The sequence below is a fragment of the Uloborus diversus genome, chromosome 8 (genome assembly GCF_026930045.1).
Source record: "Uloborus diversus isolate 005 chromosome 8, Udiv.v.3.1, whole genome shotgun sequence".
NCBI lineage: Eukaryota > Metazoa > Arthropoda > Arachnida > Araneae > Uloboridae > Uloborus > Uloborus diversus.
This window is the reverse complement of record NC_072738.1, coordinates 115,988,022-116,056,041: the sequence shown is the minus strand read 5'-3', so window position 1 is coordinate 116,056,041 and position 68,020 is coordinate 115,988,022. Positions and strand designations below refer to the sequence as shown.

General features: G+C 32.4%; 1 protein-coding gene across 1 annotated transcript; it reads right to left on the bottom strand.

The window, feature by feature from the left end:
• Positions 1-17,400: 17,400 nt before the first annotated feature.
• On the bottom strand, positions 17,401-63,590 carry LOC129228030 (CDK5 and ABL1 enzyme substrate 1-like). Its single transcript, XM_054862656.1, has 12 exons — positions 63,286-63,590; positions 37,415-37,518; positions 34,083-34,182; positions 29,049-29,129; positions 25,638-25,767; positions 24,768-24,948; positions 22,944-23,071; positions 21,657-21,763; positions 20,715-20,751; positions 20,543-20,605; positions 20,354-20,458; positions 17,401-17,597 (listed from the first exon to the last, which is right to left on the bottom strand). The coding sequence occupies exons 1-12, from the start codon at positions 63,585-63,587 to the stop codon at positions 17,457-17,459; spliced, it is 1,479 nt and encodes a 492-aa protein (XP_054718631.1). The 5' UTR covers positions 63,588-63,590; the 3' UTR covers positions 17,401-17,456.
• Between the last annotated feature and the right edge of the window lie 4,430 nt (positions 63,591-68,020).

The window sequence follows — 68,020 nt, the reverse complement described above, 5'->3', positions numbered from 1 at the left end:
TGCGTAAAAACCGAAAAACCTAAAAAGAAAATTGTATAAGCCCAGTAGTTTAGAATGTTATTAAGTACTACTGAATAACTACGCCGTTGAAATAGTTTTATAATCGTACACAGATAAGAAAAAATCATAAATTCAAAAGCAGAATAGAAGGATCAACAGTCAGGGCTTATTCAAATTTTACGGGGTTCCTTGAATCAGAAAGGAATGGGCCCAGACTGTTGATCCTTCTACTCTGCTTTTGAATTTATGATTTCTTATCTGTGTACGGTTATAAAACTATTTAAATGGTGTAGTTATTCAGTAGTACTTAATAACATTCTAAACTACTGGCCTTATACATTTTTCCTTCTAGTTTTTTTCGGTTTTTACGCAGTCGGGTTTTTTGTTTTTATTTATTTGTTTTTTTTTTTGACACTTTTTAGTTAATTTTCATTGACTTAAGTTATTATGATTATGATACGGTACATTTCGCAATCTTGTCATTTCATTGAGAGAGTTTGCTTGTATCGTGAGGTCTATTAAATAAATTGCGGTGGTTAAACTACTGATAATTAGCTTAAAGCTACATGTGCTTGACTTTCGGCAAAAATACAAAAACTTTAGTCAACCACAGCACAGCTATATAAACAGCCTGTATAACTCATGATGACCCGAAATCGGAAATGTCAATCAAATCTTTCTCGCAAAACTAAAAAAGCCTGTTGATAAAGTACACATCCTGAAACTCAGTCCTCTGAATCACGACAAATGCACCATGTTAGAGATGAAAATCCAATTAGTAGACTTTCCTTTTTTTGGTGCTTATTGCACGGGTTTATTTTGATGAGGACTACAATCTGAGTGTCTTGCCTTCATTACGCATAATATACTTTTTATTACAGTACATAATACAAATAAAGAACACATGAAAGAATTTTGCATCAGAAAGAGGGGAAAAGTACGTCCGGAGCGAGGGTGTCTTGGCCCACCGGCTCAAGTGGGGGAAGCAATCGCTTAGACCACTCGGTCACTGAGATCCCAAGTAGTAGACTTCATAAACAAAAAAATTCAGGCAGTGAAAACTACCTGCATTTGTCGCACGCAGGTAGCCAGGTAGCGTGCGACAGTATGCAGGTAGTTCCCGAAATGACAAAATATGGCAACTGGTTGCTGATATGGTGAATTTTGATTTCTGTCATGTGTTTAGTGACACTCCCAATGTTAAGACAAATCGTTTGATGTAAGAATAACCAAAATTGACCAAGGCATTTAGCCCCTAGAACGTCACATAGGAACAGACGTACATGCATAGAGTGATAAACACATTGCCCTCCTTTGCGTCGCCCTCGAACAGTCAGGAAATTAAGAGTCAAGTTTTAAAAAAATGGGGAAAAAAAATTATTTGAATTCAAATCAAGTTTTTCGCAATCACGAGCTACGACAGGACCCTAGTGATTGGAGTTATTGTGTCTAGAAATGGCTCCTGTCCTAGGCCTAAGCCTGAGACGGTTACGTGTGTTTAGTTGTGCATGTGCATGCTTGTGTGTGCGTAGACCTGCGTGAATGCACGTTGGCGTGTATGTGTGTAAAGGCGCATGTGTGTATGTGTATGAGCGTGCGTATGTATAGGACATGGACACCACCGACCAGGAGAAGCGGCTACCGGGAAGGGGGGGGACAGTGCTCAGGACTGGAGTAGCCGCGCCTGCAGAGGACGGTGGGGTTGAAAAAGGAACCGGACATCAAGGATGGTCAAATGAAAACAATTAACAATCGTGATTGCTCAAAAATTTTTTCCAAAAGCCAAACAGTATGTGGTGAGTAAGCTGAGTTGATGTTTATTTCCGATTCTATATACATTGATAATTTCTTTCTCCGAAGTTGAGTTTGGCATTTTGCCGAGATAGTGACAAACACTGGAAAAAACCTGGTAAAAAATGGCAACTAGGAAAATTGGCAGGATTTCAAAAAGCATACTAAAACTAATATGATTTTGTACATACTACAATTGAGACTAAAATCAAAATATTGGAAATTTCATTAATAATAAATCATTCTTTCTGATAATTTTAATTTAAAAAATGATTATTGAAATAAAATTAAATAGATTGGGAATTATGTTTCAAAACAAATACAGAAAAATGAAATATACTACAAACATTATAAAAAACACTTTGAAGTGAAAATTAAATTACTTCCTTGTAAATGAAACCAGCTATTTTTACCACTACGGCAAAGAAGTATTTTTACTGAGAGGGGTTTTCTCCATCTTGGGCAAAACTCTGTCAATCCAACTCGATATTGATAACTGAGAGTCATGGTAACATACACAAAATGTTGTAAGTAAAGAATCCTGCATTACCTTACATGAAAGCTTCAGAAATTAAAATAGTATGTTTAAAAACTAATCATGTCCCCTTCCGAAATTTGTTTTAAGCTATACCGCTACGGCCGACTAAGATAAATCACTTTTTTCAAGATTTGTGAAATGATCACATTTTTTTTATCTCTCATATCTTTAATTTTAAATAACTGTATGTATTATAATACGTTTTGAAGTTGTTTGTCTTTGTGTATTTGTAACATTGTAAGGGTTTATTTTTCGTTTTCTTTTTAAATGAGTGAGTAAAATAAGGTTAGTGTCAGGGTTGGAAAAAAGTTTTTAGCTTAAACTACGTTTTTTTGGTTCAAAATGGGTTTATTTGGTTTAAACACTATTTGTTAGAAGAACAGCTTTATTTTCTGAGATTCACAAAGACTTTGTTTATTAATTGTCAATTAATGTTAAATATTCATAGTTGTACCTAATTTCATGATTATTAATTAAATAATTAAAAACAAAAATTTGTAATTGAATTTTTCCATAAGTAGAGCTTTCTATAGCAAAAATATTTTTTGAAAATCTTTTAACTTTTGAAAAACTATACTTAAATAGGCTTTGGCATAAATAATTAATCAGAGCAATAATTTATTATGATATTTAAAACATAATAATATATAATCAAGAATAAATCTTGCAAATTAATTTCCTGATAATAGTTTTTTTGTGAAAAACAAGGTAAAATTTAAATCATTCATTCTCAAGTACAGAGAGCAATTTGAAGTATAGATAAATGGAGCACAAGTCTAATGAACATCACATAGCTTAAAAATTCCAAAGATCAACATATTAAGTAATATCACAAATCAAGCAAGTTTGGTATTGAATTAAGTTTTGTTTGACATATACTTTTTGGGGTATTGAATTGTAAGAAGTACTTGGCCCATGTAATTCAAAGGAACTTAGTTGGTCAGCCTTGTACACTTATGTACTCAGTAGAATAAGCTGCATTGATTTTGAAAAAGAGAAAGAAAAAACTAATTAACAAACCTGAATTGCATTAAATATAGTGATGAATTAGAAAATTTATTGATCTAACTAATCTCTAAAGCTTTGCAGATTAGTTTGCATTAATTAAGTTTTACATTTTTAAACAATTTTTAAAATTTTTGTAAACATTTTGGCCAAACAACCCTGGTTAGGAAAGCCGAGATTTTGAACACTGAAATTTAAGACTGCAATAATAAAGAAAAAAATATAGCACATTTATTTTGTAAAATGCATACAAATATTAATACATATTCATAATATATAACTCACCTTGTGGGATTTGCAGTCTTGCTAAAAGTAATGTATATTCTGTGTTATGTTTTGAAATTTTTTCAAGAAAGTTTTTTCTTTTTTTTTTCTTTTTTCAAAATTTATCGATGATCATAAACAAATTTCTGGACCTCCTGACACGAACATAAACTCTTCATCAATTTCTTTTAGTTTTGGAATAGTTTCCTCATTGAAACATTGCGCATCCACAGTCACATTTTATTAGCAACTACACGCGCTTTCGGAAAGAAAAACTATTAAACGCGTATTCTGCTCTCGCACTGCGCATGCTTCAGTACGTCAATAACTTTTTTCGCCAAGCTCGTTTCTGTTTACAATGTAGCCAGTTGGCGACCGCGTGCTCCTCAGATGCCCGCATTTTGGAAAGACGCCTTTCTCCTATCGTTATCAAAAATACTTAAAGTTACGTTTTACGAACGTCATTTTCCAAAAATCTCCGGAGGAGAGCCGTCGTATCATTTCAATTTTGATGATGTTATGGGGGGTGGATTGGTTAAAATCACTGTAAGTAGCCCTCAATTGCCCTTTCCGAAAGATAGCCTAAAATTGACTTCACGAAATGAAATTGAATTTTAAAAACTTTCCAAAGAACAACCGAATACCTACACATCCTTCAGTAATTTCATTAAAGAATAGCCTACAACAGTATTCAATAACAAAATGCAATTCAAAATCGATTAAGTCCCGGAGCCCTTGAATTTTTCCCATTCCCTTAAACGTCAACAAAGATAGTCAAGTTATGTTTTTATAACTTTTTTGGTTGCATAAAATTTCCGAGAGGAGCACTGACACCTTAAGATTACCAAAGATAGCTTATAAGAGTTGGCTTCAATTTTGAAAAAGGAAAAAAATCAGGAGGGGGAGCTTCATTACTTTCTCCTAATATTTCCAAAAAAAATTTTAAAACTGCGATTATTGACGTTCATTTTGAAAGTTTCTTCTGGGAAATGTCCCTGAATTTCCATCCTTTCTCTTCGATTGATTGAAACCACATTTTTATCACTTCAACTTCGCAAAAACTTCGAAGGAGCTATTCCCCCTCCTCCGTCTTTACTAATATTCTGGTAGTCACGGAAAACAGAGTGAAATGTTCTGTTTTCTTTAAATTTTTATTTATTTATTTTTTAAGATAAGTAGAAGTTGAAACAAAAATTTAAAGGCAGTTGGATAAGCCTTGGTGCCGGGGGAGTTGGAACGATTATCCAGCTCTGGTATTGCTCCCGCCTTAACAAACTCCTGGATCCGTGACTGGGGGGGGGGGGGGGGGGGGTAGTAGGGAGTCAGTCTCTAGAGATTGGCGATGAAAAGGGTTGGGAACCCACTGCTCCAAAGCAATCTTCTTGACATTAATTGAATGCTTTGGTAAAAGACTTGCAGCCCATGGTTGAAAATTTCCATAAACGTATATCAAACAATTTCCATTAACAAGTTCCTTTTAGTGGCTTAGCTAGAAAAAAAAAATTCTTGGAGGGGTTATGAAAAGCGAAAGTTATTGCTTTCTTTTTCATTCACTCTTGATGTGAAAATATTATTCAATTATTTCACAAAACATTTTCTATTACTCTGAAGTTATTAATTTAAACCACTTGCTTAAAAATTAATGAACCATTTGTTAATTTATATTGATTTCACGTTGACTTTAAAACGTAGAAAATGGTGTGGGTAGAGGGATAAGGAGAAAACATGGGGAAAAACCACAATACATTTATAACTTCAGTTATTTTAATCTTGTGTGTTTTATTAAGACTATTCTAGCCTCACCACAAAATATCATTTGCATATAAAAGTACAGTAAAATCCCTCTAATGCGGACACTAGCGGGACAAATTTTGTTGTTCGCAGGACAATAATGTTATTTGCATTGGAACTGGGGAATTAAAAATTGTCCGCATAAGAGAGCTGTCCATTTTAGGAGGGGTTTTACTGTATTTTTAAAAATTAATTTGGGATTGCTTTCCACACATGCTCATTAAGCAGCAAGCAAGCTTATTCAAACCTATTCCACTTAAAAAAATTTAAATTCTGTTTGATTGTTTTTCCTTATTTGTGGGAAATAAAATGTGTTAAGAGTTCTGGGAAGGTGTTTTTTAACCCCAAAACCTCCCCCGCGACAGCGCCACTGGCGCCTCTGCATCGCAACAAACGGTGGTTAAATTTCTGAAACCAATCAAGTTTATTTATTAGTAAAGGAAGGGGTTTTCAACCTTTTAGGCTCTGTGCCACCCTTTTGAACACTGACAGGAGCTCACGCCCCCCCCCCCCCCCCCCGCCAATATGAGGGCACTGTCCAAAGTTGAAACTGAAGCTAGTAGGGATAGCTGAAACAGGTTAGGAAATAAAAAATATTCATAATTTCGTAAACAAATTTAATATTACTACTCATAATTTTGTTTTGAGCATAGTCTTATTAGTACACAGGAAATTAAAGAAGTGAATGCAAATAAATTGGAAGCAATCTAGGACCTTGATGAGGTTGATTATCAACCTCTAACTGCACTAAAATTTACAAAGCTGAAGAAGAACATGTAAAAGTTGTTTTTGTAACCATTGAAAATCATTTAGCCATGCTGGCAAAGCAACTTAAAAAGTATTTTCTTACTGTTGACAAACTAATAGCAAGTTACGAGTAGGTTAGAGATCCATTTCATAAAATTCCCGAAAGACTCTCCATTGATGAGGATGAAAAATTCAGACTTTACGACAAGTGGCGAAACCAAGACAATTTAATAACAAACCATTTTTTGAATTTTCGTCAAGAGTAGGAGATTCTTTTTCCGCACTAAAAGCGAGGGCATTTCGCACTCTATTACAATTTTCAACATCCTATCTTTTTTAAAGTGGATTTTCTGCAGTGGCTTCTTTGAAGACAAAATATAGATCTCGGCTAAATATAAAAACAGAACTGAGAGAAGTTGCGGCTCGCCACTATGGGCCGGGTGGGCTTGGCCCACCCAGACAAATTGTGCACAGCTAAATAAATTATTCCAAAATAACGTTTTATGTTTCAGTTAAACAAAATAGAAAGAATTGTTGGCGTGAAACAGATTTTAAATCTCTAGCACTTTGCATATCGCTAATAAAATATTACAAGTTTTCCATGTATTAGCGTTCGCGATTGCAAGCTTTTAGAATGATTCTTGGGCCATTTCGACTGTTGCCCCCTGCCACACCTCCGCTCCTAACCAATTACAACGATTCAACCAGACACCAAAACGGCAAGTCCGTGTCACCCCGACTCCTGCTGTATGGGCAGCAGCTTCCCTGCCCCTTGGAAAAGTATCTTCACCCAATACCAGTTAGAAGGGCAAAGAAGGAGAGAAATATTTTACGTGCGCATCACTTGTACGAAAAAACAGCTCGGAGGGCAGGAAAAAGCGAGCCCATGTGAATAAAAAAAAAGGTTTCTCACGTGCTCCGACCCTCTTTTGTCTTTAATCTTAAAGGGCTGTTAATATCTGGAGAAGGGATTTACAATTTTATGGATTTATCGCAACTCATGCATATTTTTTTTTTAATTTTCTGCTTGGAACTAATATGAGCGGAATTTTCGGAATTTCTGAATAGAGTTTTCTTTTTCGAGTAGCACACAGCACAGATTAATTGGTTTTGAGTGTGGTGCTAATAAAAGTTCTGAATTTATCAGAAACTTTTACAAAACAACTTCAATTGGGTGAGATCTATTCAATTTTCTTCTTTGTTCTGATAAGTGGCTAAAGTACTAATAAGTATTAATCGTAAAATAGGTTTTCTTTATTTATCTTCTATGTTGAAGTATTCTGTCGAGCAAAAACTTGAACTATTTCAGTTTGACCCGTTACATCGCTTTCAGTCCTTAAAGGCATAGCGGCTACATTAAATTTAAAATGTCCAAACTATTGATTTTTATTTATTTAAAAACTTCAGATTGTTTCAAAAATTATGGGAGTTTCAACACTTTAGCTTAGTTATTAAAAAAAATATTGGCTTTCGGTCACTAACGCAGGTGTGCGTTTTCTCGATGAACTTCTTTTTGAGCAATCATGAATTGCTTATAGTTTTCATTTGACCGTTGAATGACATCCGTCCTTTGATTTTATTTTTAACCGACTTCAAAAAGGAGGCGGTTATCAGTTCATACCGTATGTATGATTTTTTTTTTGTTTGTCCACTCATAGCGTCTCACCTAGTGAACCGATTTTGATGATTCTTTTTTTAATGGATAGAGGATGGCTCAACTTAGGTCCCATTACTTTGTTTGACCATATTTGTTCTTTAGAAAAAAAGTTATGGGCAAAAAACAGTCAATTTTATGCAATTTCACTATTAAATGATTAAAATGATATTGTAGCGAAGTTCGCACTGTTCATCCGTGGATAACGGTGGCTCAGTGGTAGAATTCTCGCCTCCCACACGAGCGACCCGGGTTCAAATCCCGACTAAGACAAAGTGAATTTTACTAAAATTTCGTTTCTACTGTTTCCCGTATTTTCTCGAATGTTCTGTCTGGAAAGTTCCAGCACTTTCTCAAGTTGCATATAAGGAGATATAACGTTCATTCGTGGTTCTGAATAAAGATCTCGAGTTGAGACTAACGAGTATTCGCTTCATTTGGCTTTTACATTGTCTTCGCTGTCTTCATCTACGCGACAATATGAAACTCTTTGTTATAAAAGTTTGGTGCCATATAACAGTAACATTAATAGTAATTGTAATGATAATTTTGAATAAAGGCTTTTCTGAAGCAATACAGTGATATAGAGCCGAACTTCTTACTTTTACTGAAATATCTACATTTACACTAAAAAGAATGAAATAAAAAAATTTTGAAAAAAATATAGAACCGACTTCAAAATTGCTCTAAAAAGTGAAAAATAATTTTATTCTTTAAACACCATCGATAATACTTTTAAACATAATTTTTGAAGTTGGCGCAAAAACAAAAAGTAAAATCCATTGTAACCATGCTTCGTTCATATTGTTATCAAAAAATCATCCAAACTTAGGAACGAATCATTTATATCGTTACTCAAATATGCTGTCATCAATGTGTAATGCATGTGGTAGTGAATAAACTGGACCTGGTTAAATTTATACTTGTAGTTGAGTTATGGCTGTGAATGATTTTATCGATCCTTTTCGCGCCAACTTCAAAAATTATGTTTAAAAGTATTATCGATGGTGTTTAAATAATAAAATTATTTTTCACTTTTTAGAGCAATTTTGAAGTTGGTTCTATATTTTTTTCAAAATTTTTTCTATGCTTATAATGCAGGCGTCCATGTGCTTCGGAATCGAAATATTTATTAACGACCCTTCTCGACTTCACACAATCCTTTTTACATGAAAATAGAATCCAGCTCAAAACATCGAGCGCATAACATCCAACCCCTGACATTCATTTGAATTTTGACATCTTGAATTCAAATTATGGTTGCGATAAAAGTCATTAGTAGAAACAAGAAACCCAACGAGTAGGGTCCTATCGCAATTTGCGATTGAGAAAAGCACAGTTTGAATTCAAGATCTCAAAATTCAAACTTGTTTTTGTTGTTGTTGTGTGTGTGTGGTTCCATGTTATTGTATTAGCTAAGGATTTTTTTTTATATCAAAGATACAGCTTGAAAGTAATACGTTTTGCAGTCAGTACAATATATTTAACGAAATTGTGCATTGGCCATTGGGTAAGAACTTTATATGTTACTAAAATGTTGAAAGTTTTGTATATCTTTATAAACAAAATTTACTATGGAAGTTTCATGATTTTTTACATAATTAACGACAGAATATTTTTAACTAATAGGATAAGCAAACGAATGCACAGCTTTTTAGAAATAATTATCATTCAGCAAAAAGATTTCTGAAATATGCGCAAAAACAAAAAAAAGGCCTTATATTTTTTTATCAAGTGGAAATATTCTTAAGAGTCTTGATTTTTTTTAATGGCAGTAAAAAAATTATTGATTTATCAGTAAGCGCATACAAAGATTTCAAAAAATTACATATTTTATTAAAATGCAGAAAAAAAAATTGAACTCTGAATGAGATGTGACCAGTAGGTATTGTGATGTGGTTCCACACAATAAAACTTAATTCTAATTTTGAAAAAGAAGAATATATAGGCAATTAAAGAAACTGTTTGTTTCTAGAAAAATATTGTTACGTTCGTAATTTGCTCTAAGGAAGAGTGGCTAAATCGAAATTAATGCTACCGCAACTGATCGTGTTGATATTAAGAGTGTAGTAGTAGTTTGATTAATGCTGTGTGTTGTTTATTACTAATTGCATGGGTTGGATGTCTTTAAATTTAGATCGTTTATCTTGAAATTTAAAAAAATAAGTAGATTATTTTCTAAAACCACCAATTTCAACTTTGACGCTTGAAGAGAAGCACGAAATAAAGAAACTACAAAAGAACGTATTTTATTGCTCAGCATTACTAACTATAGTTCTCTTCATTTTATCTGTATAAATATTATTGTGAAAACTTTATACAGCGGGCCCACCCGCTAAATTAAGGCACGAGCCGCCACTGACTGAGAGTGGCTATTTCTAATATCAAGCTTTCCTTCAAAAAACTTCAAGACAGGCTCAAGGAAGTCACTAATAATTACCAAATTTCTTTTTTATTTGGTATGCTTTTATTAAGTTTTGATTCAAAAGTTGTTTACTTTAATAAGATAATTACTAAATATGTTGAAATGCATTTTCTTTTCTATTTGTGTGTCTGCTTATTCCTTTCGGTCAGTTAATCAATTTTTTAAAATAATATTTTCTCTTGGATATTTTTGCGCCCCTCTAGGGGTGGAGCACGCCCCACAGGTTGAGAAAGGTCTACTCTTGTCAATATTTGTTATGTTTTAGTTATTTATTTATTTTCAAAATGTGTAACATTAAAAATTGCTTGTCGGAGTTTTTTTAGCCGCATCCTGTGTATTATTAAAAGAAAAGGCATACAAAAGAGTTGTGGTGCCTACATCAAATGCTTATTAGAATGCTAATAACACAATACAAATATAAAGAGTTTTTAAAATATTTATTTTGCTGATAAAATTATAATTATTTTTCTTCAGTATGAAAATAACAAAAGTCGATTCATATCTACATTCATTTGCTTAGGTACATAGTCACATAAAAAAAAGTTTCTTTAAAACAACATCAAACTTGACAATTAGTTGAAAAATATGCATGAATATGTATTCAGAACAGTTCCATAAGTTAAATAAGTTTTCCACAAAAATATAACACATACATTGTGAAAATTTTTAGCACGTTTTTAAGGCAGCATTTGAAAAAAAAGGGAAGAAAAATAGAAAAGTAATGTAAAACGAATTACTTAAAATACCTTCAAAGAGAATTTTTTACAGATAATTTGCTCAGTATGGACCGAAAACTTTAAACAGTAATTTTTATATTCTCAAAACTAACAAGGTTGTATTTTTATGCTTTCTTTGCTTTTAAGTTCGGACATTCATTAATATAGTTTGTAGTCAGTGCAGTGTGTGGGGAATGCCATTTCCTGAATTACTTGGCTTACTATTGTTTAAGGAAAAAAATAATAAATAATGCAAATTTAATGTAAATTGAATTTAAAGCACTTTTTTACTTAAAAAGAAAAAAAATTCGATACTTAAATTACTTCTGGTTATGTAATACGAACTGTCCTCTTTTGGCCTAAGAAAAATATGTCAACCATGCCATATACTATCTACTCTAAACAGACGTGCATTATCCCAAATATTTTTCCCTAACTGCATACTACCTGTACCTACAACAGAAAGACTAAATATGTGTGCAAAGCTAGTTGTGTACATGTAATTCAAAGTATTTATGTCTGCTGAACAAAAAAAAAAAAAAAAAAACTTTTTCACTATTGAGGAATGTTAAGCAATTTTAGACTAAGATATTTTTGCCGCGTACCAAGCACATTTGACTGAACCATTTAACTTCACACACATTACAGGATCACAGATTTTCCAAGCTGCTTATGAGCCATTTTCTAAACTACAGGAATTTAAGAAATTATTTTCAACAGAATGCAAACACAGTAACTGGTCCCAAGCAACAAGTATATTTACATCTTTTTTTTCCCCCCTTCTCACATGTTCATACATAATCATTGTAAAATTATTTCAAATCATATGTACTTTTCTTTAAGCTTAGGGATGTGATACAAACCGAGACCCACGTGATAACAGGCCAGACAACTCCCCTCCCCCCCGCTTCGTTACGCCACCAGTAGTCGATCTTTGAACTTGGCGCGAAACTTTGAGAGCAGTGCAGTCTACCAGTTAAACAATAGTGCTTCTTGGTCTGGTTGAAATAGATGAAATAGGAAATATTAACTTCGGCTGCACATTTTTGAATACAATACTGTTGGATTTATCTCATCCTTTCCACGTACCGGAATGTAGAGGCAATTAAAAAATATATATATAACATAAGTGTCTGCTGAGTGAATTCGAGTCAGCGAATTCCGCTTCCGAACAAACTGCATGTGAAGAAAAAAGCCGAGCGTCTCATGGAATAAATTTTAAAGTTCGGAGGTAAGTACTTTTCTCAGATAAACAAATTTACATTTTATGCAATTAAGATTACTTACGTTTTCCTCCATTACACGAACAATTGACAGTTTCCTTTCTGATATCTTTGTCTGTAATTTGTAATTTTAGTATACTGCTTTAATATTTGAAACGGTTAACTTGCAACTTTTAATTTCTTTATTTTTTCAACTTTGTACACGCGAAATGTACATTCGAAATGGATTTTCCAAGCTGACAATATACATATGTCAAAATTTTCTGCAAATATACTTGTTGCTATCAGAAGCAACGTAACTTGGTGTTGATATTCAGTTAATATGTAAACAAGTTTATTGAAACAGGCTTTTAACTGAACTAATCTTATATTTTCCGTTTCGATTAAATTGTTTCATACGCTAGCATGTGTTATTTTGATCAAAAAACATTCCTTGATGGGCTTCCGTAGTTCTGAGATAGAAGATTAGATTTGAACGCCGGAGGTCGTGGGCCCGATACTCAAACATTTCCCCCCAACTACGCCCCTGCAATGTTATTCAAACAAGCTGGTTCTGTGCGTAAATTAAAAAAATATATACGGTTTTTTTTCACTGTTGTCTTTAAGTTTTATGACATTTATGCACACATTGTGGTTAAGTTAACGGTATTCATAATTTCTGGGCTTGCGAAAGATTAGTTTTGAGCAGTGGATACACAACGTGTTTTTGCCAAATGCTCTGTGCTTGTTTGTTTATGCTTAAAAAGGGCAAAATATCTTGAACTACATATTTTTTGAACTCCTTGGGTTTTCTGTTAATAAGCTTTCAGGAACTCTGAAACTGTAACAAATTGAATTAAGGGGCTGTCTATAAAGTATTATGCAAACTTTTGAACAAATTCCCCCCCCCCCTCCTCCTTGATACATGTAACGCTGTTCAACATGAGCATATTGTTATAAACAACGCGTGATGTCACACTTCTTGTTATCCCCTCCCTTCCCCCTGTCACAAAACTGTCACATTGATTTCCTAAAAGAGCATACTCAGCAAAATGTTGATCTAAATTTAACATATATGAGGTTTTAAGTATTAAAGAAAGTTGCTAAAATGGTCATTCTATGAAAAGTTTTTTGAAAAAGGTTACTTTTTCATCAATTAATGCTTTTTAAAATAATTTTTCAAAAGCCTAAAATGATGAACTATTAAAGCCTCCCCCCCCCCCCACACACACAAGAATCATTAGCAGCAGAAAAAGCTGAAAATGGAAAAGTAGCCGAATTCCAAAAAAAAAAAAAAAAAAACAGGCTGTTTAGATATTGAATACATTTTTTGGATGTACAACATACAGTATTCATGATGTTGTATTATACATTCTTTAATTAACGTTTTTCAAGTTGAATTCCTGTGTAATTTTTCGAGAGTGCCCACCGAAGGGGGGGGGGGGGGGGGGGTCGGAATCATAGTCTCATAGTAATGATAGCTTTTCAACGGCTATAGTTATAAATAACTGTGCCCTTGAAATTTTAAGGGAGATGGAGATGTTTTGGGGTTTTTTTTTTTTTTTTTTTGAAGTTTTCATAATTGAAGGGGGTAGGGCACCGTCTACTTTGGGGGATGGCACCCAAGCATTCGCGTCTTTTGAAACGCATAAATTTGCTCAGCTACGTTAACATTAATAATATGGTATTATGTACTTTAATTTGATGTTATGTCTTTGAAACATATTGCAGTCATGTTTCCCGTTTTCTTAAGTAAAAATGTTTATTTATTTTTTAAAATTTCATTTAATTCTTATTCAAATACAATAGTAATATTATTTTTTGTTTTGATGTAATTGTAAAATGAAAGTTCATTTATTTATTTGAATACTTCTTAAGACTTAATGTTTCAATACAATATACGAGTAGTTAAAATGCGATTAGTTAAAAAACAATTTCCAATGAAAAATAAAACTGTGTTTATTTATCACTTTGTTTTAACATGATTGTAAAATAAAATCGTGTTTAGTTATTTGAATACTTTGTAATACTTATAAATGTTTTTATGTCAAATGAAAAAGTAGAACTTGTAATGCTACTAAAATAACAGAAGTCAATAATAAATAAACCAAATAGTTTTATTTAACCAAAATATTAATCGAAGTGCTCACTTCCCAATATCATTGTGGATCGACAAACGATGACGTCATTTGCTAGTTGGATGGCCTTCCTATCTCGAAGGCCTCGTACAAACAGAGCCTGATTAAGATATCAGGGGACCCAAAGTCACATAATATTTTGAAGCCTTCAAACTTTACAATTTTAGCCCTTGGATAAAATAATTATAGCCTTTGATGAAAACAATTTTTGCCATTTGCGGGCCCCTAAATAGTGAGGGCCCTAGGCCACCACCTAGCTGGCCTATTCAGTAATCAAGCCCTGGATACAAACACCTAATAAGTAAGAAAACCGAATCCCTTATGCAAAAAGAATATACTCATAAAACTTAAAGGAAACTAAATGTGTTCTTGATTTGTTGTGCATAAAATTCATGCATTTTTATTACATAAATAATTCAAATCTTCATATTTTAGTAACAGACTTAAAGGAAACCATTACAAAGAATTGATAGAAGTATCATCAAGAATTTGACTAAAAAGGATCAATGCATCTTTGATTTGAAAATGAAAAATATCATTCAAAACAGAGGCATAGTGAGAGAAAAATTTATGAGTGGGATAGGTTTAGTTGTTGTTTTCTATAGTTATGGAAGGAAAATTTATAAGTTTCAAACAGGAGTAGATCCTGCACCCCCCCCCCCCCCCCCGGTAAGTCCCCGCTCAAAACATACTCTGTTTTATATACTTTACACCAAAAACAAAATCAAACGTGAAAAACATTTAAAATCCATTGGGCTTTGACTAGATATTCAATTGGATATAATATTACTTGAGACATATTGCATGCATTTTAATTGCATATATTTAATTGGAAATCAATTCTATCTGAGAAATTTACTACATTTCAATAGTACTAACTTTTCAAAATCAAATACTTCACTCAGTTTTGCATGTATTTTCAAAAGTATAAAGTTTCATAAATAGTAAATCACTTCTTAAATACTAACAACAAAATAAAGCTACAATTAAATAATGTATAGTTATGGTTCGGATAGACATGATTTTATCATTCCTGTGTCGATTTAAACAATGCAAGCTCTGCTGGCAAACAATATGAATGTAATTTAATCATACATTGATGTTAAACTTTTATGCAAAAATAAAGGAAAACAAATATTATACTATTTATTTTAGTTCACATCAAAGAACATAAAAACAATGGGGGCAAACATAACCTGACAGAAAGGCAGATCCTGATTATAACATTACAGTGCTGCCAGGTTAGGTTTGTTCCAAATACAGTTGCAAACTTGTATTATAGAATATTGTGAAAAGAAAAACGCTGTAGTAAAATGCTGGTAACCATTGTTAATGCCTTACACATCATCATGTAAGTTTTACAATTCATACCTTGATGCACAACCATATATTGTATCTGTTTTCCAATACTATCTACACTTTTCAATTTTAAATAAACATCGTAGAATAAACTTTCAAGTAAGTACTCGGAAATAAAAGCTTAATTTGCAGAAAGTATATTTTAGTTTCAATAACTATGTTTTGCCTTTACAAACTTAGGTCCGAATTCAAAATTTCGTAGGCTGTATCAACTAACCTTATAGGTATTTTCTCAAATTCTAATACATTATTGAAGAAGTACTAGTATGAAGTTCTAGAATTACAATGTAAAATTCTACCAAAACTGAATGGTAGCTAAAGAACTCAAGGTTCTCACTTATCATCATCTATATAAATCTAAAAAAGATATATTTTACACATTTTACTTATGTATTAAAATAATTGTGTTTAAATATATGATGACTTTTATAAAGCTAAAATATTTGTTCATCTACACAGTATTTGCATAAAGTCTATGACTAAGATAAACTTTTATCTAATTTCAATTCAGTTAACTAGATGAATGCTGCTGATGAAACAATACATAATAATAATGCATATTAATATAAATATGCATTTATGATGCATAATAAATATAGCATAAATAATGAATTGGCACATGATTTAAGCACACACCGGGATGATTAAATAAACAAGCACAAAACGTACTTAAATAGTAAAAACTATTAATTTAAATTTTTATATCCATGAGTCATATGCTTAAGATTAAACAAGCAGCAGGAACAGCTTGTTCAGTTTCCAAAGGAAAGGTAGGTTGAAACATAAGAAAGAAAAGAGATATTGCCCTTGATCCAGATGAAGCAAAGATAGCATTCTAAGTTTCCCGAAATAAAGGATGTATGCCAAATGGTTTAAAGCTTGAAAATTAAAGGATTTGTGAAAGCATTCTTTAAACTTTCATGAGAAAAACATTTTTAAAAGTAATTTTTGAAACTAGTGGTAATTAATTCGACTCAGTTCTCCATTAAAATATTTCTGCTAATATTTTTTTGCTTGAATAAAGTATAATTAATGATGAACAGTGCAAAAATTTGCATATTTAAAAATCACTCTCATATATCAAAAAAGGCTTAGAAAAAAAGAAAAGAAAACTTTGATATTTCTTTTAAAATAGTTTGAAAAATGTGTAATTTATTTCCCATAATACTTTATTGTAATATGAAAGATGCTGAAGTAATGTTTCAATTTTATAATAAAATACCAAATGATCTAGTAACTTGAAACTGTATTGCCGCTTCATATGCTTGAGGTAACATCATCAGTGAAATATTCTTAAGAATCTTTTAGTGATGTTACAACTGTAATTGCAATTTGGCAATGCAATTTGATAATGCAATTTGATCAGGGTCGACCAAGATATATGAGAAGATAGAGCCTAGTGGCAAAACTCACAAGGGGCCCACATTGGCTCTTGGCAGCCCTGAATTTGATCATGAAAGAGCAAATTGGATAAAGTCAATCTGAACTTTACTAAATATCAACAATAAATTTAAAACACATTTAATAATATTTGGAACAAATTCAGAAGGCATGCAATTGAGGTTTGCATACATGTTTTTACCATCATTTGTTTTCTATAATTTAAAAAGAAAAATTATTCAAAACTATAACAGAAAACTAATCTCAAAAATATTTAACACATAAAAAAAAAGAACCAGAGTAAAAATTTGTAAATAATTAAAAATAATATACATGTATGTACAACTTATTCACTAGTTTCTCCAACACATTCGAAGCTGAAAACTCAAAATCACAGAAAATATTTACAATGCACAAAGAAAATGAGTTGATCAAAATGAGTTTCTTCATGACTCGTAGAGTAGACGCTGATAATGTGGAAATATTTCCCATGTTGGAAGATGCAAGGAGAATTCTAGTGCAACTAAAACTCCAAATTCACAGGCTATGAGGTCTCGATGGTTGAGTCTAAATCCACTTTCCATTTTCTTAAAAAAAGCAAAATTATTCTTAACAATAGGCATACTTATTATTCAGCTTTTGTAATTCCTTTTGAAGTCGAACAATGTGGGGAAAAGTGAAATATTTACTCTGCTTTTAGTGCCACCTATCTGGTAATATTTCAACTATGTAGTAACACATATAGTTTATTCCAGTCAGAAAAAATACTTCTGAAGATCAAAGACTATAATAATACAAGCAAATTAAAAAAATTGATCCTTATATATAATATTCTGCTGAAAGTCAAAAACTTATTTTTGTGGACGTGGCAAAGTGGATGGTGCAAAGTGAAATAGTTAATTTCGTTTACTTATTCGATCGTTTACAAAATCACTTGTGCATTCATTTATTAACTGATTCATTTATTATTTGTTCATTTAATACTTCAATTATTTATTCATTCATTCCTTTTCTTATTCCTTTACTATTTTATTCACTCATTTATTTTTTCTCATATATTGATTAATTTATTTATTTATTAGTTTATTCTTTCATTATCTTTACCTTTATTTATTCATCCCTTTATTTACTCATTCATTGGAAAAAACTTTCATTTTTCCCTTTGCTCAGTGAGAAAAAAAATGAAATTTTTCCACTATATTTTTTAGGTACAAATTTACTGCCATTCATCACACTTTTTATCATAAAATATATAGTTCTTTCTTCATGTACTGTAATTTTAAAAATAAATTTCCAATTTGTTTATTTTGAAAAAAAAGTAAGTAATCTGAACTATTTTACTTTACCCCACATACCCCTAGTACACCTTTTAATAATACTATCACCAACAAAGAAAAGAGAAATAGGCCAATAGCCTGTATTAATAACAAACAGTGAAATTGAATTGTTCAACAGCACACAAAACTTTTCTCTTCCATCATTAACATTATGCAAATACATTGCAATCGTTACATTTCATTTAAAAGTATGAAATATGCATGATTTGATTATGATATTCATTTTTTATTGAAATGCTTCAGAAATAATACTTACATACAGTCGAATCTTGATAACTCAAAGCTTATAAATCGAATATTACTTTATTTTGAAGTTTTCATTGGGTCCCAAACTCTAGAGACTGTTGTGGAAACTTCCCATCTCGAACTACCAATAACTCAAACCTTTTAGTTGGTCCTTTGGGACTTCAAGTTATCGAGAGTTGACTGTTCAATAAATTTGCTTCAATAGCATTTCACAGTTATTCAATATTTGAAAACCATCTAAAATTTAAAGGCTAAAACCACAATATACAGGGGTACCTCCTAATTAGCATGGAAGCACCCCCCCCCCCCTGCAAAAAATATTGCAAAACAATCCCCCCCCCCAAAAAAAAGTGAAAAATACTCCCACAAAACACCCCACCTAAAAACTTCAATGCCACAGTCTGCTCCACGACCCCCACCTCTTACATGGGCACCCCTGCATTGTACAATACAAGTAGGTTTTGTACCAAATATTTTAGTCATTTAATTTCATTATTAAAGTAAGTTGAGATTTCAAAACTCAAAATTACACAAAATTTAGCGGTGTTGATCATCATCTGCCAGCAACATGGGATCACAAATCAGTAATACAAAAGGGAAAAATGAATAAATAAATACACGTTAGTAAACAAAAGTAAAAGTATAAACAGCAAAATGAAGTTTCTGTATCGGACTAGATCAATAAATTTAAAAACTGAACAAGAAAGCTTTTTGATGAGCTAAGTTTTACATTAGCTTCAGTCACAAAAAAAGGTTTATTATAATTTTATTTCAAGTATTTCCCTAATATTTTAATATCTAGAGAAATTTATCTTTAATAATTTTGTTCAGAGTTTTTTTTTTTTTAAAATAAAAGTAACAGAGTTCAAAGGCATGATCATCAATAAGTGTTATACATTATTACGGTACAAATTCTAACTATAATTTTTCAAAATTTAATCACCTCATTTCAAAAGTATTTGATGAAATTCATTGCTAATTCATCTCCTCTGTTTTCAATACTAAGTTAGTGCTAGCTATTTCAGTACGTAATATTTTTGATATTTTAACCTTGAGGGAAATTTATAGGTTTGATCATTTTGCTCTGTCATACATTTTTACAGAAGTAAGAGAATTCAAAGAAATGAACATCAGTAAGAGCAATATATAATAACTGTACACTATATAAATTCTAACTTTTAATTTTTCAAGATTTAAAGAACTTTATTCTATAAGATTTTGAAGAAATTTTATGCAAATTTGTCTTTATTGTTTTAAATACTTAATTTGTGAAATGGTTTTTAAAAAAGTGCAAGAATTGGAAGCTGGAACCAGTGGCAGGTTTACAGGTTAGGGATCCATCACACTGCATTTTGGCAGGCCATTTAGAAATAAAGTAAGGAACATAAAATGTTTTTGTATCAACTTTGGGGCCCTTTGCAAATGGGACACTTGAAATTACAATTGTCAGAGCCTTAAAGCAACAATTGTGAAAGCCTTAAAACAAACTCTTTAGCAGAATTTAAAAAAAAAAAAAAAATGATGAATTAAAATTTTATGCAGCCAATAGTAAGTTAAAAATTAGAGCACATGAAAGCTATAAGAGGAGCAATGAAGTATTCAATATGTATTACTTCCAATTTATTAAAGGATATAATTAAAAATGTCCTTTCCTTAATTTTTGATGCAATAATTTTAATAAACTAATATCTTTAAAACTATTTTATACTAGATTTCGTATCTTAATCTTCAGAAATGATTTGTTCAATAAAATATCATACCTCAATTAAGCACTTCAGATCATTTCCTTTCACATCATTCAATTTTGCAGATAAAAGCAAACAAGCAGCAGCACAGGGTTTTCGATTCTGTTTATTAATTAGCATCTAAAATAAGAATGAAAAATTATGATTCAACTCAGAAAACAATACACATTTTCAATGTCATACAAATAGGCTAGTTACAAGTACCTTCAAAATGAGTTTTTCGAAAAAAACATAGGCTTGAGCAACAGTCAAGAGATCAATTCCACACTGAAAAGTAATTTCCAATATATTATTAAGGTATACGACTTAAAAAGTATTTTGGTAACTTAAAATTAAATAATTTAGCTCTGATTTTTTAAAAACAAAAAGGATTTACTTCATAATGTGTAATCTTCAGCATTTCCTTTTTCAAGCTAAACAAAAAATAAAAAATGAAATCCGGATTTAACCATTTGAATACATAGTTGTTTAGCTTGTTCACAGCATCTCAAAAACAATAACATACAATAAATAAATAAATAACTGAATGAATAAATAAATAAATAAAGGAATAAGTCAAAATGCTTATTTTATTTTCTCAATGTAGTATTTTAAAATATATTTCTAACCAGACTTAATTTTAACATCACACCTCATTACAAATTGTGAATTTTATAAGAATATAAAATGCTCTAAGAGGAAACATGTAACAGGATCGTGCATTTTAATAATAAGAACAAAATATTTTGAATTAACATAGATTTTCACAAGGCCAAAATACATTTAATAAATTATATTTATACCACACGGTGAATACATATTCACAGTGTAAAGTGCAACCCAACACATGCTATGCTTACCCACAAAAGCATGAAACAAATCAAAATAAGTACAAACTAGATAACTACAAAAGTAAGACTACAAAAATCAACAAAAACGGCTTTTATAGAGAATATTTTTACTTAACAGCACAGCTACTAAATATGGTAGAAACTTTTAATACATTAATACCCAATTATTGAGCAACTGAATGAATGTTTCAAAATAATGAGTTAGATACAAAATATTCATTTCATACAAAATATACAAACTCAAAGCATTTTACAAAAAATGTTAATGTTAAAAAAATTAATTATTGAAAAATATAAAAAGTAAATGATCCAATTTTAATACAAGTATACAATTTAGTGTCTTTAATGATTAATGAAAAAACACACTTTGAATAAGGGTGTGTATACTCAATGACTACAAAAAACATTATTGTTATAAATGGGAGACATTTTAATAACTTAATGAACTATAAAGTATATGTTTTGAAAATACTATGTAGCATGCTTACCTTCTTAACTTGCTTAGAGTTAAATGTATTTGTGGAAATCTTTCTTTAAACTTTTCATTCAATTCTTTCTTGAGATCAGATGGCTTTACATAATCAATAATGGATGACTGAAGGATAAACAAAAAATTAGAATTGCAAAGAAGAGGAGCCAACAGCTAAATAAACATGTTGCATAAATGACTGAAATCAAACATTTTACGTTGGAAATAAAACATTCTATTGCAATGCATTAATAAACCATACTATTTCAAGCTTATTTTATCCAGGCGGAAAATTAATATTTTTTCAACTAATTTTAAAGAGATTTGTAAACATATTGATATTGACTGAAACAATAAAATTTGATTTTTATAAAATATATAGAAGAGAAAATTTAAATAAAGATTGTAAATAACAAAGACTACTTATATAAATTGCCATGATACTCTTTTCCTATTCTTCTTGTTTAATTCAAATTTTCATATCCATTTAGAGCTAGGTTTTTTATAAAATATTAAAGTAAGTTATAAGATTTTTGAAACAAAACATTTTTACAATTTGTAAATCTTGTGGATTTGTTATTTAATTAAAGCCAAACAAAGATCTAATGTTAGTCCTATAGATACTTATTTTGGTTTAACAGCAAGTATTGATACTTCGAAATAAAATGTTTATTTGCTTATTTAAAAATGTCACCACCTTAGTGAAGGTCAGTCATTTAAAATTTTTCCAGTGAGGGTCCAGCCCTCAACGTATATTACATTTAAAACAAAGCAAAAACATGTCCACATACATGTAAATACATCAATTTTTCATTCCTTTAAATGACAAGCCTGTCATTGAACACAGTACTAATGAAGCTTAAAATGCAATAAATGACATATTACATTCCATAGTAGCTTATTTTGGCAGTGTAAATTTTGCGATAAAATGCTTGCTTTTCATGAAATCTAAAAGCCTAACATTCAAGAGTTTGAAAATAAGGCTCATTGTTTTCCACTCTGTGTATTTTGTGAATTTTAATCCCTGTCAGTTTAATCTAAACAAAACTGATATCAGAGATAGTCGACTTTGTTTTTAGTTGAACAGGGCAAATGTCAACTGACCTAATCAGGATTTCTAGAGGAAAAAAATATTTTAAAATTTAGAAAAATAATTTTCATAAAGGGAAAAATCCCATTGCAAGTATCAAAATTATATTTTTAAGATATGAAAACTGTTTCTAATTATTTAACTTCTAAAAAAGGAAGATTTTTCTTGCTTGACAGAATTATAATTATTTTTAAAGACACTCAAACAGAAACTTACTATATATGAGGAAAATGTTAAAACTGTACTATGTTTTCCTGTGACAAGTTCAGGATCATCTAGCAAGTTAGGAGTGTAGGTTAAGAGACATGTATGATGACAGAACTTGGATTCCGACCAGTCAAATGCTAAAAATATCAAAAAATTTAGCAAAAAGTAAGTTAAAAAACCAGTAAAAACTGCAAAACATAGCTTTTTTTGATGTACTATATATTAAAAATAAATGTATACATTCAATTATTAACAGTGAAACTTATGGGTATTTCATTCTCAAACGTTGTTATTCAATGAAGGTATTCATTTCATTGTTCAATGTTTCAAATGGAGTTATACAGTCACATATTCCCCTCTACAGATTCATTTCATGGAACTGTATTGAAATGTTTTTGTACCAAATTTTCATTGGAAATATGTTCCTCAGTATTACTCTTGCATAACCCGTTTACATTGTAACTGTAACAAAAGCAAAATCTATCTAAAATGGCCAAATTAAGTAGTTTAGAAATTTTAAATTTTGGTTTATTGAAGCACAAACCCATCACTACAAACACACACCCACAGCAGATATGGCAATTAAAAACACTTGGATACTCAGTACAATCTGGCTGTGCTAATAATTAACTATATTTTCACTAGAGTCCTTTAAAAATCAATTAACACTTAAAAATACATAGCTTGTTCAATGAAATCTTTATGTAAAATATGATGAATATCACTACATATTTACATCATGTACAATTTGTTTTTATCGAAGAACATTGCTAATTAAGCCAGAACAAAGTCACAGGTTTATTCATTATTGAAAATAGCGAATGGTGAAATGCACTCTTTATAAAATCTCAACTGAACAAGGTTCACTTCAATCAAGGTTTTAATAAGGTTAATCTTATTTCTCATAAATTTTATTAAAAACCCATAAATATAATGAAAGTTTTTTTTTTTTTTTTTTTTTTTGAGTTTCAATCAATACAGAAAGATTTCATTTCTTCATTCAATTTGAAACCATGGCAATGAAATAAATTTATTATTTTTTCTGGAAAAGACTTCTAATTTCATGCTTTCTTTTCTTTCCTTTCTTTTTTTAATATTTGATTTTATGTAATTAAATCACTCACAGTTTTCACCCAAGGAAGTTTAGAATTATTAATTTCTGAAAGCAGATTTTCAACTAGTTACACTTTCAATTGTCCTGTGCTGTAAGCTTCTGAAAAGTTTTGAGCTGCATTTCTTTTGAAGCTTTAAATTGACATAGAATTGGAGATCACTTTGATTTCTTGTATTCTTTGTCCGTGAAAGAAATATCTATGAATGATTCACACCGGGATGAAAATAACTAACACAAATTTTAAAATAGAAATTCGACTATAAATTTTTTCAGGACATTATTGAGTTTTCTGCAATATAGTGCTTAAATCTGTCCAGGGGGTGCAAAGTAAATATTGCTCTCAAAATAAAGAAAACAGACATTGAAATCTAAACACATATTCATCAAACTTTTGAATGCTAATATCACAACTAAACCATCACATTATCATTAATTATAATCTACTTTACATTAACAATGCAATTTTACAATAAAAAACAATAGTTTAAATTGCAGCAGTAGAATATAAGTGGAATGATTTTTTCAGTACAATTTAGATGCTCAGCAGTTTTTTTTTTTTTTTTTTCGATAACAAAATTTTGAAGCTATATTCACATGAAAAAGCAATGGCAGAAAAGTTGAAATTATTTGTTTATTAACTTATTAACTGTTGTAAAGTTTCATTAACAAATTTGAAACATGAAAAAAAAATACTTTACATAGATTATAAATTTACAAACCTCTATCATGATTATGAGGTGGCGAGGTGGTTTGTTTCGTGTAAAGCACATTGCTAGTAGCTGGATCATAGGAATGACAACGACTCATATGAGGACATGGAATTGTGAGGTGATCTGAGTCTTGCAATTTGTATTTAAATTGTGCGTTTGGAGATGAAAGCAGACCCCTATATGAAACTTCCTATTTACAAGGAGAAAAAGAAATTGACGATCATTTTAGAAATATCAAGATTTTATTAAGCCATGAAAATTATTACTGCTGCTAGTGAGTGTACATGTGTAGAACATGTCGCATATTTATAAGACAGGAAAAATTGAAAACTTCAAATACTATTTTATAATTCATCATTTTGAGCATGTATAACTTTACTCATTTTACTCAGAAATCTATAAAATATATATAATTATCAAAATATATCCATATAAATCTGTACAAAATTACAAAAATATTAAAATATAAGAAGCCAATTACATAGAAGTATCAAGTAATATTCTGTTAGGGAAAGATAAAGCGCAATATCTGCGGAAATGAGTGATTGAGATATTTGAAGAAACGTATTTTGGATTCCATACTAACAATAGGGAAATGTTGGAATTCAACATTTTTTTTGTGCTTTATTTTCAGCGGAAACCAAAAGCTCTAACTTGTACAATAAAGCTAAGCTACAATAAATGACAAAAATGCAAAAAAAATGAAAAATTTGCAGCTACTATTCTTTACCTTCCTACGGCAGTATTAGCTTGTAAATAATATAAGATTGAACTAATATCAAATTACACTGAATAGAAACATCAGACATAGAGAGAAAATTAAAGAATTTTGAGGACTTGAATGAGGAATGCAAAGCAAAAAGTTGTAGCTGAACTCACTTGGCCTTCATGCACACGATATCCTAAAGCTGCTAACAGATTTAAAGGGTCAGATTCATCATTAATTGCAGACAACGGACGATTTCCTGAAACTTGGCGCCTTCTATTTCCATCTTGTTTAAAATCAGATCTAAAATGCAAATCATACAAAAATCAAGCTAAAATAAAATTTACACTATAACAGACAAGGTACATTAAAAGAAACTTTTATTTAAGATCAATTATTTGTGTTTCTAAACGTTTTTGTTTTCTAAGCTAAATTTAATGGGGACAACATTACAAACTTTCTTTTGTGTAGTAATGCTGTAATAACCAGTTGTACAATATTAAATAGTAATCAATGTTTTCTTCACCACTTTTCCTATTTTAATCATACAAATAACAAATATAACTAAGGATTTAATTTCTCAGCAATTAAAAACATATTAAGGGTTTAGCTTCAAATATAACCAAGGGTTTATTAATCCTATTGTTAAGTTTTTCCTGGTAAAAACATAAAAAAAAAAAAAAAAAAAAAAATATGCTGAGCATCTTGGTAAAGTGAAAATGAAGAGATACATTCAATTTAGAAATAATTAGGCAGGAAAAAAAAGGAGAAAGAAGAAATTGATGCAATTCAGTCATAAATGAAATTAAAGATTCATTGTGTTTAAAAATATTTCAAAACAGTTCAAACATTATGACACCTAAATGTCTATGCTGTAAAGCTTAAGGAATATCAGACATAAAATTTTTACTTTACTTATTATTTAATAAGCTTCATTTAAAATAGGTTTAAATCGAGACATTTAAAAAAAAAAAAAAAAAAAACTTTTCATGTATAACAAAGGTTTATAAGGAGTTTTAGAAACCAAATTCCTAAACAAATGAATAGGGGAGACCAGGGCAGTATGCGAAGGGGTAAGTGTATGAATGTTAAATAGTTTTCTTGTTTTTGGTTTTAACAGCTCTCAGTGAGCTATCACGTAACCTCGTAGATGCCTCCCTACTGTCAGTGTATTTTCAGTGAAATCTGCCAAACCAAATGTGTCACATGAGAGAAAGTTGTTTTTTCGTAGTGTTAAGTAATTTTTTTCATCCTTAGTTATTTTCTTATAAAACATATAATAGTGGAGTAATTTACCAAAACTTATTAATATTGAAAAGCCCATGCTTCTATGCAACAAATGATGTCTTATTCGGATTATTTTATGAAACCATTTTTAAACCAGTGTAACTTGACTTCAATACGGCGAGTTGGGGCTAGTAGGCAAATTTTTTTCGGGGTAAGTGTGCGAATTCACATACTTGCCCCAAGTTAAGTTTTTAGAGTCAAAACAATAGACAATTGAAACATAAATTCTATAAATTGTCAATTTAATGAAATAATGGCATTAGTTCCACTATTCTCGAGCTTATCATTTCTTTTTGACATACTTAAAAAAATGTCAAGAGACGTGCTCTTCTTTCCGGAAATGAAAAAATACAAGAGCAAAAACAACAACATGAAAACCACACAAGATGTAATGCTGCATGTGTGGTGCATTCTCTAGTGGGTAGATTACAGCTGAAATGTCTCCAGATTTCTTAAATGATTTTGCTAAAAACACTATATGTTCAAAAAAAAAATCTCTGAATCTCTTACTAGACATTTACAAATCCCACGTCAATAGAAGGGCTTGATTTTTGTAAGGAAACTACTACAATGCTAAAAATAATAATAACACTACTTTCTTTCCCACTATATTGTTGCAATAAGTTGCTGCCTCTTGATAAGTGTCTATGTGGCCCATGTCCACTAAAAAATATGTTAATTCCGCTTGTGATTCTTGGATGGTAAATAATCCAGGAAAGCCCAATGTGGATTTATGACGTACCACAAGAAGAAATCCCCATAAATATTATGAATGGTTTCAAAGGAACTGTTGTGTTTCTCAGCAATTCAAACATTTTTCAGGACTGTTACTTCATGCCAAGTTATATCACTGATCGGCCAGACTAATTTCTTGGATCTATGAATGAATCTGTTTGTCCCATCAGGGCAACCATGTAGGAAGAAAGTAGCAAAACTGGATGTACCAGTCCTAGAGCAGATTCAGTAGCTGCTTCATTCAATAATCCAGATTTAGAGTTTCTTACTGAAGATAGCGCTATATGTCTCTGAGCATTACTCCAGATCATATATGACCTTATCCTAATGCTGCAGTGAATTGGATCAAAAAAGGATGGAAACGAAAAAGTTCTACAGCAATATTCTTTAATATTCCGGTCAAAAAGGCTCTTCAGGAAGAATGAATTTTAGCAGGAAAACACAAATCATCACAAAAAGTCCCCAAAACTTATAAGAAATTTCTGAATTTAAGAAAAAAGGAATGTAAACCCAAAAGTAACATAAAAAAGAAGTTTAGTTTGAAACAAGATACAAAACATTTTTAAGGAATTCTTAAGGGGTAAAACTGTTTCGAGGGACAAAAATACTGACTTTACTGACCAAAATTTATGAAATACTGACCAATATTGACTAAAATTAAAAACTTAATAAACTTAGGAATCACAAAAAAGATTATCATACTTGGTGAAATAGATGCTAGCTTTATTTGTAATGTGTAGCAAGGTAATGTAAAGCTTATTTGGTACACATTTTGACTAAAAATTGTGAGTTTAATTCATATACTTTGATTTATGAATAACTTTTTTGAAACTATAAAAATAAATTAAAGATCTTGCAACTGGTCAGAATATTATTAAATGATTAAGAGCAGTGTTTCATTCACAATTTTTTCTTTGGACTAACTGGGAAGCACAACTTAAAGAAAAATTCTGATGTTATAAAATATAAAGCGAAAAAAATCTACAAATTGTTTATTTAACCCTGTTAATTTTTAGTTTAAAAAATATTTTAGTAAAACCCTGATTAGAAGATTGTTTCAATTACTAGTCAGCAAATATTTTTTTATGTACAGAAACTAAGTTCACTTATAGTGCAAGAATTGATGATGAACGTTATAAAGGCAGTATAAATAAAGATAATAATTTAAACATAACAAATTATTTCTCATATTGAAATTTTACACAAATGTAGTTGCCATATATATACCTTATTGCTCTGATATTATCCTCCTCTTACTTTACACTTAGGACAAAAATATGAAAATGTTTCTAAGAGATATTTTTACTAATGATAAAATGCAGAGTATATTATGAGAATGTAAAACATAGTTAATGGTTGTATAAATAAAAAAAAAAAAACAACCAGGCAATGCTCTTATGCAGTGAAAACAGATCATACATACAAAAAATATTGGTTCAGTTCTATTTATCAGGAGAGAATTAACATTAAAAATTGAACAAATTCAATAAATGTACAAACTTGATCATACAGTTTTTTGTTTTATTTGTAAATGTATTTTAAGCAAAAGAAAAAAATCATACCTTGAAGAACTGTTCTGTTTAAGATATGGTAAACACGAAAAAACAAGATAAGGAACTTTACTTGGAGAGAGAAGAACGAGTCTGTAAAATTAATACAAATATAAATAAAGCTATTTAATGACAGAACTTTACAAATCACACTTACATTAATACTGTTTTAAACAATAACAGTAAAGTACACATGGCATGAAAATGAAAAATAAATGACACCATAGATTTTGAATCTTTTTTAAAAACTCTATGACATGTATCAGCCCTGAAAAGTTAATCACTGATCTCACTGCAGTTACATCCTCTTATATATAACAGCCAATGATTGGGTAACCCGCGTGTTCCAACAATGAAACTTGACAATATGTTTTAGTAATGTTTAACGTGCTGGAAAAGGCTTTATCGTGGCAAGGCAGAAATCGATCCGGTAACTTAACTGTTTTACTGGTAATGCTGTGTCATTTCAGGGGAACAAAGAAACAAAAAAATGGTCAACAATGAGCGCTACCTACTGGAGTTTAGGGTTAATCCACTGGAGTTAGGGTTTTAATTTCAACTATCAAAATATCATCAAACAGGCAATGGCTTCGTTCAAATGTAGAAGCAATTTTCACTCGTCATACCTTGACGGGCGATTTTTCTAGTTTATTATATTTATCACAAATTTCAGATGGGAAAAGTTTCTTCTATAGAAAACAGGAAAAAACTGCAAACAGATTTTTTTTAGCATTTGCTTGATAAAATTCAGGTTTTAAAGGGTTGTACAGTCTTATTTCAAAAGTAAGCAGCAAGTGTGGATCCAGAGAAAGAGTCATTGGGGTTATGACTCAACTCTTCCTGAAGAGACAAAATATTGCAAAAAATTTTATTTTATCAACATATTTCAAAAAAACTTGCTTTAGTCTTTTGTTTGAACCTGAATATAGCTATTTGATCCCCTCTAAACCCCTCTTGATGAAAAGCTAAAAAAATATATATTGCAGCAACTCTAATCATTTTTAATATTATAAATTGGAAAAAAAAACTGCAGTGTTTTTTGATAATTTTATTTTCAGCATAAATGTAGTTTATTTATTTCTCATTAATTAAAAATTCTAAATGTTAAAGGAAGAATTTTTTAGCATATACATTCTTGACTGGTTATATTTTAAATATTAGTGTATGTAATTTCTTTTTAAAAAATAGGCACACATTTTCTGTCTCACAGTGAAAAAAAAATATTAATATTCACAAGATGCTATTCAAAAAAGACTGCTAAAGTTATACTTCTCACACAACATATATCTAATACCAGAAAAGAAAAAAAGATCACTTGCACATTTTTAGTTTGAAGAAACAGATTTTTGTACCCAGGGGCATGTATAGGAGGGGAGAAGGGACACCTGTTGGCCCAGGCCTGAGCCTGAAGGGGAGTCAGAAATTTTTTAAATAAGGGGTGAAATATATGGAGGGACCTAGGGGGAGGGGGCCTGTAAAAGTCATTCGTGACAGGTCCTAAAATTTCTGTGCATGCCCCTGGTTGTACCTAATAGTTGGTTTTTCAAACATAAAGTTGTTTTTATCAGAATTTAAACAACCAGTAAGTACAGTAGAGGTTTTGATGTTATATAGGTCATTTCACAAAGTTTTAAACTAATATTCAAAATCTATCTATATATTAGCACTTCAGAATTAGTTTTACCTGTAGTGAGTATTAAAGCACTAATTATACAATGAGTCATTCACAAATAAATATGTTTCTTTATTTCAAGAAAGTGAAATATCCTGCACTTCTGCTAGCTTCTAGGTTTGCATAACAGCTGCATTTTCAAGAACCATCTGGTACAGTGAACTCTCGTTTATACGCCGGTCCAGGGGACCAATAGAAAAAGGCGCATAAGTGAGAGAGGCGCATAAGTGAAAAGTCAATTAAAAGTTCTAAAACACAATATGTGCAAGTGAGATCAAGCATAAGAATGCTTCTGAAGAAAATAACTTGATAGTAATAAGGAGAGAGCAAAAATAGAGAGAGAGAGAGTAGTAACTATAATAAATGGGAAGAAAGTGTAACATACCTAATAACTATTTATTTCCTTTCAAAGAAATCCATAATGGATGTCTGTTTTTGTTTTTGCTGATGAATGTCAGAAACATATTTTTCAAGTTCATACAAATGTGAAAAGGGAGTGTCCGAAGCTGAATTATATTGCAAATAGTCCCGAACAATATCTAAGGCTTCCAATGCTTTTAGGTGATTCGGAGACACTTTTGCTTCATCATCTTCATTGTCGTCATCTAAATCTCCATCGCCTTCACCATTAGCCATTTCTTCAGCGATGACTTCAATATCTCTCAATTCTGTTGTAATTAAATTGTTATCGACGTCAACAAATTCATTGAAACCTACGAGTCCATCAGATACAATTTGCCATTTTTCATCATCAAAATCTGTTTCCAAATCCTCTTCATTTTCGTTAATTTGGTCAGAACATTCAAGTTCATTAGAAAATAGAAATCCAGCCTTTTTAAAGCAATTCCTTATGGTATTATGACTGATACTTCTCCATGCAGTGCATACCATATTCATTGCATCAAGAATTGAAATTTTTACATCTCCTGCAGCTGAATTGCCTGATTTTAACTCAGCAAGGTATCGACGAATCAAAGTTTTCTTATAATGCACTTTCACGCACCGTATTATGCCCAAATCCAATGGTTGTAGCTTGCTCGTGCAGTTTGCAGGCAAAAATACTACTTTTATATGATCAAAAACAGGTAGATTTCGCGGGTGAGCAGGGCATTGATCCATAAAGAGGAGAACTTTTCTTTTTTCTTTTTCCATTTTCTTATTAAATTCGTGAAGAAAGTCAAGAAAAATCTTCGCCGTCATCCACCCTGATCTAATGTTGAAATACTCACACGGAAGCCGTTTTATATTTTTAAAATAGCGAGGTTTTTTTGGTTTCCCAATGATTAAAGGGGTACGTTTTTCCGATCCATCTGCATTGCAACATAGCAAAACAGTTACTCTATCTTTACTATTTTTACCACCATGACATGGTTCCCCCTAATATGCTAATGTTTTTTAGGCATCATCTTATAAAACAGACCTTTTTCGTCACAATTAAAAATGTCTTTAGGCTTGTATCCGTTGATTAATGATGATAAGTCTTCTTTCCACTGCTCTACAGTTTTCTCGTCAACACTTGCACTTTCTCCGGATAAGGTACGAATTTCTAATCCATGGCGGATCTTAAATTTTTCTACCCAACCATGTGAAGCCGAAAAATTTTCAATTTTCAAAGTCTCTGAGAGGTGAACAGCTTTCTGTCGTAGCAGTTCAATGTTAACTGGAATGTTAGAAGCACGGGTTTCCTTAAACCATTGCAGCAAAACACTTTCTAGTTCTTGGAACTTTCCTCCTTGAATTCGGCTTCTCTTTGAAGATTGACCTCCGCATTCTCGTTCAGCTGCTCATTCGCATCCTTTTTTTTTCAAAATTCCTTTTAATGTTGATTCCGGAATATTGAAATACTCGGCTAAAGCTTTTTTAGTCATTGATGGGTTTTCTTCATACTTCTTTATCGCACTGACTTTAAAAGACAGGCTCAATTTTGTCCGTTTGGCCATTGCGCTAACACACAAATCTCAAATGATGCACTAGAAGTTTGATAACTAAACAGCTAGTCAAAACAGCAAAGAAAGGAAGAGAGAAAGCTTTGTGCGTGTAAAAAGTCGGGGACACTTGCACGCACAGCTACCTTCCCCTCCCCACTATATTTGAGACAGCCCCTCCCCCTCCCACAAAGAAAAGACATGACCTACCCTCACCCTCTCTTAACCCGGGCACAAGCAATCGAACGGGTTTTGCCTCTATTCATGGTGGGAGAGACACTCAAAATGAATGCTGTGAAAAAGTTCAAGAAACAGCAAAGGTGACAGGGAATGTCCGGAAATAGTTTCCATTCCATGTGTAGAAAAGATTATTCATTCCGTAAAATTGTTATTCTTAAAAAAACTATAATAATAATGGTAAATTTTAATTAATTAATTTTTTTTTGTTATCTAGTGAAAAAAAAATCGGCGCATAAACGAAATAATCAATTTTAGAGCGGTGCATAAGCGAGTGATAATTATCATTATTTTCCTATAGAAGGAGCTGGGACTTTTGAAAATCGTCGTATAAGTGAAAAAGGTGCATAAACGAGGTGGTGTATAAGTGAGAGTTCACTATTTTCATTTTACTGTGAATGCTAATTTTCATCTAAAAGCTTTGAATTAAGATAAAAAGATGAAAAACTGATTCAAAATTTAATTTTCCTAACAATTTTTATGTTTGCAAGGGATTTTTTAAACTTCAAAACTTATTGTTTACTTCTGAAAAGTTGTGCCGTTTATAGAGAATTGCGTTATACAGGTCGGCATTAAAAAGGTATTCTGCTGTATTAAAATATTGTGCTCCAAGTGAAAAGTATCCCAAATCTAAACAATGCAACCAAGTTTCAGATCGTTTTACTTATTTGGGTATTATCAATCAAATATGTCTGGTGAGGGACTTGACAAATTGACCCAAAATTTTGAGGAAAACAAAAAATATAACAAAAGCAAAAGTGCTAAATTAATCATGTTTTCAGATAAATATGCAATTATTTTCCATTTAATGTGAAATTTAAAAGAAAAAGAAAGCCTTTCCTGAAGTGTATGAATTTTTTGTAAATGATCCATGTTACAACATAATGTTGAAACACATATTTGCATACAAAACATACTTTTTGAGCACAGGATGCTCAAAAAATGCTCCTAAACAAAAAAAACTTTTAGAGCTTTAAAAAGTGAAATATATTTACATTCCAGAGCCCATCCCAACCTTTGGATGAGCCTGGCTCAGGTATACATTTCATAGTTTTACAAGGGGGGGGGGCGGAGGTGTCAAACGGATAAAGCCTTGGCTCTCAAAAGTCCGAAGGATTACATCATTACTTTAAATATGGTTTATTTGTTGAATATTTTTAAAAAAAATTAATAAGAATAATATAATTATGACTATTGGTGCAGAAACTGTACCTTTCATCATGCACATCACGCAGAGATTTACAAAATCTCACTTCTAAGGCTGGACATGATGCTTCAGATAATGTAGAAGATGTATGTCGACTATACAGTCCTAAAAAGATGTAAAAATCTAAGTTTACAGAAAAAAAAATGCATTTCATTTTCATATTTATGCAGTAATTAAATGATTTGGAAATGTTATTATTTTAAATTCTAAATGTGTTATATCACTATATACACAAACCCAGAACATTTTTTTTTGTGTTATACTTATTATTCTTGCATTAGAGTGACCTAAATTTTCCAGAGTTTTGTCACATTGCTTTCAGAAGAAAGTCTCTTACATTCCGAAAATCCGTCGCTATCCCGAAAGTTTTTAATAATTAGACAAAATTGGTTTTATCTAAATCTTACTTAACAATAAATTCAGTTAGCTTGGGAAGCATTAGGCTATATTTTGCAATTAGTGTTCGCTTAAATGAACTAGGACGCAGTTGGATAAAAATGTTGGAATGGGAGTGGTAAAAAGATGAGAGTGCAAGTCCTCAACGAGAAATAAAATATAATATAGAGACGTTGAAAATAAGTCAACACAAAATTATTAATGTTTAAGCGGTAGAATCGCATAGTAGACAAACACTAGTCGACCCGTGCGGAACTCCGCACTGTGCTTCGAATCGTTTCATAAAGTATTTCGCTCTTCAAGAATTTCAAAGGAAGAACATTATGAAGAAGAACCGAAAAAAAAAAGTAAGCGCAGAAGAGAAGGCATGTAATTTAAAGACATCAGTAACAAAACCTCGTTAAATACAACGTTGTGATAATTTGATCATCGCTCACCTTTTGGTCGTACATATTTTCAATGCAACCATAAATATCATTAAAAGTGTGGCTGAGTAGTGACTCGTGAAAAAGCTATAATTGTGCATGCAAAAAAAACAGGTTGTGGCAAATACAGTCCTGCCCATGTGAGCATCTGACTGGGAAAAAAAAATATTACGGAGATATTTATTGGCACGGATTCGAATTGGTGCCATTCTGATTAACAGCCTGACACCCCAATAATCCTAGCAATTGCGCCTTCCTTTTCGAAAGCTATTCATTGAAGGAATGCGTAGTAAAAAACAGCAGAAAAGCTTTTTGCCAAAAAATAATAATAATAGTAATAATAAGATCATGCTTCTATGTTTTGTCATTAACCAGCATGATACGATTTAAAATTATTCGAAAAGCATGGAATTTGATTAAAGAATGACGAAGATCTCACGTAGCGATTGAAACGAACGTTCTAGAGAAGTAGTAAATTAGATTGAAAATAAGTGTTTTTATCTTTGAATATTGAACTATTTCACATAGAAGGTTGCTCTAACAGTTACGGCTTAAATGCCCGCACATGTTTCTCTTTTAATCGAACACTTAAAATTCAAAACCAAAACCAGTTGAACTGAGTCCGTTTTTTAAGTGTAATTTTTCGAACGTAGACAAAATGTATTTTTTTTTCCAGCAGAAAGCAGAGGAGTAGAAATTGATTTCTTGCTAAAGAAGTTGATAATAATTTTAATGCTTTATATCGTATTCGCGCGAATAAAAAATTAAAGGTTTACTGGGTGAAACTCGTAGTTTTAATTTGGCGTAGTATTTTTTCATTTGTACAAAAGGTCGAACACTGTTTTTAGAAACATCTACATTTCAGCATACAATGAAAATGTTTTTCTGCACAAAAAAAAATTTCCTTTAGGTCAATTTAATACTTTTTTATGCTTACATTATGCTGAGTGGGTCTGGATGTAGTCAAAGCTTAAAAAAAAGGAAGAACACTCTTCGATTAACAGTCAACTTATCCGAATGATAACTGTAGCCTGCATAAAGGAGTCGAAACACCAAGTAGCATTCCCACTGCATTTATTTTATTACGTTTGTTATTATGAGTACATGTCATGCGTAATACTAATATAAATTTGATATTATATCGGACAGCCCAAACTTGCCCGAAGTTCAGATAGTTTATAGCCGAACGCTCTACCGAAAAAAACTTATCAATTTAACCGAACAACTAAGTCCAGTGCTTTTGAGCTTTATTAAAATATGAACACACACACAGGCTTTTTTTTTTCTTGCCGAAAGCGACATAAAAAATGGAAAACTGCATTATAACTTTGCTTTTAAAAAATGCATAGGAACTACAGGTAGCATCAAGGTTTTGAAACAGCAAGGGGCGTTTTCGAAAACTGGATTTTTCGACCGTAAGTCTATTTTTCTTCATTACCAGCCTGATAAGTTTTAAAATGAGAAGGGAATAATATATAAGATAAGATGTTGAAGAAACATTTTTTTATTCTTGAAAATTTTTACAATTTGTTACCGCAGGCTGCTTGAACCGTTATCACTTAGATGGCAGCACGTGTTCATCATTTAACAGCACGGTTAAAATACAAAATAAATTGAACTATGCTCTTTTTTAAGCGTAGCTTTTCGAATGTAGTAAAAATGTGATAAGCTATTTGTTTTTTTGCAAAAAGAAGAAAAAATATACATTTTACCCTTCAAATTGAGGTAGTGATTTTTTTATTTGTACAAAGAGTCAAAAACTCATTAGAAAAATATATATTTCAATATACTATTTATTATTTTTTTCTGAACAAAAAATAATTCTATTGTAGTCTGAAATCTTAAACCTGTTACTTATATTTTCGCTTTCATTATGCTTTAATTTTCTTACCAGAGCCAAAGCTTAAGAAGAAAAAAAAAAACCTACAATTCCGAAGTAATTTAGCACAAAGTCACTTCAACTTTTCATATCAGCAAGGAGCGTTTCCTTCTCACTTATTCTATTCCTTCATAGTTGTTATTCACTTAATTAAGTGTTCTTGTAATACGCGATATTTCTCTAATTTTTTTGTTGCAGATTGTCCGGACGTGGGCCCGAACACGCATTTCCCTGGTTACGAAGAGAACGCTCTGCCGATCAAGCTATTCAGCTCTGTCGGTCATAGCGCAAATTAAAGTTATAAGTTTAACCGAAAACCTCATTCTGGTTCTTTAAAACAGGTTTTTCGGCTGAAAAAAACAATTTTTAGATCTTGGGTCTATTTTTCGTCAGTAGCCAGCACCATAAGCTTTAAAATAAGGCGTAAATCAAAGAAATCGATCAAGAATTGAGGAAAATCTGGCGTAGAAACCGAAAACAGGCTACAGAAATAATATATAAGGATGAGCGTGTGTTACAGAAGCGGATGCAATCGGATTTCGAAATGCATAAAATATCGGGATTAAAGCACAAAAGCACAACAATCAAAATGCTTAAATTTTACGATTAATGCGAAAACGTTACTAAGTATACTTACCCAAGCTTTCAGCGCTTGTATATTGATTATCATGAACTGTCAGAGTAGATTTCTTTTTTGCACTAAGGAATTTAGATTTTGTTTCAGCAACAAAACTGTGGACCCTAAAGATAAAAATACACAAGAAATTGAGAATTTATTACAAAATTTAGGCGTAATTTAATTGATTTCATGTGGTTGTTAAATTTCGCAAATGGGATGAAACTTTTAAATTTTCTTGCAACATCTGCCTGTATACAAATTTTTTCATTATATCAACCAAAAGAGGTAAACTTTTCATAACACATTTTGTTTGGGGGAAAGGCTCAAGAAAACAACAAGCTTTGTTTCTGTACCTTTTTAACCCCCCCCCCCCCCCCCCCCCCCCCCCAGGCGAGCTATTTCGCTCTTTTTTAGAACACCGTTTTTCAACTTGGGGGTCGTGACTCAATGGTGGTTTTCTAGTCAATCTTCAGTGAGTCACGACAGGTTTGTGATCCATAGTCAAAGAAAAATCATAGAGTTCGCTTTCTAATTTAAAATAATTTACTATTTAAAAAATTATTTTAATTTAAATAAAGATGGCGCCACCTCTTTTCATTTGCGAAGCATAATTTTTCAAAGCAGTATTTTGCAAACGATGAAATTGATTGTAAACAAGAAAGCTGTTTTGTCAGTTACGTTCAATCAAAAATCTTATCTGCAAATGCTAATTTGTATTTAGCAGAAGACAAACTAGAAATATATTGGGAAAGACGGCAAACTATCACAGTGACGTCATAACATTGAGTAACGTTCCAAACAGCCAATCAGGGGATAGAAATGTCCCTTGCTTCGAACAGGAGTTAAGGTAGCTTATATGCAACTGGGCGTTCGTAGTAGTTCCCTGTCTTAGCCCTAGTTTAAGGGCTTAGAAAAACGTGTCGGATAAGATGATAAAACGAGCAATCTATTCATCATTTTACCCACCCAGCCATTCGTCATCTCACCATAATTTGCCGTTTTCGTTTTGAGTTCGCTTACGTTGTTTGCTTACGTAATTCCTTACGTTGTAGGTCGTGAAGTCAAAAAATTACTACCACAAGCAAGAAAAATCCATCTTTCTGGTTTCGACTCGCAAAGCAATCCATTCCGATATCACTTTCGGTGAACTTCATCAGAAATTTTAGAGCATATCAAAAAGTACTTTGACAAATGCTGATATCAAAGAAAGAATTGTTCGTCACCTTACCCTCCTGCTCTTTTACCATACGTTTATTTAATGTTGTATTTTTGGTACAATATACCCATATGCTGGTATCTTTTCAGCAAAAACCGACAAAACCCAAATTTCAAACTTTTATGCTTGAGGAAAATTAAGAAAATTTGAATTTTACCCTAGTTGAAAAAGACAACTGTTCGAACCAGTCGTTTTCTTTGTGAACAAATTCAAATTAATTTATTTGAATGTTGTTCTGTAGTTAATAAAGAGAAAAAAAATAGAAAACTATAGATTTCTCTTTTGTTCTTTTCTAATTTCATTAAACGGCTTCAAAACTTATTTTTGTCTTGATGCGGAATCAAGAATGATTTATTATCGTCGTTTGAAGATGTATAAGCTCAGAAATAACGTTCAGCAGATTATTTTACTCGTGCTTCTGATAGCATTCCCCCTGCCGCATAAATATTCATTATTCTCATTAATTATGGATGCAGAGATAAGTCCTAAAACTTCTCAGGAAATACTTAGCATGAAGCCAAAGAATTTGGCATCATGGCATTTGATACCATTTCGCATTCCGTCAAAAATGCAGATTAGAATTTCATTTTATTTTGTTTTATGCGAAAGTAATGTATATGCTTCTTTGACGTACCAGGGATTAAGTGTGTTAAAATTTCGATGACAGTTTTTCATCGGGAGGAAAAAAAAATATTATTCTAAACGTCTATGTTTGAAGCACCATGTTTTTTGAAATATAGATTTAGCATCTTGTACAAAATTTTTCTAAAAAAAGCTGACGGAGCAGCGGGAGGGTGGGGGGGGGGGGGGGGTGAGATTTATTACTTGGGTACTTGATAGTCTAATTACTTCAGACTAATTCTTTACCAGAGACCAATACATGAACTGTTGTCGCAATAATTGTAGACGATCCTCAAAATTCGATTTATTTCTTACAAGACGTTCCATCTGGAACTAAACGAGACAACTTTCCTGCGCAAAAACAGATTTTCAAGCATCAGATCAATATTCCCTCAATAGCTATGTGCATCACGTCAAAAAAAAAATCGTTTCAACAATTCCATCAAAAAAAAAAGAAAGAAAGAAAAGAAAAGAAAAAAAAAAGTTCATATCACGAAAGTCAAATTGAAGAACAAAATTACAAAATAAATTTCTCCCAACTTACCACTTCGAATCTGAACAGGGAAAAAATAACCAAACAAATGAAATAGCAGAACTTTTTTTATCGATACAAAGGCAGCTTCTCTGTTTAAAAAAATTAATCGATCGCAAAAAAATCTCAAAACTTATTATTTTACAATGGGGTTATTTCCGAAAATTTAAAAGTATTTTTTTTTTCTGAAAGAGCATGCTTAAAAACATAGGATTTGAGATTTGACCATTTTTTAAATAACTTGACAAAGTTTAGTATTTTTTAAAAATTATTTTAATCGTTGCGCAGATTCAATTTTATTTTTTCCGCTTCTGCGCATGACATCACAAGTGACGAAATGCTATTCACTGATGCCATTAGCGCAGAGCGCAATATTTAATTTGCTTCTTTACTTACATGTATTGGCAACGATATAGTTGATAGCAAGCGCAGAGCGCAATATTTAACGCGCTTCTTAATTATCATATCGTGGCAACGCGGTAGACAGCAAGTACAGTAAAACCTGTGTAAGTTGACCACTTGCGGTACAGCACTTTGGTGGTCAACTTAGACAAGTGGTCAACTTATAGAGGGTAGTAATGAAAACCTTTTTTTTTTTTTTTTGTCATTTCTTGTCCCATGCATTCATTTTTAACTAATTGGAATACTTTAAACTCACTTCCATTGCTTAACATTGCTTTAAAACAATAAGAAAAAATGTTTTTTAAATATTTTTAGAGATTATTTACCAGAAAAACTCGTAAAGTATCATACAAATTTAAAATTTCTGTGAATCGATCAAAAAAAAAAAAAAAAAAAAGCGTCATTACTAATGAAAAACAATTTACTTGATATTAACAATTCCTAAAAATTCATAAGTCAAAAGTTACTCAAATTCTTCATTTGATTTTTTTCTTGAACATTTGTAACCATGGTAATCTACTTTTCAACAAAATAACTCCTTATTGAAGTTTGGCGCATTTTCTGGGACATAACATCAGCCCAATGTTTTTCGATGGAAACAAATATTCATAGGCTTTTCCAAAATGTCTGGTTATTTATTTGAGGCATAACTGATGTAAACTTTAGTACAATTTAATGCTTTTGCCTAGTGGTCAACTTACAAAGGGTTTTTTACAATACTCCAAACCAAAGCTGCTGTATATTAGTGGTCAAGATAGATAGGTGGTCAAGATAGAGAGGTGATCAAGTTACAGAGGTTTTCTTTCATTATATAAGATAGGACTAACTAGTTGACCCGTGCGGAACTCCGCACTGTGCTTCGAATCGTTTCATAAGGTATTTCGCTCTTTAAGAATTTAATAGTAAGAACATTATGAAGAAGAACCGAAAAAAAAAAGTATGCGCAGAAGAGAAGGCATGTAATTTAAAGACATCAGTAACAAAACCTCGTTAAATACAACGTTGTGATAATTTGATCATCGCTCACCTTTTGGTTGTACGTATTTTCAATGCAACCATAAATATCATTAAAAGTGTGGCTGAGTAGTGACTCGTGAAAAAACAATAATTGTGCATGTAAAAAACAGGTTGTGGCAAATAGTCCTGCCCATGTGTGCATCTGACGGGAAAAAAAAGAAATATTAAAGAGATATTTATTGGCACGGATTCGAATTGGCGCCATTCTGATTAACAGCCCGACACCCCAACAAACCGTACAATTGCGCCTTCTTTTTCGAAAGCTATTCATTGAAGGAATGCGTAGTAAAAAACAGCAAAAAAGCTTTTTGCCAAAAAAAAAAAAATAATAATAAGATCATGCTTCTATGTTTTGTCATTAACCAGCATGATACGATTTAAAATTATTCGAAAAGCATTGAATTTGATTAAAGAATGACGAAGATCTCACGTAGCGATTGAAACGAACATTCTAGAGAAGTAATAAATTAAATAGAAAATAAGTGTTTTTATCTTTGAATATTGAACTATTTCACATAGAAGGTTGCTTTAACAGTTACGGCTTAAATGCCCGCACATGTTTCTCTTTTAATCGAACACTTAAAAATTCAAAACCAAAACCAGTTGAACTGAGTCCGTTTTTTAAGTGTAATTTTTCGAAAGTAGACAAAATGTATTTTTTTTTTCAGCAGAAAGCAGAGGAGTAGAAAATGATTTCTTGCCAATGAAGTTAATAATAATTTTAATGCTTTATATCGTATTCGCGCGAATAAAAAATTAAAGGTTTAGTGGGTGAAACTCGTAGTTTTAATTTGGCGTAATATTTTTTCATTTGTACAAAAGGTCGAACACTGCTATTAGAAACATCTACATTTCAGCATACAATGAAAATGTTTTTCTGTGCAAAAAGGATTTCCTTTAGGTGAATCTAATACTTTTTTATGCTTACATTATGCTGAGTGGTCTGGTCGTAGTCAAAGCTTAAAAAAAAGGAAGAACACTCTTCGATTAACAGTCAACTTATCCGAATGATAACTGTAGCCTGCATAAAGGAGTCGAAACACCAAGTAGCATTCCCACTGCATTTATTTTATTACGTTTGTATGTTATGAGTACATGTAATGCGTAATACTAATATAAATTTGATATTATATCGGACAGCCCAAACTTGCCCGAAGTTCAGATAGTTTATAGCCGAACGCTCTACCGAAAAAAACTTATCAATTTAACCGAACAACTAAGTCCAGTGCTTTTAAGCTTTATTAAAATATAAACACACACACAGGCTATTTTTTTTTCTTTTTTTTTTTTTTAGCCGAAAGTGACGTAAAAAATGGAAAACTGCATTAGAACTTTGCTTTTAAAAAATGCATAAGAACTACAGGCAGCATCAAAGTTTTGAAACAGCAAGGGGCGTTTTCGAAAACTTGATTTTTCGACCGTAAGTCTATTTTTCTTCAGTAGCCAGCCTGATAAGTTTTAAAATGAGAAGGGAATAATATATAAGATATTGAAGAAACATTTTTTTATTCTTGAAATTTTTTACAATTTGTTACCGCAGGCTGCTTGAACCGTTATGACTTAGATGGCAGCACGTGTTCATCATTTAAGAGCACGGTTAAAATACAAAATAAATTGAACTATGCTCTTTTTTAAGCGTAGCTTTTCGAATGCAGTAAAAATGTGATAAGCTATTTGTTTTTTTGCAAAAAGAAGAAAAAATATATATTTTACCCTTCAAATTGAGGTAGTAATTTTTTTATTTGTACAAAGAGTCAAAAACTCATTAGAAGAATATATATTTCAATATACGATTTATTATTTTTTTCTGAACAAAAAACAATTCTATTGTAGTCTGAAATCTTAAACCTGTCACTTATATTTTCGCTTACATTATGCTTTAATTTTCTTACCAGAGCCAAAGCTTAAAAAGAAGAAAAAAAAAAAAAAAAAAAAACCGCACAACTCCGAAGTAATTTAGCACAAAGTCACTTCAAGTTCTCATATCAGCAAGGAGCGTTTCCTTCTCATTTATTCTATTCCTTCATAGTTGTTATTCACTTACTTAAGTGTTCATATAATGCGCGATATTTCTCTACTTTTTTTTTGTTGCAGATGGTCCGGACGTGGGCCCGAACACGCATTCTCCTGGTTATGAAGAGAACGCTCTGCCGATCAAGCTATTCAGCTCTGTCGATCATAGCGCAAATTAAAGTTATAAGTTTCACCGAAAACCTCATTCTGGTTCTTTAAAACAGGTTTTTCGGCTGAAACAAACAATTTTTAGACCGTCGGTCTATTTTTCGTCAGTAGCTAGCATCATAAGCTTTGAAATAAGGCGTAAATCAAAGAAATCGATCAAGAATTGAGGAAAATCTGGCGTAGAAACCAAAAAACAGGTTACAGAAATAATATATAAGGATTCCGTTCCTGACACAAGCGGTCAACTTAGACAAGTGGTCAACTTACAAAGGTGGTCAAGGGTCAACTTTACAGGTTTTACTGTATAAGCATTCAGCGGGCCAAAGTTCATCACCTGTGACGTCATAAAGACCATGCCTTATTTTTTAAAAAATCGGAAAGCTAAAAAAATTAATAAAAACTTCAACATTTTAAAAACAAAAGATTTTACTCGCTCCATGTTATTTCATTTGCTCATTCTATCAACTTCAGTGAGAAAAAGTTGTACTTTTGACTGATGGAAACAACCAGATTGAAACGTTTGCGCTTTGAATTCACTTCATTTTGATTCATTCAGTCATTCCAACATGCGTCCGCACTGTTAAGTCTACGACAGGTGGTACTATGATTTTTATTGATAACCTATTTTTTAAAACCAAATATTTAAAAAAAAATTCAGAATCTGCCCACTTTTTCTATTTCTTGGCGCTAAAAGTAATTTTTAGTATTGTTGGTTTCGAAAGTAAGAAAGTTTCATACTATTTTCCCCGTAGCCGTTAATGTTAAAAAATGTTTAATTGTTCGAAAAATATCCTCGAAATATGCAAATCAAAAACAACTTTTAGTATATTTTCCTCTTCAACAGCCATTTCCAACAAAGTTTGTAAAAAAATAAAATAAAAACATATTTATTAGTAAAATTGGGTCAGTTAACGTCGTATGCCTCATTTATATAAATAAAACTATGTGTATGTACAGTGGCTCCCAAAAGTGTTCGTACACCTACGACTTTCAATGAAATAGGACCCTATCCATTGGTTAGAATTAATATTTCGGAACAGGTATTTCATTATAAGATCTATGATCAATTTTCAACAAAACTACATGATTTTTTTTAAATATTAAAACTTATTTTTTTAAAAATCAAAAAGAGCAGGAAACTTTAACTCACAAAAGTCTTCGTACACTTTAAAAAATGTCTATATATTATGAATAATCTAACTTTTATTAAGTTATTATTTAGTAGAATATCATGCAGTATCAACAACACCTTTTAAAGATCTGGGAATAGATTTAATTCTTTTTTCTATCTCTTTTTTGCGTTATTTCTGAGTAAGTGTTCAACTACACTTCGAGTGTCTTACTGTTTCTAGTTCTATTTTCGTTTCAAAACCGTATTTTCGTAATCTAGCCTCCAGATATCTCTAAACTTTAGGATAATTTTTGAGACACTAGACGCAAACATTGAAAACTGTGTGCTTCTTATCGTTATCTTGATAAAAAAAACAAAGTTTCCGATGACTAAATTTTCGGCTAAGAGTTTAAAATTGGTTTTTAAAATATTTAAATGAACAGCATGATTCATCATTTCATCAAAAAATTCCAAACTACCAAGTCCTGATGCTGATATGCACCCTCACACAAGAACAACTTCACCGTTAAAATACTAATTTTTTCTTCCATTTACAATTACACAACAATTTAACCAAAAATGCTGAATTCATTTTTATCTGTAAGTAAGACGTAATTCCAAAACGTTTTGAGTTTATTTATTACTGACTAGCAGTACCCGCCCAGCGATGCCCGAGCTAAAAATTTAATGGAAGTCCGTTGAATAAAAAAAATTGACACCCCCTCCCTTTCTGATGTGAAATGATCGTTTTTCTTTGTATAAAATGCGTACACACCTTTCAAAAAAAAAAAAAAAACTATTTAAGTTTCTCTGGAATTTAAAACTTTTCGTCAAATCATTAAGTTAGATTTACAGTTGCTTTAAAACTCTATTTAGCGAGTGAAGCGGTTTTTACTGAAATTTAAAATATTTCGCCAAATAAACAAAAAAAGACATCAAATAATATCTTTCAAATGTAAAAATAATTTCGCAGCTCTATTGCTTATCGCCAAACTTGCCCAGCAACCACGCTATCATAATCCATCCGTCTAACGGAAAAAAAAAAACATCCCGTGGAACAATCAAAAATCATCGCCAGAAAAAAAGAAGAAAACATTTCACTCGGATAAAAACAAATCAAAAGTTTCTTTTCTTTCAAAACAAATCGCCAAAACAATGAATTACATTAACGGTTGCCTTAAAACAATAATCCTAGACTGAACTGCTCAGCGCCTAACGTGCCAAGCGACCACGCTACCGGAACCCAGCCTTTTGCGAGTGAAGCGGATGTTTTTTCTTTGGCAATAATAAATGTTTCGCCAAACAAACAAAAAGGTATAAAATCACATTAACAGTAGCTTTCAAATCTTTATATATTAGGAACTGCGGTGCTCGGCTTTGCCCGGTCTACCTTGAGAACAAAAATTGTGTCAAGTGATATAAATATTGAACAATTAGTTAAAAGAATAACTTAATAACTTAAAGAATAACTTAAATAAAAGAAAAAAAAACACCATACAAAATTACCCTTCCAAACATGACGACAGATATTAAAATACTTTTAAGAAATTAAAATGCGAAAGATGGATTTTAAAAGCGTAACCATGGAAACATGAAATAAAATAAGTTTAAGAAATCAGATGCAAAATAAGGAACTAAACAATGGACTCAAAAAACGTAACCATGGAAACGCGAAAATAAAATGGTTGATAACCTGAATCAAAATGACATATTTCGAAATTGATTTTAAAACGCTTGTAACTTTTTATATTTTGAGGAAGGAAAGCTAATTTTTTCGACCACAGATCGAGAGAGATCTGGAGTAAAAAATCTCGTTTTTTCCAATGTTGTCAAAAAGAAAACTGTAGGACAGTTCTTTCACTTTTTATTGATAGATTTAATGAAGAAAGTAGTGCCTAAATTTCAGCTAAGTCTAAAAAAGTTCGAGCTAAAAACGCAAATTAACTCTCGCCGTAACTAAGTTAGAGCATTGAAATAAATTGTTTAAAACGCAAAAAATTCTACCCTTTTGAACGATATATAATATTAATATGCGCAAGTAATTTTTCACCCCTTTAATAGCCAATAATAGGCAATTTACGTGAAATTTTGGCCTAAATTTGAATAAAAAAAGAACTATTTATCGGATATTTTCGAATTATAGCCTATGTTACTCAGTAAGAAAGCACCTTTCATATAGTGAAAGATTTTTTCAAATAGGTGCAGTGGTTCGAATATTACCTCGAACATATAAACACACAAAAATCCTCCCTCTCTATAATATTAGTTAAGATTTTGTGAGGAAAAGCGTAAGCTTCCTGTTTGTCGCAAGACCAAGAAAATTTCTGCGGGAAGAGGTCCCATTTAATCCAGCTAATCAGAGAACTTGGCGAACAATTTTAGGTGAAAATTAAATGTAAAAATCTTCATTTAACTCTGCAGAAACTTTTACAGCACTCAAATGTGTATTTTTCATAAATTTTTTTAACTGGAAATTGCAGATCACGCTTTGTCAACTTGCCGATTGACCTTTTCTTGCCTTGTTTTCGGTCCGATTCTTTTCTAAAGCATTTTATCAAGTACTTCACTATAAAATGGAATGAATTAACTAATTTAGAGACATTCCAAACCAATTTACCGCTACTTTGAGGAAAAAAATTCAAATTTCGAATGGTGTTTGTGTTTTTTTTTACGAGTACCAGCCATTTTAAAGTAATAAGCACAATATTAGAGAATAAATAAACACAAAATTAAAACCAAGTGACTCTTAAGGTCCAACACAATGCAAAAATAATTAAAAAATGGCATATAATAATTTTAATCATGATTTTTTTCAAAAATATTTTAGTGTACGATGACTTTTGTGGCGTATTATTTCTCCGTCTCTTCGTTTTTTGAGCTAATTCAATGAAAAACTATTAAATAAAAACAAAAAACCCAACTGCATAAAAACCAAAAAAAAAAACCAAAAAGAAAAATGTATAAGCCCAGTAGTTTAGAATGTTATTAAGTACTACTGAATAACTACACCGTTGAAATAGTTTTTATAATCGTACACAGATAAGAAAAATCATAAATTCAGAAGCAGAATAGAAGGATCAACAGTCGGGGACCATTCCTTTCTGATTCAAGGAACCCCGTAAAATTTGAATGAAACCTTTTTTGTAAAACATGTTGAATAGTTTGAGAACTGCATCGTCACTTGAATTCCCATTCACACGTACAGAAACAGAAAATTTCCTATTTGTTTGCCTGGGTGATTCTTATTTGCCGGGATTTTTGAGAAAGCTGTTCTCTATGTATTCACATTCGCTGGTTTCCGCCAAGCAGCGCGCTCTTCTCTCTGGCGGGGGAATTTAGTCACGTGATTGATGTGCGGCGACCGTATGTGAACGCTGCTCTGCTTTCGTCGGCAGTCCGTCACGTCAAAAAACGGGATGGACGGGACGGACTGCCGATAAGTGAACTGCCCAAAAGTATTTATACTGTTATGTAGTGCTATGTGCAGAACAAAAAACAAGCAAATTTTGCTTTTTAAAACATACAAAACTAATGGTGTTGTTTCCTTCAGTCAAAAGTAGTACTTTTAGTCACTAAAATTGATAGAATAAGCAAAAAAAAAAAAAAAAATAACATGGACCCAGAAAATTCTTTCATTTTCCCAATAGTTATTATTTAATTATTTTTTTAAACTGTCCGATTTTTCAAAAAGGCATGGTCTTGATGAAGTCACAAATGATGCTCTTTGGCGCTCCTTTATACCGCGTTTCCACGTTATGATAATGAAGAAGCGAATTAAAATTGCGCTCTATGCTTGCTATCATCCATATCGTTGCCAATACACGTGAGTAAAGATGCGAATTAAATATTTTGCTCTGTGAATGGCAACACAGAATGGTATTTCATCATTTGTGATGTCATCGGCAAGAAATGTAAACAATGAAAGCACACCGATTTAAGTAATTTTCTAAAAATATTAAACTTAAACAAATTATTTAAAAAAATAGATTGTATGTTTTTAAGCATGTTCTTTCAGAAAAAAATACTTTTAAAATTTTGGAAACGACCCATTGTTAGAAAAGTTTTATCCGCATAACAGGGATGTTTATATTCGAACTTCATTCTATAAACACGAATTCCTATGTATTTAGAATAAAAGTTATAAAAAAATGTTTCTTTTACCATTAGTTTTCAGTCATGAACATTTGCATAACTTTTCGACCAAATGCAGCCAAGATTTAGGGATTTTTCCTTTGTCCTGAAATATTGGCCACCATTGTATACAATTTTCATTACTCGTATGAAAAGGTTTCGTTTTTGCGATCGTTTTACAGTAGGGATTTCTCTAGAACTTCTATTCACTGAAAAATCCCTTTTAGAGGGGAATTTCGTTGCTTTGATTAAAAGATTAAAATTTAGGAAACATTGATTTCAATAAGGAGTTCGGGCGAATACATCGAAATTTGGGAGTGTAAACGAATCGGGAGAGCTGGCAGCTACGTTGAATGACGGATGGATCAGAGATTCGGAGAACTCCTTGCCGTCAGTTTACTACAGCAAGTCTGTTGCGACACAGACGCATTTCACAAATACTGTCCGTTCTCGAAAGCAAGACTAGCACTCGGGATAGATTCCATTTTAAAAAGGGGCGCACAGTGGAGTATTTGACTGAAAATCCTGGCCAAAAGTCCAAAATTAAAAATTTACCCAATTTTTATGAAAATGTATTCTATGATAGTTGATTAACTGGTGCATCGATCGGCACCTGTTTTGGAAACCTGAGTCACGTACAATTGCTCATAGACTCGGTAAAAGATGAGATTTCTATAAGAATTTTCGCTTTTTTTGTCACGTTTTAGCTTAATTATTACGTTTCAATGTAGTTTTTTTGTGGCTTTATAAATGAATGGAATTGACCCAAATAAATTTTACGGGATAAAGAAATGTCAGGGCTTTGTGTTAATTATAAATTAAAGTAAATATTTTTATTTTCTTTTTGTAAAAAAAAAATAAAGAAAACTTGGTACGGAAGATTTTTAAAGGCTTTTCGCCTTAATTTATAACTAGAGAAAGCTTTTTAAATGGGTGTCGGGCTCGGTCGAGCTGTTTTGAAAGTTACATCGTATTTGGCAAAGTCTCTAGTGCTAATTTCTGCAAAAAAAATCTTCCGCCTACAACTGCCCTTTTTTTTAATGATTTTTTTTTTTAAGTGCATAATCCAATCGTTTTGTGACAAGTCATGATTTTAAACTGAAATTACCAACAAAGATTTAATAAATTTGTAAAAAGTTATCAAAAGTACTACTGAATGAAAAAACAACATATTTAAGCGCACAAACATCAATAGAATTTCAGACACGAGTTTCAGGGTTACGAGGAACCGCTTCATGAATGTATACAAGTTTAAGCTATGGAATGAGAATCATTGAATTAATTTCGAAAATGCTTAGCTTTATGCTTCGTTAAAGGAATTCATTGCACCCCTAAAGCATGTGTTTGCGTTTAATTATGTTAATTTTCTCATGTACGTTAATGAGGCAATAAATTAAATAATTTTGTGATCTCGCTAAGAAAATTTTCTCTTCCTTAAAATTGAGAAAGATTTTAAATAAGATAAATAAATATTTATATTTTTTCAGATTATCGTTGCAAATAATGTGCCGGGGGAGGGGGGGGGTCTTTCCCCCCTTATACGTAGTATATTTGTAATTTTCTCCTAATGCTAGCGAACTATCCACATTTAAGACATCTTACCAACTCATTGTGAAATTGAAGTTGTATTAAATTTTAGTTCCAAGTTTTTGTTCACACAATTTTTAGCGGGACACATCACGCTATGTAAAACTAAGGATCGACCCAAGGTACGGCTATATGTACAACATATAAAATTCAAAAACAAAGAGCTTTTGAATATCCATTTTCGAGTGTTTTTACAGTTTTAACTTCCTAGTTAATTTTTCTTTTTTTTTCACAATAGAAAAAAGGTTCTTTGTAACCCCGAAACCCTTGTCTTCAATTTCTTTTGTGCATGATTAACTCAGGGTTTTAATGATCGAAACTGAACGAAAAGAATAACATTGATTTTTTTTTTTTGTTTCAAATTAGTGTTTTGTAAAGAACACTAGGATTTTTTAACCGTTTTTATTTTTATTTATTTTTTTATCTTCTTAATTACACATCTTCGACGAAAATGATGGGGAAAAATAGCCATATCTTCGCATTAAACATGTTTACTTATCACTTGTTAAAGCGTTTTTGGCAAGCAGCCAAGTGCTGCAACCATTTCGGATCGAGTGAAAATTATTGAAAAATTTTTATTTCAACTCATTGAAAAAAAATTCATTATAAATCAGTGAAACAACATAACTTCACCGTTTTTGCTTTAAATGAAGATCAGGTGTTTATATTATTTCCTTAAAAAGTTTCAGAGCCATACCATTATTAGAATACCGGATGCAGGAATTTTAGTTCACATTGATTGAATAATTGAAAAAAGTCGAAAAAGTGACCTCTCTTTGTAAAATCCTAGAAATTCGGTTAATTGCGTTAGAACTTCAAACAAATCATATTTTCGAAGAAAATTATTTTTCCTATCTTGTGTTGCATAGGTTTTTTTTCTACGTTCACTAGGATCGTTTTTACGGTCGTAAACATGCAAAAGTCTAGACCGTGGATAAAACATTAAATATTTCATTTTCTAATTCAAATTTTAAAAAATCAAGCTTCAAATTGTAACATCAGGCTTTCAGACAACTTGTATACAAAGTTTCGTGTCTTTAAGTGGAATAGCTTCGGCGTACAGCGCACAAACACACAGAAGGGAGTTGCCTTCAGATGAGTGAAAATTTCCAACTAGTTTTGGCCAGGATTTTCAGTCAAATACTCCACTGTGGGGCGATAGGTTAAGAATGGGCACTTTCCGTTTGCACACTTCATATCTCTTTTTCGACGCTACTTTAGAAGAACCAATGAACACTCATTTTGCACCTTTTACGTCCTGGTTCCACTCCCTATTTTGATAAAATCACACCAGACCTGACGCATGCGCAAATTTGGCAGACGGTCTCAGCTGGTAAGGAAAACAGACAGTAAATTTCCCCGAGAAGGGTGTCAGCCATATGATGAGAATCACCGGTCAAAAGTAAACAACACAAGGGTCTCTACCTGGGGGGGGGGGGGGCTATGGTGCAGACTGAGCCATTGAAATTTCAAGGGTAGGTGGGTTAAGAGGTATTTCTCTCATTATGGGAGGTTCGATTTTTTTTGAGAGGGAGATCTCTGTGTGTACGTGTTTTTTTTTTTTTTTTTTTTTTTGGGGGGGGGGGGGGAGGGGTTCGTTTTTCTTTTGCGAAGAATGGATACTCCTTTGTGTGTATGTAATTTTTTCTGCAAAGGACAACAGTTGTGCTATGAACGGTATAGTAAATAAGTGACATGATCATGAGAAATTTATATTTATATATAAGCAGGGGTTGATTTTTGTTGTTTTTTGGATAAAATCAGTATGTATTTTTTGCTCTTCTTGGACCCTCAGCACTTTGAGGGCCCTCTTTCAGAAGCTTTTCCTTAACTGTTTCTCTTTCTTGCCATGGGTAGTAGGGGAGGGGGAGAGTCCTAGCACAAACTACGGCGTTGAAATGTTTAGGAGGGTGTATTTTAGAAGAATTGATTGGTTTCTTTTTTGGAAGGATCGCGTTCTTGGGGTCAGTGCTCTTTATCATTCGAAGAGGGGGAGGGGTGAAACATTGCCGTTGGAAATGGACATTTTTGGAAAGGATCTTTAAGTTCCAATTTTTAGACCTGATAACAGAATCTAGAATTCTGCAATCTTTACTTCAGCCAGATTGAGTTAGGCTACTAATAAAATTATCAGTCATATACAGGGTGAGTTTGATCGAATCTGCCATACGAAAGGAGGTGATAAAAGAGCCCAAGCGGAGCATAGAACCACCCATTAGCGTGTCGAATCCTTAACTGTAACCCCGTCATGGTAGATGTAGATATAAAGAAAATGAGTAAAAAAACAAAATTCAGAGAAAACGACCGATTTCTGAAATTCCTAAAGAACCTACACATAAAATAAGTACATATTTAGAAAGAGCAGAGTAAATCCTACGAAGTGATTTTTCCCCCCATCAAGATAGTCGCATTTTACAGCGAGCTACAAGCTTTGAAACATTGGACACACTCAGAACCGAAATGGTGCCTAAGTTTTCAATCGACTTTTTCCAAAACAACCGTATGAGCTACAATCAGGCAAATCTAACCAAAAACTGGCCCATTTCACTAGCTTTCAGATGATACAACCAGTCGGAAAGAAAAATGGCCGACTCCGACTCCTGGATTTTGAAACGTCCGACTCCGGCTTTTTTAATTTATTATTTTTTTTTTCAAATCTCCCCCCCCCCCCATGGAAAGGGGGAAAACCCCTAAACGAAGATTGAAATACTAATTCCTTTTTATGAAATTTTCTTGATGTATTCTACTGTAAACCTAAGATGCATACAACGTTAGAAGTTGAATTTGAAAATCAAATCATCCAATAGTTGCAATTTCTAAAGTGAGATTACTTAAAAAGCCCATTTTTTGAAAAATTGAAAAAGATTAATTTGTTTCTCTTTAATGTTCAACTAATAGATGTGGATAAAATCCCGTGCTTTTAAATTTTCAAACTGTAACTTAAGAGGAAAAAAAAAAAAAACTTTTTTGCTAGGTGAAAAAACTTTTTTTGAGAGGGGGCGTCCCCCCTTCCGGGTGACGCCCATCTGGTGGGTGACACCTCAACATAATTTCAGAGTCCATAAAAATTGAAATACTTTATTTCTAAAAAAAATGCCCAATGGTAAATCTTAGATTTCATCTTAAAAATTTCAACGAAAACTTTGCACTATATTGCGAGGAGAGGTGGGTACATGTACGTCTGGAGCAAATTTTACACAAAATGCGGCTGTATACAGCTTTGTACGAATAGCTTTTTACTATATCTACATTTCTTGGCTCAATTTTAATTTTAGTTTTATTGGCAGCCCCAAAGCAGAATGGTACTAAATTTGCGAAGTTCGTCGCAGAACAATTCTGTTCAAATGTGAAAGGAAAACTCAAAAAGCAGAAATTCTGTACAAAATCTGCAGAAACTGCAGATTTATTACAAAGATCTTCAATGAAAGATACAATTTCTGTATATTTCTTCAAATGAGAAAAAAATCTAAAATTACATTGATTCGGCAGAAAGCTCGCGTAAAATGTTGAATTTGATGCGTCATTTCCTGGTTTTTTGCAGGGGGAGGGGGAAGGGCAAAAGTTAAATCTTTGCCTGAAGACTGAGTACTAAACAAATAAATAAAACGTTCCTTTCATACTCCTGTATGAAACAATGATTTCGGGATCCTGCCTGATTTGTGAAAAGGTCTCGTTTCTACGTGAACTATGCTTAAAGTACTTGCAGAACAATTTTAGTCAAATGATTTTACGTTGCAGAACATCACAAAGCATTCTGCTTTGGGGATTCGCAGCTTTAGAATTAACCTCACTATGAAGAATTTATGATTAACTACAATTACTGATTGTTGTAACCAATAAATCATGTTGTGATTTTATTTTGTACTTTTTAGTGATAACCAAGCTCTCTTGGATAAAGTCTTTAAATTAAAAAAAAAAAAACATTTATATTTTATTGGATTTTTTGGATTCGCGCTTTCTTTCGTAACAACACTTCTTTGAATTTACCAAGCAACGTCAGAAGTTTCCCAACTTGCTCAAACGATACATTCTTTTTACTATTTTATAACCGAGATCGAGGGTAAAAAATATATTATTACTTTTATATGAAAGTGATTACTACTTAGAAAATGTTAGGCGAAAAAACTATTTGCTGACAGTTAATATCAGTTAAATCAAGTTAGAAAATAAGCAAACTAGGAGACTGCGGCGTAGTTTACAGAAAGTTCGATAAAGAATCAAACAAAGCTGGTTACCACAATGACAGTTATTTTCTTATTATAGTATGCTTTTATACATGTAATCAAATAAATTGGCAGTCAGTTTTTTAAAGATTGCAAGGAGAGTCAGTGAAAGTTAAAGAAAAAAAAAAAAAAGAAACCCGGAGTGGGAGTCGGCATGTTTTCGAACGACTCCGAGACCTCAAAATCAGTCAGACTCCGACACCACAGCCCTGGATACAACCAAATTACATTGGGCTTCAAGTCCAGCAGAAATTCAGCAAAGAGTCGCACATTTCTGTTTTAAATTTCGTGTTTCACGTAAGCATGTTGCTTTCTTTGTTTAAGAAAATGATATTTTTATATCAGAATAATAGTTTTAACATTTTATTAAGTGAAAAAACAAAAGAGATAACAATAAGTAGAAATACAAGAAGCATTACTTTCCCATGCTTTTTACAAAGGGGAAAAAAGATACACTAACATCAATGAGTGCATTGAATCAATCTTCAAAATCTACAACAAAGATGCTGAATTTGGTTGCCGCCACACCTGATACATGCCTTTGCTTTTTTGCAAACAGAAACGACCGTTGCTCTAAGTGAAATTTCATTTCTTAGTTTCACTACTGTTCCATCAAGCCGGTTGCTCAATTTCTGCAAACTGGCCACTTCTGCGTTGTAAAATTCTTGTTTTAAGAATCCCGAAACAAAGAAGTCCACTGGAGTCAGATCTGGTGGTCTAGGTGTCCAAGGAATGAGGACCGTACTACCAACCCATTGGGGATACTGTTCAGTCAGAAAATCTTGAACGGCATTTGAAGAATGTGTAGGGGCTCCATCGCGTTGGAAAATTAATTTCGTTCTCTCTAGAACAGGAATAGCATCATGTAAGCCAGGCAAATGATGTTCAATGAACTCTAAATATGTGTTTCCTGTTAGGCTACTTCGAAATACATACGGAACAATCAAATGTTCTTCGATTGTGTCAAACCAAACATTTAAGCTGAATCGAGTTCAGAATGATGAGCTTCGGGTTAAAACAGGATTATGCTCAGCATATTGACGCCAGTTACGCAAATTTATGATGCCCACTCTAGTGAACAACGACTCATCTGTGCACAGTATATTTCTTAGAAAATGGTGTTCTTCAATGTCTCGGGCTAGTAGTCATCTGCAAAATGCTACCTGCTTTCCTGAATCTGAATTGCGCAATTCCTGTAGTAGTGTGAAATGGTAAATGTGATACTTGTTTTGGTGCAACGTTTTCATAACTTCATTTTGTGAAAGTCCACCTTCTGTGTAACAATCGTGCGTGTATTTACACTTGGGTTTTCCACTACTCGGTCCAGAACATACTCCTCAACAACGGCAGAACCGTGAGCCAGGACCCTTTCCTGTTTCGGAGAGAGCGGAAATCATATTACAACACGATAGAGCCCCTACACATTCTTCAAATGCCGTGCGAGATTTTCTCACTAAACAGTATCCCACTGTAAAAACGATTCAGAAACGTTCCTGAAAAATAATAGGCAGCTGATGTGCCCAATTTCTACCAGTAACATATCGTACAAAAACCAGGAACGTTTTCCGATAAAAGTCAGTAACCTTTCTGAAATATTGGGAAATCTCCCCTGTTAAAGCCAGTCGTGATCTTTCTAGACAAATGAAATTGGTTTAGTGTATTTGATTAGAGCCTTCCTAATTTACTAAGAATGCTCCAGGGCATTCAAGGCTTAAGCTGCGGGAAAATTGCAAGCAAGAACTGAGCATGGACCTTGCCCGCAATTCCTACCTCACAAGCTGCAGCTATCCAGTGACTTATTTGCTCCCATTGGGAGCTTAGTCAATCCAGATGGGCCGTAATCAAGCTAAAGCCAATACATTTAATAAACACGCGCGTTCAATCTTTAAACTGGTAGCAAAAAATATTTTTTACACCAGTACAAAGTCTGCATTCGTGCATCTTTTAGCAATTCAGGAAACTTTTTTGCGAAAATACTTGATTTTGCGGGGAAATAGGTGAAAACCTCTGAAATCCCGAAACAGTCCACGGAAATAACCAGTAACGTTTCGGAATTTTTTTACAGTGCCCCAATGGGTTGTTCGTATATGCGGTCCTCATTCCTTAACCACCTTGACCACCAAATTGTAATCCAGTGGACTTCTTCGTTTGGGGATTCTTAAAACAAGAATTTTACAACGCAGAAGTAGCCTGTTTGCAGGGGTGCCCCCTCCCCAAGTTCAATGGCGCACATCTCCCCCCCCCCCAATTTTTCTCAATCCTCTTTTTTTTTTAATCTCTTTTTTAAAGTTATTTTTTAATAATATTTTATTTATTTTTTAAAAATATTTTTTATTTATTTATTTGTTTTTAATTGTTATTTTATTAGAAAAGTTCAGTGCTACGCCAATAACATACACACACACATACAAACTAAATAAGTAAATGAAATAAAATGTAAACAGAGTAAAATAAATTAATTCAAAATTAAAATTAAATAATAAAAAAATAAAATTTTAAAAAAATTTAAAAAAATCCGCAAAAATTTCGATGGCGCAACTTGCGCCATAATCCTTCGTCCGTGGGCTCCCTGCCAGTTTGCAGGAATTGAGCAACCGACTTTATGGAACAATAGTGAAACTAAAAAATGAAATTTTAATCGGAGCAACGGTCATTTCCGTTCGCAAAAAGGCAAGGGCCATGTATCAGGTGTGGCGGCAACCAAATTCAACATCTATTGTAAGTTTTGAAGATTGATTCAATGTACTCATTGTGATGTAAGAGTAACTTTTTTTGTTATTGGTTTTCCCTTTGTAAAAGCACGGGAAAGTAATACTTCTTTTATTTTTACTTATTATTATCTTTTTTTTTTTTTTTTTTCACTTAATAAAATGTTAAAACTAATATTCTGTTATAAAAATATCATTTTCTTAAGCAACATGCTTACGTGAAACACAAAATTCAAAACAGAAAAGTGCGACATTCGCTGGTTTTCCTTTATCAACGCATTTTTACACTGTTTCAAACAAAAGCCTGAATTTCTACTGAATTTGAAGCTTAATATGATTTGTTCTTGTATCATCTGAAAGCTAGTGAAATGGGTCAGTTTTTGGTAGATTTTCCCGATTGTAGCTCATACCGTTGTTTTTGAAAATGTCGATTGAAAACTATGGCACCATTTCAATTCTGAGTGTGTGCAATGCTTCAAAGCTTGTAGCTCGCTGTAAAATGCGACTATCTTGATGAGGAAAAAAATCAGTTTGTAGGATTTACTCTGCTCTTTCTAAATATGTACTTATTTTATGCGTAGGTTCTACAGGAATTTTAGAAATCGGTCATTTTCTCAGAATTTTTTTACTCATTTTCCTTATATCTACCATAACTCGGTTACAGTTAAGGGTTGGACACGATAATTGGTGGTTCTGTTGTCCACTTGGGTTCTTCTATCACCCGGTTTCGTATAGAAGATTCGATCTAACTCACCCCGTCCTTATGTCACCACAGAACTTTTCAAATAATATAAAGTCAACAGAGTGACTAGAAAGTAGAAACAATGGACAAACATCAGCTCTCACACTGTAAAAACGATTCAGAAACGTTCCTGGAAAATAATAGGCAGCTGATGTGCCCAATTTCTTTCAGTAACATATCTTGGAAAAATCAGGAACGTTTTCCGCTAAAAGTCAGTAACCTTTCTGAAATTAACCTTGAAACTTTTTGAAGAAGTGCGAAATCTCCCGTGTTAAAGCCAGTCCTGTCTCTAGAACCTTCTATGAAAATTAAGTAGGTTTAGTGTGATTGATTAGAAACTTCCTGATTTACCAAGGCACCATAAAAAGCAGACTGACCTCGACCAAAGCTATGCAAGAAGGAACCAAGCATATCTCTTGCCTGCAATTCCTGCCTTGCAAAGCTGTAGCTATCCATTGACTTTTTCGCTCCCATTGGGAGCTTAGTCAAACTGGACAGACCGTAAGCATCTTCAGACCGGTACACTTAATAAATACGCTCATTCGATCTTTAAACTGGCTGCTAAAAATATTTTCCACATCAGTGAAAAGTCTGCACGCGTGCAACTTGTAGCGATTCAGGAAACTTTTTTGTGAAGATACTTGTTTTTACGGGGAAATAGGTGAAAACGTGTGAAACCCCGAGACGTTCCACGGAAATAACCAGTAACGTTTCGGAATTTTTTTTAAAGTGCATAGAATGTCAGGAATTGGGAAGGAAAGCAATCTTTTAGATGAATTTTTCAGGAAATTCATAAGGATGACAAAACTTTGACCCTGCATTCATTGAAGGCTCCCTTGTCAGAACAGGTTGCAGGCCTCCTCCTTTTTGTCAATATGGGCACATAAAAATTAATTTTAATCGCATTTTTTTTTCATCTCAGGCTTTTTTTCAAGCCAGGCCTAATTGTATTGCAATAATAATCCTAAATTCCCATGTGTGGGGGGAGTGGATAAACAAAACTAAAAGCTAAACAAGTTGCAATAAAACTTTACTCACATGTGTCAAATTTAATATTTTTTAAAGACAGTTGGAGAGACAAAGATAAATGCATTTAAATCTAAAGCACCTTTTGAAAATAATTCATTGGTCTCTTTCAACAATTTTGACACTACAAATTGTGGCACAAAATAGTCCTTGCTTTTACTGTACAAAAAATGTCTTTTAGAATCAGAGTGGAGTGGTGTAGTCAAAGGGGGATGGTGCTCTTTTAACCTCCTTCTACTTTTTAACTAAGCCCCAGGAATTACTTCCATGGGTAGCAAAGCAAGGCTCGACTAACTAAAAGTGAGGCCCAAGGCCCACAATAATTTGGAGGTCCTCTGAAGGCTATTATTTTAAAAATGTATGTATTTTTTGTATAGTTGTAATGCTTTGCATAATTCTTTAAGTAATTTGGAGCCCCTTAGGAAGAGAGGAGAGAGGGCCCCAGGCCCAGGCCTAGTAGGCCTGTGCCGTAATCAGGCCTTGATGGGTAGAACTGGTTTGCAACATTTACTTCTACAAATTTTATCTCTTGAGTTAGTAAATAAGTAAAAGAAGAAATGAAAGACTTTGAATCTTTATCAAAGACAATGTTATATTAATTTTTGCATTAAATTATTGTTTTTGTTACTATTCCTTTAATAGTAGATTGGTATTTATTTATTTTCGATAGTAATCGATATTTTAACCATTAGAACATGCCACACTCTAAACATATCACCATCTCAAGGAAAAAAAACTCATTTAAGTAAAAGAGACAGCCCCTTGACTAAATTTAAAATAATTTCATTTTTTAGAAATGCTTTTTGCTGCATGGACTTTTTATCGAAAGAGAGGAAAAGCTTTGTCATTTTTGACTTTTCCTTAAGAAAAACTTAAACAACATTCATTTTTAAGAAAAATAAACAATAAGAAACAAACTGAAAATTTAATCAACAAAAATATTAACTGCTTATATTCATTAAATTTAGAGGAAAACCATAATAAAATAAAATTTTCCAGTAGGCAGCTAGGGCCTTGCTGAATTATTGCAGGAGGGCCCAAAAGTTAAAGATCTGACCAGGGGCATGCACAGAAGGGGAGAAGGGACAACTGTTGGACCGGGCCAGAGCCTGAAGGGGGCACAATATGTTTAAAACTAGGAATGAAATATAGGAGTAAACAATATGGAGGGGGGCCCGGAAAAGTCATTTGTGACGGACCCCAAAATTTCTGTGCACGACCATGGATCCAACCCTGATAAAGAATATTGTCATATAGCAGATTTAAAATTCCTTCTTTTTACCTGTATTTACATTGAACACGTTCCTAAACCAGGAGAGTAACATGAAAACCTTTGGAAAAACTTTAAAATAGGATCTCTTGATTAAGTAAATAATTAAATAGATTAAAACAATGTTATTTTATTGCGCACCAAAGTCTGTGCACACTACTGTTACTTGTACTGTCGGTTATGGCTGTATTTAAGGGGTGGGTTTTTAGGGTTCAAATCCTGTCCAAAAGTTTTTGAAACTATTCAAAAACAAGTTTCTCATTAGGATCTTTGTTTCACTTTTTAAAATTCTTTCTTTCTTTCTTTTTTTTTTCAATTTCTTTTAAAAAATAAAGTTATTACTGTTGACGAATTGTTTTAACTCAGTGTAATTATTTATAGTTACTTATTTATTTTTGTTGTAGTGAACATCATTTCTTACAAGACAAAACAGCATTTCCTTCAGATTTTGAATACCTGGCGCTGCCAAAAACGTCACAATTCTTTAAATTTGAAATAGCCAAATTCTTATTTAATATATTTTTACCATCGTCAAAAAATATGAATATAAGATGTATTACTTCGAAAGTGTGTACAGAGTGTATAATACGCATCCATTTTTTTAGTTATTACAGGGTTCATACTCTATTTGGATGAAAAAATTCCATGACTTTTCCAAGACTTTTTCATGACTTCAATAAAAATTTTCATGACCTTGTTTACGAAGAGAATAACACTACTTAATCTCAAACTTGCTAATTTTTGGAAATGAGCTTTAGCAAAACGCCTACAGGAATGCCACAGCCTCATTGAAACACTTACTCGTAATGGAAAAAATATAAGTGTACACTTAAAAAACTAAACTAATCTTATTTGTCTTCATCGTTTAAATTTAAGTAAAGTAATAATTCAGTGAAACTAAAATTATGATGCTTAAATGTCTTTTTTTTTTATATATAAACAAGCAGAATGATAATGAATGAGGCAAAGGTTGAATGAGTCATCATTAAGTTTCAATAAATTTGCTTCAAAAGTTGCATTTCAGTGTCAACAGCGCATTTAATCATTCACATAATTTGACAGTATTTTGGTTCTTTAAAGTAAAGCCCCATAATTTAGTTATTTATGTTTCTAAACCAGATATTTTTTGAAAAAAACCATTCAATAATGAATCAATCTTCTGATTCAAAAGTACTTGTTTTGTTTACTTATGTTCACATTTTTAAATGCATATAAATTAATAGATTCAGAAATTCCAGAACATGTTCGATTCTTGACATTGAATGTAGCAGTGGGTCCATGGATTAGTTTTGTGGGCCGAATGTTGGGCACTACTGTAGTACTACTTTAGAGTGTTAGAATTCCCCTTTTTCTGTATTCTATCGCCTGACTAAAGATCTTTACTTTATAAAACCTTCAACAAATTAAGGTAAACTCTGATAAATTTAACAACGAAGTTCTTACGAGTACTGGAATCGAACTCGGATGCAAATGGATGATGCTTTTTTGACTCGGATGCTTTTTTGAGTGGGCAACAGAAGTGGATACAAAGATTTTTAAAAATTCAGATTTGATTTTGGGATCGTTCAATTTTCCACTTTTAATAACTTTTGTGCTATCACTCAGGCTCAATATTTGTAATGCTCCATTAGTTAATGTTATTTTATATCTGTCCAGGACATTTTTCCATGACTTGAAATAAATTCCATGACTTTTACTGGAAATTTCAATTTTCCATGACTTTCCAGGATTTCCATGACCCGAACGAACCCTGTTATTAAAATAATATCAAATAATTAACAGGGGTGAAGTCATGTACGTATCAATTTTTTTCTTCATTTAAGAAGTTTGTCATGTTTCACATTTGATCAGATTAATGCAGTAGCATCCTCGCATTGAAATAACCTATTGTAACAAAAACCAAATAGAATATTCAAATGAAATCGAATTTTAAAGCTCATATTGATTTCAGGCTTGTTTTGTGTTGGTAAAATCCTCCACAAAACAAAGGTTTGTTTACATCTCTGTTGTCCGTGTATACCTGTAAAATGCTACTCAAAGTTATTTAGTCATCTGATAATTTAGTACAGTTTTCATTTAATTTGTGGAATGTTGAAAAAAAAATTCAGTTTAGTACATTTGCAATTAAAAATTAGTTCATTTGTTATTCTTCCCAGACATGATGTTGTTCGGTTTTCGGTAATATACCCTTTTATGACTTTGGAAATTCAAAATTGGAAATCATTCTAAACAAACACATTCGTTTTGAAAGTTCCCTTCAAAATAATGTTCGCAGCCAAAGAGCTATATTTGATTATTTTATAAATCATGTTAATACTTGTAACAAAACGAAATGAAAGCCTTTTAAAGTATTCAATAAAACATATTCAAAGACAATTAAAAAAAATATTTAAGCTTTTTTAACTCAAACAATGACTCAAAAAGATAGCAACTTTGTTTGATTTAATTTAAATGATTTGTTCGTTGATAAGTTATTGGTGAAAAAAGAGGGAAAGTTTAAAAAATAATAAGAGGAAAAAAAAGGTCAAATTAGTAAAACTATATGAACTATAGTTAATTTCAATAACTGTCCAGTTTTTAATATCCAAATATCTTAAACAGATACATATCCTAAAGTGTAAGAAATATCTACAATAAAAGCAACATTTTATTAATAAAAATTGTACAAAATATTTCAATAGCAGTCCTAAAATTTAGGGAAAGGACATTGTAATTAAAAATCAATTTTACTATTGAACTTCAAGTTAAACAGCTTGAAATTCAAGAATCTGTAATACAATACTTCAAAATTTTATAAATCGAATTTGTGTCAATTTAAGTGCCTATCTTTACAAGGAACAACAAAACACACAGAGCACATTTTATGAACAAGAACGAAACAACAGACGATAATTAATTTAAAAAAAATAATACAGGCAACAGTTAAAATCTTTGGGAATTTTTATTTTAAAACATTTGATACATTTAAACTTTTTGAAAAGCTGTCATCACAGATCTGATCAATAATTCTTTCGGGAAATGTACTTAATTTCTTTACAGACACAATAAAACACAGACGGCTTTTGCATTACTAATTTCCACGCATGACAACAACGAGACAGAAGTAAAACAATAACACTTACCTTTCCCTGGGACTGCTTCCGGTGTGTTGACCAGGATAAACCTGTAATTTCTCTTCGCTAACGGCGATTCGATTAAGCCGATCATTTCCATCTTGAGTTCTCAATACAGCGTTTTTTGTACTGGCTGCTACTGTATTAAGTTTCTGTACTGCAACATTGCACTTTCCGAAATCAGTTTGCAAGCTCAAGTTATATATACCGAGTTTTGTATCCCTGTGAGTTCCATCCAAGGAAATATTAGATAAAAAACTATATGCAGCTAGCCGGCGTCTTGATTTTTGCCGTTTACTCAACGCACTCATACCACATTCACTCGCCAGCATTGAACTGCTGCAGACAGCTGATGACAATAAGCATTAAATAATATTTAGAACAGCGAAGCTAAGAAAACAGTACTTTTCCTTTTAATTCGTGGACGTGTCCTGCCATCTATCGGCGAGAAGGGTTACTAATTTGTTATTGATATTTTCCTATCAACTGGACGTAATACGGAAGCACAAAGTTAAAAAAAAAATATTGCAGCATTTACTTAAGGAATATTTTTACACATTTGTTATTCATTATTTTTCTTGTATGAAATTATTCAATTTACTTCTTGTTAGGTTATTGCTGCAAATAAAAATATAATAAAAATGAAACGAAAGCAAAAATGTGCAACTGCAGTGGTGTTAAATTTTTCTTTTAACCCGAGGACCGCATCTTATACTAAAATAAATCTCGCGGACCAGAATATATTTGAATCTTTTCCCCAGGTTACATGGGAGATTAATTATTATCAGAGGTAGAGATGTGCTCGCGGCGGGGTGGGGGGGGGGGGGGAGCAGTTCATGTCGCCAAAGGTGCCCATCTCACGAAGAGGTCCCCCCTGCCTCCCTAGGTCCGTTAATTTTTCCAGGGGGTCAAAGGAGAAAAACTGAATTCACATTACTTTGAAATATAGCAACATTACGCCCACATTTTAGAAGATAAAACTCATTAATTCTCAAACCCTGGCTTTGTCCCCCTTGCCTACTCTAACCCCCTAGTGGTCAATTTCCCCTTCCTGATCCCCTTTAATGACTGCCTGCACCCCCCCCCCAAAAAAAGAAAAAGCCATCAAATTGAAAAAAAAAAAAAAATTCAAACAGAGTGCCCGCCTGCCCCTAATAAGAGCAATGGCGCACCCCCCCTAAATATTGCGAAGATCCCTCTTGCGAAAAATACCCCTCAATCCCCCTCCCCCCAAAATTTCAATGGCGCAGTCTGCTACATGACCCCTTCCCCCCCAGGTTGGTACCCCTGGTGTTAAGGCCCACCAAAGCCAACAGTAATTTGGAATCTCCTGAAGGCTCTATGGCAGAATGCAGTGGCTGATTTATAGGTTTGAGGGCTCATCTGAATGAATTTTTGACCTTGTAATTTTTAAAAATCGCTTTCGGGACGCTTATGTTCATCTTATGTTCATGAGAACCCCTTGCAAATCCCCAGGCTCTGGCTTAATCGGACTGTGTGGTAATCAGGCTGAAAACACCCTCGAAATTTTTCAATGTCGCAGTCTGTCCTATGCCCAGGGCCGCAGAGAGCCAAGACCTTGGCAGTTATGTCGCCGGGTCCCTCCCGCCCCCAAAGAAGGGGAAAAAAAGGAAAATAAAAGGGGGAAAAGAAGAAAAAGGGGGGGGGAGAAAAAGGGGAAAACGCGAAGAAAAGAAGGGTGAGGGGGGGGAGAAAATAAGGGAATGGGTAAAAAAGGGGAGCAGCAGATCAAAACTGCTAACTAGAAAACAATTCACTTTACTTTAAGTGCCACAACAGTAAATACCAAAAGAGTAAATTTCACTTAATACTTACGTTTTCTCTTAATCGGAGTCCCCCCCCTTTCTTTCTTCCTTTCTTTTTTTTTCTTTCGTCTGTTTTTTTCCTTTTTTTTTGCGTCAGCGTCGCCATCACCTCCCCCCCCCACCCCCCGAGGCCCGGTCCCCTAGTTTCTGACTACACTGTTAAAAAAAACTGAAAATTCAGGTAGTTTTCTGACTGATTTTAACAGAATATTTCCGTAATGCTTCAAAATGTATTTTTTCCTTACAAAAACGTAAACATCCCGACGAAAACGGAATTTTTCCATTTCTAGGATTGCCGCTGTGCTGTACTTTGCTCCGATTAGTCTTCAAGTCATGATAAACATCACTTATTGATAGTGCTTATTAATCGCACTGTTACATTTTGCTAATTAAAAGCATATTTAGAATAACAACTCAGATGCTGTAGACAAAATAGATAGCTTGCTATTTCATGGGCTGGAGAGTAATATACTCGTATGTCGAAATTGTTTATACGCCTTTGAGCTTTATAGGTTTGGAAAAATGTTCGCGCCATTTTTAGACTGGCAGATGTGTTTGGATCGCCCTGCTGATTTGATGTGGGTTTTACTGAGTCAGTATTAGAATATTTTTGTGGTTTTAATATTTTGCTCAATACTTTGAACAATTCTATTCGTTAGTCATATTGTGTGCTCTAGCAGTGAGAATAGTTTAAGGATCTCGTGTTATCAATTTAAAATAAAGCCTATTGGATTAGCTGTATCCAGATGCATTTAGCACCGCTGGTCATATGTAAGTGTTGTTGAATATCTTTGTACATGTTAATATACAAATGTATTTTCCTTGTTAATATGCATTTGATAGAATTCCGATGATAGTTTATTTAGAATTTATACAACTATTATAGAGTTATTTTTTATTGCTCTTACGCATTCTTGAAAGTCATTAATACGCTAAATGCCATTTCGTATCTATACCGGAGATGATCGTGGTGTGCGAGCAAGATAGGAAAAATCACTCAGTTTTTTGGGGGGGGGGGATTCGCTTCACAGTTTGGAATACTTAAAGTAACTATTTTAAATCTCTAAATAAAGGTGTATTGTTGATCTTTGATATATACATTGAAAGTTTTGGCAACAATAAGTACTTAATTTAATTTATTAAGATCTTATCCAACAACTTATTTGAGATTATTGCAAGTTTCTTGGAAAAACAGTTCGGGTAAAACGAACTGATTGATATTGATATATGCTTAAGTAATAATGATTATGTACTAAAAATCTGTGTTGCGATTCCAATGAGTGAAAAATTTGGATATCATTGGGGGGGGGGGGGGGGGGATGTAGCATCTGAACCAAAAATTCTTCACGTGCATGTCAATGATTCTGTTTTTAAACACAATAGATATGCGGTACTCTCTACCAGGTATATTATTATTAACGTCAACCTATTTTAATAGCATTTTATTTGACATATTCTGCAAATAAAAATATCATATTTTTCATGTATGTTTTTCCATGCCACCCCAGACAATGTACGACGAAGGGAATATCGAACAGTATCAGCAGGGATAATTGGTGTCCTATTCAAATCCATCAATTTTTCTGCTAGTACTATTTGATTAATTTGACTCATCTGAAGTTGATATAAAAAGTTTTGGTCAGCAAATGGATGCTTGATATGTTAGGTAAGTTCTCTCTCCAGATGTTAATTTAAAAAATCTTTGAGTAACAAACGCAAATAAAAAAAAATAATAATTTTAGAACAGTTAACTATATCTGTATTATATATCATTTTAAAGAACTAAATTTTTAATTAAACGAAAAGTCAATACTTGACATAACGTTTTAAATATTTTTTGAAAATAAAATCTTTTTACTTAAATACGGGAAAGTGAGAAATGGAAAAAATATCGCAATGAAAAAATAAGGAACGTAAATTCTGTTAAAACACAGAAAGATCGTAAATGAACGGAAAAATAAGAAATGGAATTTTCGTTCAGTCACGAGAAATTTATAAACGGAAAACTACAACTACGGAGAAATAAGAAATGGAACTTCTGTTAAATCACGGAAAGTCATTGAACGTAAACATAATATTTACGGCAACTTTGCTGCCGGTACTTTCTCCGTTATTTTCAGGAAATTTTTTTAACAGTGTAGGCTGATATTGAGCAATTAAATTTTTGAGGTAGTTAATTTGAGAGCGTTTTTTATTTCATTTTATGAGGGGGCTTTCGTTCTGAGTAGAGAGGGGCTTCTGGGGCCGTAGCCAGCGGTAGACCAGGGGAGGTGACACCTGCTCAGGGATTTTTTTTTTACCTCCCCAAAAAAAAATTAAAATAAAAAAAAAATTAAAAAAAAACGAGACAGCAAAATTATATGCATGAACACACAAGCAAGGATCCAAAATTGTTATTTTTAGTCTTTAATTCCGAAAAAAAGACCCCTCCCCCCCACATGAAAAATTGTCGCGCCATAATCAGGGGCGCCCCTGATTATGACGCGACAGAAAAAGATAAGTTTTAATTCTTGCCCATCATGAAACGAAAAGTCTGCGCACTTGGAAGAGGATGAAATGCGAATGGAAGAAAAAGGTAAAAAAAAAATTCGTATTCAAATCTGAAAACATCAAATAATACCCAATCATCAAATCTCGAGGGGAAATCTCCTCCTCTCCTTTGTTGCTCGGAACAAAATCCTGCCGACTCTTTTGGCAACACTGTCGAATGTATCATTAAGTTTCTATTGTCAGAGTGACTTTGAATGTCCTTACAGAAAATTTCTGTTGCAACTGCGTAAAAATCGATTAGGAAAAATGAGCTCCACCCCCCCCCCCCTCGGGATGCAGTTATTCATTATCTCGGAGTCGTCATGAGGCGTGTATGTCTTTTGCTGTTGAAATTAATGATCCCATTTTTGTAATTAGTCAGTTTTTCC

Coding starts and splice junctions, on each gene's coding strand:
- LOC129228030 (XM_054862656.1), bottom strand. CDS start 63,587: ATGAGTGCGTTGAGTAAACGGCAAAAATCAAGACGCCGGCTAGCTGCA. Junction 25,768..29,048: donor AAACAGAACAGTTCTTCAAG/GTATGATTTTTT, acceptor TTTGCATTTTAG/ATCTGATTTTAAACAAGATG. Junction 20,752..21,656: donor ACTCTAAGCAAGTTAAGAAG/GTAAGCATGCTA, acceptor TTTTTTGTTTAG/CTTGAAAAAGGAAATGCTGA.